This window comes from Polistes dominula, unplaced genomic scaffold (genome assembly GCF_049000335.1).
Source record: "Polistes dominula isolate Pdom_NZ unplaced genomic scaffold, Pdom_raw_medaka contig_290, whole genome shotgun sequence".
NCBI classification, from domain to species: domain Eukaryota; kingdom Metazoa; phylum Arthropoda; class Insecta; order Hymenoptera; family Vespidae; genus Polistes; species Polistes dominula.
In genome coordinates, this window is record NW_028301031.1 from 205434 (window position 1) to 277522 (window position 72089).

At 33.5% G+C, this 72089-nt stretch overlaps 3 protein-coding genes, 1 long non-coding RNA gene and 1 pseudogene across 8 annotated transcripts; 3 read left to right on the forward strand and 2 right to left on the reverse strand.

The window, feature by feature from the left end:
- The first annotated feature begins 2804 nt into the window (after window positions 1-2804).
- LOC149031918 (putative fatty acyl-CoA reductase CG5065) lies at window positions 2805-50304 on the forward strand. Of its 5 annotated transcripts, XM_089174324.1 has the most exons (4): window positions 2807-2956; window positions 3034-3066; window positions 21308-21539; window positions 49794-50304. In XM_089174324.1, the coding sequence occupies exons 3-4, from the start codon at window positions 21493-21495 to the stop codon at window positions 50032-50034; spliced, it is 288 nt and encodes a 95-aa protein (XP_089030450.1). In that variant the 5' UTR covers window positions 2807-2956; window positions 3034-3066; window positions 21308-21492; the 3' UTR covers window positions 50035-50304. The 5 variants fall into 5 exon arrangements, 3 of the variants coding, with proteins under 3 accessions (XP_089030449.1, XP_089030450.1, XP_089030448.1); XM_089174323.1 differs by having other exon boundaries at window positions 2805-3066; XR_016177173.1 differs by lacking the exon at window positions 49794-50304 and adding an exon at window positions 37812-38037 and having other exon boundaries at window positions 2807-3066.
- LOC149031919 (5S ribosomal RNA) lies at window positions 24623-24742 on the forward strand (annotated as a pseudogene).
- A 307-nt stretch (window positions 50305-50611) lies between the features above and the next one.
- LOC149031920 (fatty acyl-CoA reductase wat-like) lies at window positions 50612-54579 on the reverse strand. Its single transcript, XM_089174316.1, is given in 10 exon segments — window positions 50612-50651; window positions 50730-50756; window positions 50845-51102; window positions 51190-51498; window positions 51583-51885; window positions 51955-52100; window positions 52243-52488; window positions 52572-52665; window positions 54411-54474; window positions 54477-54579. Coding segments are annotated over 10 exon segments (1590 nt in total).
- Window positions 54580-62514: 7935 nt separating this feature from the next.
- Window positions 62515-70645, reverse strand: LOC149031921 (uncharacterized). Its single transcript, XR_016177174.1, has 3 exons — window positions 70622-70645; window positions 62856-63006; window positions 62515-62631 (listed from the first exon to the last, which is right to left on the reverse strand). It is a non-coding gene; the product is annotated as an uncharacterized LOC149031921 (long non-coding RNA).
- LOC149031922 (uncharacterized) lies at window positions 67977-69043 on the forward strand. Its single transcript, XM_089174328.1, is given in 2 exon segments — window positions 67977-68402; window positions 68404-69043. Coding segments are annotated over 2 exon segments (570 nt in total). The 3' UTR covers window positions 68548-69043.
- Window positions 70646-72089: the final 1444 nt, after the last annotated feature.

Sequence of the window (72089 nt, forward strand, 5' to 3'; positions counted from 1 at the left end):
CTTGATTATTACGATGTAGACCTTGTTTCGGCGTGACTAGTTGTATGTGTACTTCTTTAAATAAAACTTATTAAAAGTATCTTCGACTTCTTTTTCTTAATAAAATAAACATTTATATTTAAATTTTTCTTTTCAATTTTTTTTCAAATATATATTAGGTAGTAAATTTAGTTGATGCGTAGTTGCCATTTTTCTTCGTTATGAATTTTTCTCATTGCATGCAAGGGTTTGGAAATAATTTTTTTTTAAAGTAACACTTAACGCTTTTAAAAACTCTAAAATCGTTTGAACTAAATTTTCATTGAGTAATTTCTGCAATTCAAAATTTGTAAATTTTTTCAACTATCCGAAATGTACTTTGTTTTTTCTTATCAAAATAACCCTTTTAAAAGCGTTTAAACAGAATATTAAGAAATCTAACCGTAATAAGTTCAATAATAATATATTTAATGCTTTTTAATAATGTAATAGTTAATCTATAGATTAATTGATTTGCTCTTTTAAAGTGCTGAATCAAGAGTTTTCTGCATTTTACTATATTACATCTTGCTATTAATTTAAAGAAAAAAATAATCTTTAGATTACACCAGTGGTTCCCAAAGTAGGCGATTACGACCGTAGGTGAACTTTGGGGGTGTGGGAAATGAACTACTAAAAAGGAAAAAATGTCAATGGAGGCCGACCTGCGTTGTTATACTACGCTACACAACAATGCCGGTATATCGATACTGTGTCAATAGTAATAAGATACTAGATAGAAATTCTCTTATTTAGGCTTTTCTGCTACTAAAACTACAGTTTCAGTTACAAAAAAAAGGTCACAAAATTAAGAAATTAAAAAATTAAATTTTCAAGGAGCCATAGGACAATAAAGTTTGGGAACCACTGTATTACACTAATAAATGTAATCTAAATTTAAAAAGTGTAATCTAAATAATTCCATCATACGTTTTATAAATTTATCTCTTTATTTGAAATAATTTTTTATATCATTTGGTTCTTTTTATTATAGTTTTTAAATTGATTGATCGATTTTATCAACTAATTTTATAATTGTCTAATTGTGTTAACTAATTCCTTTAAATATCAAAAAATAAATATCATTATATATTAATTAGCTGTACCCCGTTGATAACGGTGTGTGCCGCGTTGCTGCGGCTCATTCTAATTAACACGTTGAGCACCACGCTGATTTTCAATGAAGTCCTCGTCAGGCCACGCGCGCCGCTTAGAAATGTCATGTTATACGTTGTCAGGCAGTAGTGGCTGACGCGGCCTTAACGAAAAGAAGTCTAGTGTCTGCCACCGATGGCGGACATGGCTTTCAACGTGTTAAATAAAAAAGAAAACAAAAAAAATCATAAGTCTCTAAAATGTTACAATATCCCTTCCGAGACGAGTTCTCGGCTTTTTATGGGAACCTAAACTTGCCCTCTCCGCTCTTTAGAAGACAACAAAAAATAATTAATCTCAATATCTAAACAATGTTACACCAAATTATATATTAGAATGAATAAAATATATGTCATCTTTCAAATAAAATAATACATGCTCGCTCTTTCCGTCGGAAAACTTACACGCACACATACATTCTATCGCCGCAAGCAAATAAGAACATTTCCCAGATGTTATCGAACTTTTAGAAATATTCCTACACATGCAAGCACACACGTACTCTTTATTTTTTCTCTCACTCTCACATATGTTCAAATGTTCTGCGTGAACATATTAACATAGGTTCAAATGTTCCGCTGCGCACTCACTGAAATCTATAGCCGTATAAACAATTGTTTTTTTTAAATTAATTCATTATTTTAGAAATAAATTCATTTAATAAAAACCTAGCTGTATGCGAATGCAACGTTGTGTCAAATACATTCATATATTATATATATATTATATTATATATAATATATATTATATTTTATATTTTATTATATATAATATTATATTTTTTATATATAATATTATATTATATATATATTATATTATATTATTATATATATATATATATATATATATATATATATATATATATATATATATATATATATATAAAATAAATTATCTATATAGAAAAACGTTGCTGTTCTAGCAAAAATCTCTCTTTTATTGTAACGAGTGCCTAGTAGATAAAATAAATATTATTTAGATATTTAGCTGATTACCCAGGAGTTAAGCTTTCACGTAATATACCTTTCCTCTTACATTTATGCGGCCTTTTTATACACACAAATTTCTTATTACTCGGAAAATTATTATATATCTTTATTGTTGGGTACTAAACCGTTTTTTTTATCATTAACTCTTAAAAGTATCGTCATTGAAGGCAATTGTCAGATCATGTTAGTTATCTAAGCCAATGAGCCTCGTGGACGTCAGTAGGAGTATCTAATAAGGAACAAAGTGGGCATATCCTACAAACTGATTCGCTGTAGAAAAGAAGTAACCGTCAAGGAAGTGGAGGCGGTGTTGTCAGATCGTGGGTAAATCGTACCCTCTCCCTGTGCCGCTGCGAGATTGCACACAATGAAAGTTATCCATGCGTGTGTTCGGGATGTCGAAAGAAGTCGAGTGTCCGAACACATAGACACGAGTCGCTTTCATAGTGTGCCACTTCGGCGTGCCCGCCAAGTGCAAACTTCGGTTACACTCGACTTCTTTCGACATCCCGAACACACGGACATGGGTAACTTTCATTGTGTGCAATCCCGCAGCGGCACAGGGTACGATTTACCCACGATCTGGCAGCACAGAGTGGGGGCAGGAATAAGTTTATAAATAGGATCAAGAAGCGAAGCGAGCCACTTCTGTTTGATCTGTTGAGTATTATGTTTCTATTTTTCGTTGTTAAGGTTGAATGTGTATTACGTAAAATTAGTGATTTTTTTTTATATGGATTAGTCGTTAACAAAAAAGAATAATTTTGATTAAGCATAATCAAATTTAAGAGAAAGTATTTTAGTAATATTTAATATTACCTCAGACTAGTATTATTTTATTGTTGGTTATTGAAAATGTGTGTGTTTCTAGAGGCCCAATCCACGAGAGCTACTACAAAAAGGGGTAAGAATCTTATTAAAATTCTTAATACATTGCATACGGCGTTTAGTTAATTCATGGCCAACATATTTTATGATGCTCTTTTGTGTGTATTAACATTACTCAATTCAAGAATATTTCTAAAATTGTAAAATTCATTTTCGTTATAAGTATTATTTAGTACATCTGATAAATCATCAATCAAAAATTGACTTTAATTTTTATTTTCATTAGGTACTATTTTAAAATTAGTGTCTATTTTATAAAATAATTCTTATTATAACTTATTTTTAAAAGATTAAAAATACAATTGATTTTTAAGAAGCTGTTTTCCTTAAAAATTATTATAATACACGAGTCTTGAAATAACAAAATGCCGAACAATAAACCATTTCATAAGGTAAGATGTGTAATATATATAATATGTAACTATATTATAATATATATTTATGTATGTATATGACCAAAATAGAAGTGTTTCAGAAGATATGTTCAAGAGTAGGTCGAGGTGTTGTTCTGAAAAGAAAAACGACGATTATGTCTATTCCTCACTTTTCACACTCACTTTCTTAGTCTATTAAATCTGTCTTGTTTAAATATTCAATCTGATCTATGCATGTAACGTCTTTTCTTTCCTTTGTCTCTCTTATTTATATATTCAATTTGGTCTGTACACGTAACATCGTTTATATAACCTTCTTACTTATAAAAGCGCGCTTAATTTAAACGGAAGAAAATACACTTTTTTTTTACATATATATGTGTACACTAGTTAATAATGTCCGTCTGATTTTTACATTCTCGGACTCTGTAGACATTAATATTTTGTACCTTAATCATTTGTAAGGAGAATACGCGTGACTTCGTTACCTTGGTAACGTAACAAGAAAATTTATTTTTAATTCCCTAATTCTATCTATTCAGCCCAAAAAAATCTGAAAACGATATATACACACAATATTTTAATATTGTGATAACATTTTAATTTCTTATTTTAATTACTTCTTCTTTATTCACTCTATCGTCTATTGTCATTACTCTCATCTTTTTCATTACTTTTTCTTTCTTTAATCCCTACTTCCTTTCGTAGCAGATAATCGGTCTTATGACCGTTTTTTGTTTTCGGTTACGCAATAAGTACGCGCCACACACGTATCACATACATACATCCATACATCTATACAACCATACATACATAATATACTCATTTTCTATACTATACAAGGCGGACAAAAGGAAGAATATCATTTCTTGTAGCTTTACTTCTAAGAAAATATGGAGGGTAGAAGTAAGGAGAAACATCTCTGTATATGAAAAAGTGTCCGTCGAAATGCATTAAATTAGGGTGGCGCCACATTACCATCATGGTAAATTTTAAATATACACACAATATTTTATTATTTTAATAACATTTTAATTTCTTATTTTAATTACTTCTTCTTTATTCACTCTATCGTCTATTGTCATTACTCTCATCTTTTTCAATACTTTTTCTTTCTTTGAAATCCCTATTTCCTTTCGTAGCAGATAATCGGTCTTTTGACCGTGTTTTGTTTTCGGTTACGCAATAAGTACACGCTATACACGTACCACATGCATACAGCTATACAGCCATACATACATACATACATAATATACTCATTTCCTATACTATACAACGCGGACAAAAGAAAGAATAACTTTACTTGTAGCTTTTCTTCCAAGAAAATTATATTATTCTAAATATACCTATATTCGCAATTCTAACAGCGTTTGTATTCTATGTCCTTAAATTTCTTCTGTTTTTATATACATATTTCACTCCATACGCACAAAACCATAGAGATAATACAAAACACTGCTTTCTGTTCATTCCTAAATTTCTTTTATCGTTACAATTCTTTATATTATCTTTTGATCCAGAATTTCATATGTTGATTAATAAGTGGCTATTAGTTCAAAATACTGCTTTTAATGAATCGAATAATAATGAAAAATTAATTTTTATGATATAAATACTATTATAATTATGCATTTTTTAAATATTAAATAAATATTCATTTCTGTTGTGCGAGAAATGTTATCAATATTTCATACATTTTAGCTGATTTAATTAAAATAGAAGTAGAAATATATTTTATCATTGATAGTACATACATTTTTATATGTTTTAATTTAATAATAATTTTAATAATTTATGAATTATCTATTTTATATTTATAATGTTAATACCTTTAATATTAGATATTTTTTTTGTAATTTTGAATTGTGGGAGTTCAGATAGAGAGAAATATAAAGATAAACTGATGATGAACTGAAATATATGTGTGTAATAGTTCATTTAATTAATTATAATGTGATGTCGAGCGGTATTTACGTAAGTTTACAAAAAGTGGCGTGGTTACAAAAATACAAAATACAAAAGAGTAACAAATATAAAACCAACTGATTGTGAGAGATTTGCAGAATAACAGATAACAGACAGATGCAGACAGACTAACTCAAGACTGAAGACTAAGGACTGACTAAGGACTAATACCCACATAACACGATAAGTTTTGAAATCTTTCAGCGAAAGTTTTCGTAAAATATTCCTAAAAAATGTTTCAGAAACCTTGCAGGCATCATTCTAAAATATTGTGAAAAAGATTTGTAAAAGATTTTACTAAAATATTTCAAGAACATTTTAAATATATTTTACTGAAAAAGTAATAAAATTGTATAAAACTATTTCTATAACACCTAGCATAAATCTTGCAAAAAGATTTTATAAAATATCTCAAAAAAGTTTGTAAGAATATTATTAAAATATTTCAATAAATGTTGCAGAAAGGTTGATGAATATTTCAAGTAATCATTTTTTCAAATAAATCTTTTATAAATCTTATAGCAACCTTTCAAATAATATTTCTCAAAACATTTTTGAAAATTTTCTCTTAATCTTTTGCGATATGTTCTGGAAACCTTTTTATAAAATATTTCAAAAAAATATTATTTGAAAAACCTTGATGAAAAAATATTTCTATAAAACCTTGCAGAATAATTTTGCAAAGACTTCATACAATATTTCTAAAAGTTCGTAAAAATATTATGAAAATTATGTCAAAAAAATTTTTCAAACATATTTATAGAAACTTTTAAGGCCGGCGATACATGTAAACGCCTAAATTTTGACCGTTTTTCAGAAGCTTATTTAAAATGGAAGGAATAAATTAATTGTTTTGAAACTTAGCATGTTTACTCATTACATATAAATATATAAGAATCCGATTTTTTTTTTAATTTTTTTTTTTAAAATGGCCGCTATAGTAACCAATCTCCTGAGGCCCTCGCGGCGAAAGGCATCAATCAGCGTGATTTTTAGCTTCAGTTACTGAAATTTGAATTAAAAAATACAAGCTTGGAGCGTTGTCATAAAACATGTAAATTTTAGTTTAATTAAGAAAAAATCAAAAAAGTCTAAAAATCTTAAATTGGCACGACTAAGACAAAAAAGTCCGATTTTTGACCTTTTCTTCCGACGGTTTTCGGGTAAAAAATGGCAATTTTTGAAAATTTTAGTAGCATTCTAAAAATTCAACTAGAAGCTAATAATACTGTAAAGAAAACGTGTGCTAAAGTTCATAAGAATCGGTAGAGAACTTTTTGAGTTATCTTGCACGTCAGTTTGAAAAAAAAGTCGTTTTGAGAAAAACGCGTTCAAAGTTTAGCGTTTGTGTCTAGCGCCGAGTTGAGGCAGAGCACTTAAATGAATTTTTAATCGATACATAAGGCGAATTTCATTCTAAAAATTTACGGACATATTTTTAAAATATTAAACTAACTATTTATGAAAAAAAAATAATCAAATTCGATTTGTTTTTATTTTACTTGTATCGCCTGCCTTAACAAAACATGACGATAAGGTTTCAGAAAGTCTTCCAAAAACCTTCCGTGGGACGAGCGCCTCCATGCCAAACTTATGAGGCATTCGTGAGGAATATTAGTCGGTAGCCGTGGATAGCTCAATTGGTTAACCGTTTGAGTGCCAAGCGGCGCGATCGCGCTTCTTCTGTCCTGTCTTGAAAACTGCAGCGCTCTGAGCTGCGAAGCCCATAATTACAGCAGGCGCGGTTTCTCTCGATGCACAACTTTACGGTGACCTTTCAATCTTAGGCAGAAAAAAGATAAAATTGGAATTATTTTACACTTTTTTGGTCTACATGTTTTTGTTCATATAGAAAATTCATATAATAATGTAATGAACTATGTTATGTAGAATAAACTATAAAAAACAATAATAAAATATTTGTTGAATTAGATAGCTGATAAAAAACGAATTTTAATTTGAATTTAACATTTGGATGCAAATATTATTAAAATTTACACACATGCTTGTGAAAACACAATGGATGCAAACCTTTTTTACATCCTAAACAAATTAGGTTGGACCTTTTAGTAACATTTTTCTTTGTACTGCAGACTACGCAACGCCTTAAATTGCGCCCTGATAGTTTTTCTAACCCGTATGGTCTTTCCCCCTTCATGATACACGCGTCTTTTCTTGTTCGAGTCCATTCATCTTCTTTTTCAGAAATTTTATTAGACGTGTATTGCAGTCGTGATATTGCTTGCCCTTCTATAGTTTCCTTATAAAGCAAATACGAATTTAGCACCATCCGTGAAAATATATTAAAGGTCACTTTCTTCCAGTACTTTAGAGTGCGACGTTCATCTAAATAAGTATACAACATCTTGTCAGATTCGTCCACACCGCCCATAAAACTATTATATGAATGAATAATGTTTGGTTTTGTTTTCTCTCTTTCCCTTCCATAGCGTTTTTTAACCACTGTTGAATTCGCTGGTGACGCTTCCGTGGAAATCAACAAAACGGGGATCTTCGAAGATCGTTTCTCGCGATGTGCGCATAGAAGCACTTCCCCGTTTTGAAAATATTTCGTCTCTCCAACCTTTACTTGTTGAGCTTCGCTTGGAACGTCTTTTCTATTTTTTTCTTATTGTGCCTGTTATATAGGTATTTTTTGTATATAAAAATTTTGCCAAAGCAGTACTTGTAAAAAAATTATCCACATATATATGATGTCCTTTATTCAAACAATCAGCATCTTTTTGTAGTTTTTCCACAACATCGTACCCAAGTCCGTTTTTCGAATCCTTTGCTTTCGCGTCTCGGTAACAGTAAAATGATATGCAATATTTGGATACAGCATTACAAAGCATCCAAAACTTTATCCCCCACTTATGATGTTTTTTGTTAGGTAAATACTGTGTGATGCTTGAGTGATATAGCGTTCCCACCAAAGATTCGTCAATGGACAACATTTTCTGTGGCGTGTAATGCATTTGAAATACTTGATTAGCGTGCTCCAGAACTGGATCAAATTTCGCACACGCGTCATATTTTTCGTGGTTTGGTGGAAAACATTTGTTATTGTCGACTATATGGAAACATCTTAAAATATTTTGGAATCTGTTCCTTGGGAACATCTTACTAAACCAGGGTATTGCTCTTGAACCTGTAGCCCAATATGAATATATCGTGGGCTTTCTTGTTATGCCCATCTCCAGCAAAACTGCAAGAAAGGCCTTCATCTCCAGGGCAGTAACTGGATACCAATCTATTAGTCTCGACTTAGAATTTGAAATGGATGCTGATTTTAATTCTTCGGCATATCTATTTGTTTCTTGAACCATAATCGCCCTAAGCGAATCAGTAAAAAAGAGATTGAAGTAATCAATCGGTTTGGAACTAACAGGTAAATGATGTTGTGGTCCGGATCTTTCTACAAATTCGTATGGATTACCATTGTGATTGTACTCATTTTCCATAATTCTAATATAATTTGAGGTGTGTCTACTGTTTTGGATATCACTATCAGAATCAGAATTGCCGATCACATTAATTCTTCTTCTTTTAAAACTAACAACATCATCAGTGCTGTCGCAATTCGAATCCGTTAATGTGCTACTCATCTTATGTTTGTTATATAGCGCAAGAATGTAGATGAAAACAAGAAATAGAAAACCATACTAACAATAAAAATTTTATACCTGAGTTTTAGAAGAAGGATTATTTATTTTTACCTTATTTCTGATGAATTATATTTCCTTTGATAAACATCTTACCATTTTGGTGACTATTTATAACTATTGCATTCAGCATTCCGTTTTTATTGTTTGAATTGTTAAAAGTGCACTTTTTATCGGCTATTCCACCTAGAGACCATACCGGTGTGACCTTTATTATATATAGTAATAATGTTATAATAAATAAATCCTACAATTATCTCACTCTTAAGACTGTGCATTCGTCTAATTCTCTTGAAACGTAGATTTTTGAAGGTTTCACTTCTAACACGTGTGATTTGCGCACATGATTTTTTTTTTATTAAATTTGATTAAGACAGCTAACCGTGCCGCTTTTTGGGAAGATCTGCGCCTCAGTGGGTGGTGAGAAAGGCATAGAATTTTCGATGAATCTCAAAAATTCGAATGAAATATCGTCCGCGTATGTTAACAGATGTGTTGCGCCGTACAGCTGCAACCATCTTTACGTTTCTGCAATTTTTTGATAGCACTTGGACCCTCTGTTTTAAACCGCTATGCTTGATAAATGGTTCCTACATTAAATTGTGTCTATATTTACTTTACTCCTAGTTTCTTTTAAGCAAACTTGAATCAGGTTAATCAGTTTTTTTGGTATACCCTGTCGTATTACAATTTTAAACATTTTATCCATTTTATTGAATCAATCGCACTTTTAAAACCGATATACAGTTGGTTTAACGGTTGATCAAATTCTCTTTTTTCTACAAGATTAGCCGAATAGTAAATATTTGGTCTGTATTCAATATATTTTAACTAATATCCTACTTATGATCTCTTATTATCTCTTTTGCATACGATACCATCCTCATTATTAAAATATTCGGAAGGATTTATTATCGTCATTATGGTTGTAATTGTAAGGAAACTGTATAATTAAAAATCATTTATAAACTCACATAATTGTTAATTACATTTTTTTAAATAGAGTTCACAAATGGTTCTTAGTTTATTATTTTGATCATAATTTTTCTAAATATTATAATTAAGTAGATCCGCCGTGGTATGATTAAATGCATGTATCGTCTTGCTTTCCGAGAACTTGAGGATATTTTCCATGTTTTTAAAAACTGGCTATCTCTGCGACTTTCTGAAACGAAAGAATTGATAGTTATTCCAAACATCTTTTGTGGTGTAGAGTAATTATAAACATCAAAAATATTATTGTGGAAAGCCTGTATTTTTGTGATGGTTCTGTAACAAAAAAAAATTAGTATTAAAAAAAAACTTTAAAATACATATATAATTGAAGGTAAATAAAAAAAGAGAACATATTATATTAATTTGGAACATTTAGATTTGTATCAGAAAGACATTCGATTATTATGTCTGTTATGTATTGGTTTTCCCCCCCCCCCCATACAGACACAGTTGATATCTTTCATAATATGTTGTTTTAAGGGGACGTTCCACCCGAAGCACCCAAAAAAAAAGGCTATTTTCCCGAATTTTTCTAAGCAAACTATAAAAGATACCGATATAAAAGTTGTTGGGTTTGTTAAATGAAGTCTCAAATTGCATAAAAAGATTTTTTTTTGTTCATTTTTATTTAATTATTGATGACAAAAACAATACTTGTGAGAAACACCTCAAAACTGTAGTGCTTTTGGTAGCTCTATCATAACTTGAGAACGGTTTACCTGAAACAAAAAAATCAAATAGTTTAATATTCTGTATGTCATACACCTTACCTTGTACAATATGTAGGTTTTGAGACTGTTGGAATAAAGTAGTGTTAAAAGAGGATAGTCCGAAGATATATTAATAGAAATACAAATGATATTATTTATTTATTTATAGAATTAGAACAAGTAATAAAACAAACTTTAAGACATCTTGAGGTTAGCTTTTTCTTTTTAATACAAATGCGATCGCTCTCTTCGACTGGCATTACGCGTCTTTTCTACTCACATACTCTCCTACATGTATAGGCGCCGCATACATACATACGCTGTATTCCTCAAGATTATATTCAGTCTTACCAACACGCCTCCTTGAACTAATCTCGAGTAATCCAAACACTCCTCTCCTAAATCTTAATATCTTCGTCTTCTCCACATTGACCTCCCATTTGTTCCTGTCACAATACCCTCCATCCTCCTCAGCATACTCTCCATTTCTTCTTCTCTTTCCGCCAACAAAACTACATCATTTGCGTACGCTAACGAACCAATCCTCTTCCCTCTCACCCTTACCCCACCCCATCTTCCTTTCATCAATTCCTTCTCTAAATCCGCTATCAGTAGGTTAATAAGTATCGGACTCATTGGACACCCCTGCCTGACCCCTCTTGCCATCACGAATCTATCCCCCTCCTCCCCCTGCCTTCACCCTACTTGCCGTTTCCTGATACACTTCCTTCACCCTTACTATGAGTCCCTCGTTTATCCTTCTCTTCTCCATCTCGCGCAGCAGAACTTTCTCCGATCCACCGAGTCAAAAGCCGCCTTCAAATCTAAAAATTCCGCCACTAGCTTCTCCCTCTCTTTCCTACCTTGTCTTCCCATTCTCTTGTATGGTCTGTCCTTTAACAGTTCCAGCAATTTCCCTTTATTTTTTGTTTTCAATGTACTTACATTTGATCTTTTCACTTCCTTGGTTCTACCTAAATCTTTTTCTTGATTTTTTTGCTTAACTTTTGGCAACTGGTGACAATACTTTGTTGTAATCGATCCCTTCCTTTTTGGTAATCACCTCGTGCGACCAGTCTAGCTTTATATTTATTTTTGGAGCCGTCCTTTTTTTCTTTTATCTTAAAAACCCATTTATTAGTTAAGACTGTTTTTCTTTTTGGTTTACTTACCAGACTCCACGTATTGTTTTTCACAAGGGAATCATATTCAGTTAGCATTGCATCCAGTCATAATGTTTTTTCTGGACTACTAATAGCTTTTTGTACGCCATTCGGTTCGCTATTTTGGTTCGAGGCTTTGTTAGAATAATGGAAAATCTTTTTGGGCCTTCCTGGTTTTGCATCTCTCAAAAGATTCGGCCGTCCACGAAGCCGTGTTGGTTGTGTAACTGGAGCGGTAGGAGTACTGTATATCATCTTCTCACTAGAATCTGATTCGCTAACTATATCATCTTCCTCTTGATTTTCGTTTTTCTCATTAGCTGTTTGTATGTTAAAAATGTGATACTTTCAGATTTGTAGCATGAGATACGAACATTTATTTGTACATCTCCTGTTCCCCTGGATTCAACATTACTTTCTGTAGCAGTATATATTTTTGTGGTCTGCTTTTTGTCCAAGTTCTCGAACCTGATTTTGTTATTACACATATGCATTGTGGCGCCACTGTTTAGACACCATATTCCTGTTTTTTGCAAATTAACTTTTAAAGCCGTAGCTTTCAAGGCGTTATTATGTTTGTTTTGAGTATCATTCTGTTTTTTACGCTTTGATTTACAGTATTTTGCAATGTGACTAATTTTATTACATATTTAACATCTATAGCTCTTACCTCCTTCTATGTGTGTATTTTTCTGTTCTGGTTTCTCTGATGTTTGGGCACCATTTTTCCTCGAGAGAAGCTCTTCTTTTTTTTTTTGGCCCTTCTTCTCTGTGGTACTGACATCTTCTAGTTTCTTTCAAAGGAATTTTTTGTTTTTAATTACTTCAGGCTTGGCATTTTTTCGCTGGATTCAATAGCTACGCAGAAATTTTCGTACTCAACGGGTAATCTTGGATTGGGGCAGGAAACATCATCTGGTCAAAATAATTTGACACATCACCCCTTCGCCTGTTGTAAATCACCATCCTTATTTTCTTCCTGTTTTATACGCAGCAAGTAAACTGTTAATCCGAAGATACAATAATGTAGGAATTCACAAAATGGCATCTTTCTGTTTAACCTATCGTCAATGGTCTGAAGGTCCCGATAGGTTCTCTCCACTAATAGAGGAAAGATTGAAAAATCCATATTAGCGCCTAGACGTTGATCGACAGGCATTGAGCTACCACATGGTCCGACATCGTATATGCAGAGCTGTGCGACCCGGTGTTTCCACTCATAAAAGAAAATAAACAGCTTGTTTACTCGTTAGCGTTCAAAATCCGAATAATCAACGGATACATGTAAAACAAGAGCTCATCTAGCTAAGTCTCTGACCCGCCATCTATGTGTATGTATGTGTATGCTGACACGCTGATTACCGCTAAATTCAACAATGTTAAATGTGGTGACACATTCTTGTGTATATATTTTCTCTCCTTTAAAGAAGTTTTCGGATACCTGGGACTGCTACATTCGCTCGTTGTTCCACCCAATACAGTTTCTGGATTCCCATACAAAGAATTATAACCAGCCAATCATTGGGCCATGCACAGCAACCGGTGATCAATCATCAGCCGATAATATTATACCATAATTGGGCCTGGCATAGCTGATAGCCCGAATGATAACGCCAGGCCAAGCCTGGCCAAACAAGCGTCGGCTAAGCATCGAATCAATCATCGGCCAATCATTAAACCAATCATCGGCTGATCATCAAACCAATTATCGGGTGATCATCAGTCGATCGTTGAATCAGTCGGTCATCAAACCAATCATCGGCTGATCATTAGCTGATTGTTGAATTAATCATCAGCCAATTGTCGAATTAATTATTGGCCGGACATTAGCCAATCAAGGTAATCATCGGTCAATAATGAGATACCTCAAATAGGCTAGACACAAAAATAAGAATTCGCCAAGCATCAGAACCGATCATCAGCCAAGCTTTAAATCGTTCGTAGGTTAATTTTTGCAGTTGATTATCGGCTAAGTATCAAAGTCGATCATTAACTGTTTGTTGGAGATCGATCATTGGCCATACATTAAAACTAACCATAAGCTAGCAATAGATACTAACCATAAATTAGCAATTAGACAAAATATGGAGGAAATAATGTTAATTTAGGAGCAGGTGAGCAAGGTACAGATTGATATTTTTAAAAGACAGGAGAAATTTGATAAAAAAGAGTCTGAAATTGAGGCTCAAAAACGGGAATAGGCACGAAAAGAACGAAAGCTGGAGCTTAGGAGGACGAGATTCGTAGATCTGTAGGCAATGATTTCAGCGGTTTCCGGGGATTTGAAAGGACGCGTACTCTTATAGATTTATTTGTTACAATATCCCGGACGCCTAATGTCCTCCCAAGCGGGTCACCTAAATCGGTTCCTGTTCGTAGACGGTCGATAACGCCCGTGGATGAAGTTGACGCTGTGAAATTGGAGGTCGATCGCCTTAGGCGGGAGAATGAACTTTTGAGGAACGCGTTGTGTCCGCCTCGCGTGCCACCGACCCCACAACCGCGAAACAACTGTCCGTCTATAAAAATCCGCGAAATCACGGAAGCGGTTCTTAAATACGACGGTCATAATATCTCCGTAAACCAATTCGCAAGAGCATGCAGAAGGGCCCTGGATTTGTTACCCGAACATTATTCTGCTGAATTGGAAAATTCGTTAACCAGGTCACTAATCTCAAAATTGAGTGAGCATGCGTACGTGGTCGTTGAACATATAAATGTGACCCGGGTAGAGCAATTAATCGAGCGATTAAAGGATGCATTTTTACCGTCCTATGGTGCAAATTATTATCGCGGACAACTAGCCACGGAACTCAAAAGGTCAGGGGAACACGTCCTCGACTATTTTAGTCGTATCCGCGACATTACGCAATCGATTATCGACAAGGAGTCGAAACAGGTAGGGAAATTAAAGCGTTCCGTAGAACGTAAGATGAGGAGGAAGGCTTTGACGTCTTTATTAGAGGCCTGTCCCCTGAATACCGCACATCTCTACGTTTTGAGAAGTATACTAATTTCAGCTCGGCATTGGTTTGTGTGTGGAAAGTGAATAAACAGATACAGGCTTATTTAACCAGAGTTAGGTCGTCGATTGCGAGGGATAGTATTCCGAAGGTAAGATTGATTAAGCAGATCATGACTTGCAAATTTTGTGGTAAAAAGGGCTATACTGAGGCTTATTGTTGGAAAAAAGAATAATAGGGGTAAGGATTACGTAAAACCAGTTAAAAATGGTAGGGGTTCCCCGCAGAATAGTTGGAATTCAAGCTCCAAACGATGTAATTACTGTAAGAATTTTGGTCATTGGAAAAATGATTGTAGAAGAGTGAAATATTTTGAAAGCAAACGAAATCAGGGTGAAGTGAGAAACGGGGGAAAGTAGTCTGCTTCAGACGCGCACCGGACTCCCTCTTTAGGTCCGCGTCCTCAGTCACTGACTGCAAAATCAGGACCGTCACGGTCAGACAAATAACTTACGAACCAATGACCTTAGCTCCCTTCGTCACGTGTACCTCTAGACAGCTGACGGGTACTGTGACGTTACCAATTAACACTGGCGCCGAAATTAATTTGATCAAGAAAGGATCGCAACACTTTTCGCAAGTGATTTTTACGACGATATATCGTTGCGCTTGGCACTAAAGGGGTAAATATTTTTTATTACATTATCTAAAGAAGATGGTTTCTGCATTACAAAATTGGAAGCAGACTAAAATTGAGTAGGTTTCACAGTACAATTTTGCAACTGTAGGAAAGAGAATAATAGTACAGAAGTTTAAAAGTGTTTCCATTGCGTGCTGAGTTTCAAGTAGTAATTTAAATAAAAGAAAAGTAAGCCATCCTTACTTCAATGTAAGTTTGTGTATAGTATTCTGTGTATTATTTTCTAGCGAATACTTGAAATGGGTATTTTAAAAGTAGCCTTATAAGTCCGTTCTAATATTTATTTGTTAACCGTAAGAACATCTACAACTGCAGGAAGTGTCATAAAAAAAATTGTGTGAAAAAAATAAAAAATGAACTAAAAGTTACTTTTGAAATAAACGACTCACTTATATAAAAAAAAATGTCAAGGCATCCTCAGGACTTAAAATTATCATTCTTATTCATTGATGTCTTATAGAAAATTTTATACGGTTCATTCCTGACAAAACGCATCCAACATATTTTTAGCCAGTTTATTGATTCTCCATTAGAATTTTTTACTCTTTTAAAAATTGCTTCTATTAATTTTGTTAATACAAAATCTTCTTGTCTCATTTCATTTACAATAAAATTGTTACCTTTCCGACACTTTTTCATAATCTTGTAATAATCTTGGGGAAAGAACAGTAAATTATTTTTTATTAATGACACTTCTACCACGCCAAAATCTCAATCATTTGGTAAAAATGAATGTCCTGATATTAAAAATTTGTGATCTATGATTTCTACATTATTTTCCAAAGATTGGTAAATTTTTAACCACATTAAAGCTATTTTTAATTTTTCTATTTTGCCCGGGGCACATGTCACTGTAAGCTATAATGTGTCTTTCACTTTTTAAATTTTTAACATGTTTTAGGATGCATGAAAAAATTTCTTGAGCACCTTTGCATGCAATAGTTTCATCCCAAACGTACATGTAAACATTATCGTTATGAAAATTGTGGATGCCTAAATTTAGAACATACATATTGCGTTTGTAATATGCTACTTAGGTAGTCAACTTTGGATACGGTTATACTTTTTGCAAGTCGAACGAGAAAGCAAAAGAATAATTTGAATTATGCAATACTTGCTCCTGATCTTGTTTCAGTGAATTCCTAGCTGATTCTGCTAGTCTTAAATGGACATCGTGTTCTTCTGTAAGTTTGTTCTTTTCTTCATTATCATTCGATGCTTTAGTTATGATGTGCAATAAGTCGCATTTTTGACATTCATCTTTGCGCGGTTGGTGGAAATGTAAATGAAAATCTTTTGTAAATATTTTTCTGTAAGTCCACTCATTAGCGGCTTTTATTTTATTTTCCTCGTAATAAAGCTCGTATAAATTAAACATTTTTCTAAGAGTTAGATCAGGATGTAGATATCTTCTATTAGGATTATGAGATCTAATATAAATGGGATTCAAATTTAGGAAAACTATTAATATGGTTTTGAACATGCTTTTTTCTTTCCTGGGATAATTTTCTTGATGATCCAACCATCATTCCACGTAAATCATTGCCTACATTTGCAGAGTTTAATACTCGTTTTAAGCGTCCTTCACTTATTTTAGAAGTATCTAAAAAGAATTTTTACACACGGGAACTTTTCCGTTTGTAAAATGCAACAAATATCTAAAACTCCAATTTCTTGGCGACCTTTTTCTGTTTGTAGGACGTCTTCGTTCCACAATTTTGCGCTCTACAGCTTCGTAAAGCAATACATTTTGTTTGTTAAAATTTCCAAAACCCCATACCTTTTCAAAAATATTCTTTCTTTCTTTTTCATCGTAATTTTTTGTGCATGCATTCCTATAACGGCAATCTTTGTTTTCGAAAATTTTTTCCGGTACAACATTTCCGGTTTAAGTACAATATCTTTTTCCTGAATTCCGTTTAATTTTTCGAACTTTTTGGATGTGTGATTCATCAATTTTTTCTCTATTGTTATTCATATCTTCATCCTCTGAATACGAATATTGTTCTATAATTCGTTTTCTTTTTCGGTTTTTTTTTCAAATCATTACTTACTATTTCTTTTTCACTATCTGAACTAAATAATAGTCTTGTTCTGTTCTTCCCCATAGGTGAAATAATTTCTAAAATTTCATATTAAATTTTAAGTTTTATATTAATTAACCCTTTCGCTACGGTGGGCCTCGCCGCGGAGTACCTCGTCTAGAAAGGAGCGCCGTACCGAAAGTGGGAACATTAGGCGCGCGCAGTCTTTAGCATTCGGAACCAAGAGTTTTGTCTCAAAAACGACTTTGTGACATTACTTTTAGAAACAAAATGATTTGTGTTCATAATTTTTCCATGGATATATTTTTAATTCAACAATACAATTTCAACATTTATCTTAACATCTGGTTCCATTTTTGGAGCGGGTGACTATAGTCACCCGTAGTAGTGAGAGGGTTAAACGTACTGGTTATTCAACTAACGCAATTGTCCAAAAACTGAGGGTAAATTGTAAATACTAATTAATTAATATTACCTTCATCACTACTTTCCGACATTATCAATAGTAAATATATTATCTTGATTATTTAAGTATAAATGGAGTTAGGCCACCTTCAAACTACACGGTTCGATTATTAAACTAACTCTGAAAACCTATGTTTCAAGAATTATCGTATTTGCTCGGATTATAAGCAACCTGAAATGCTTTACTGATAAATATTTTAACATAAAGTTGTACACGTAACCATGATAACCGGAAAAAACTGAAAAACGGAGTTAGGCTACTCTCAAAATAAATGGCTTAAATAGCATATGAGAGTAGTATTAAAATTTCGATGAAAAAAAAAAAAACTATTGGAAACTAACGATACCATACATAATATACTGTGACCTATTTGACACAACCGACGAACTAGAGATTTCCGATAAAGATAATTACAAGGAAAATATTTCAGATTATAAGAATTAACTTAAAAGAAATCATTTTTGTTGTCAAATTTTTATTTATTACTCTCAAAACTATTAAATTGGCAAAACTAAGTGATTGCAGATTTTAAATAAAAATGAAAATTCCAAATATTTGCTTAAAAAGTACAGGTTCGAATAATTCGTCTAATTTCTTGGTAATAGTTTTAAGTGTAAAATTTCTTTATAATCCCATCAGACTGATAGCATAATCTTTTTTTTTTACATTGAGCTTCTCTGCAATATCATGTGTTTTGCTATGATGATCTGAATCGATAATGGCCTTGATATGGGTCTTCTCGACTTCAACTGGATGGCCAGAGATCGTTGAGCATTTTTCAACGAGAAATCAATAGAACAAAATCTGGCATACAAATTCTGACACTGCCTTTCCTTCAAGACTTCATTGCCATATATTGCACATAACTTTTTGTGTGTTTGCGTTGCGTTCTTGCCTTTTCGGAAATAATACAACAAAATATATCTGAAGTGCACGTCTTGTTCTTCCATTTTTAGATAGGAATAAAAACAAAACTAAGTAACTAATCCATATAATTTTTTTACCGAATGAGAGGTAGACATCCAAATGATTAGAAAAAATATAAATTAGGTACTGTGAACAAGTTAAAGAAACAAAAGAAAGTGTAAACTCCTTCTGTCAACGAAATCCTCAATAACTTAGTTGCTAACCCAATAGTGACTCAGGTAATCGTGTACGCGTTAATTTATATCTATAGTATTATGTTATATTATCTACAATATGGATTTAGAAAAGGACGATCAACGATGGGCGCGATCCAAAGGGTCGTAGCCGCGTTTGACAGAGCACAGACAAAACCCCACAAAGACAGGCCAGTAGTGCTCCTGGCAACACTTGACGTACGAAACGCCTTCAACTCGGCGAGTTGGTGGACATCGTGCAGGCGTTTTCAATCGTCTTCCCGCTGCCGCCCTACCTTCTCCGAGTCTTGAAGGATTACCTACGTGACCGCTACATTACGTACATGACGGAGACGGGGGTAAGGACGAGAAATCTGACAGCAGGCGTAGCGCAGGGCTCAATTTTGGGCCCCGACATCTGGAACGGACTCAACGACTAGGTTCTCGGCCTTCCGATGCCGCCTGGGGTCTCCCTTGTTGGGTATGCAGACGACATTGCGATAGTAATAGTTGCAAAGGACACTAACCTGGCACAGACGCGGCTGAGCCGGGCGTTCAGACGGATCTGCGAATGGATGCACGGACACGGCCTTGAGTTAGCGGTAAACAAGACAGAATTACTCTACCTTACGAGAAGACGGATAGACACGACTGCTCCCATGACGGTGGATACGACTCGATTGCTGCCGGGAGGTACTGCTAAATACCTAGGGGTAACCCTAGATAAAAAGTTGTCCTTCTGCCCGCATATCAAGGCCGCTGCACAAAAGGCGGATATTAAGACGACTGCCCTCGCCCGCCTCATGGCAAACACAAGAGGCCCCAGACAAAAAATTTGGATACTTCTGATGGCGGTCACCCACTCGATCCTCCTCTATGGGGCCGGGATATGGGGGGACGCGATGCGGGTCAAGAAATACCGACAGGCGATGACGGCGGTACAGCGGCGGCGGACACTTCGCATTGCGTGCGCTTACCGCATTGTCTCCGCGGCAGCGGTGTTCGTGATAGCAGGCGTCATCCCCATAGACCTCTTAGCGCAGGAGCGTAAAAAGATATTCGCGTTATGCGTAGAATTGGGGCGGGATAGGGCCGCCACAGATGCGCGGATAGGGACTATAAACAACTGGCAATCCCGCTGGATGGAAGGCGATAAAGACAGGTGGACGAGACGGCTCATAACGGACGTACGATCGTGGTCGGAGAGAAACCATGGGGAAGTAAACTTTTACTTAACTCAGTTTCTCTCTGGCCACGGATACCTCCGCAAGTACCTGTATCGTATGGGGAAAGTAACTTCCCCGTCATGCAGGTACTGCGGATATACTCAAGACGACGCTGAGCACACATTTTTCGTGTGTCCGCGGTGGACAGACGCCAGACGGACGCTACAAACCAGGACAGGAGATTTGACCCCGGACAACATTGTGTCCTTTATGACTCAGGACCAGGACAAGTGTAATGACGTGTCGCGCTACGTGACGAATATACTCATACAAAAACGAATAAACGGATGCCTAGAAGGCTTACCAATAAACTGGGAGGAAAATCAGACATGCCAGCCAGCCCGAAGTAATGTGCACAACAGTCCCGGGCTGGTTTGGGGATAGCCGAAGTCAACCACTTCACAAAACATATATATTATGTTTTATTATCTACGTTTTATTTATTTAATGCATTATATAATATTATATAATAAGTATTATATTATTTACTTATCTATTACCAACGATAATTATAACAAAATAAAACTGTTTTCTAGAAATTAATCATTTTTACACAATCCTAATAGAAATAGGTATACATAAAGCAGTTTTTCTAGTCTGGATTTTTATAAGCATAAATTTTTAGTTTCAAGAAAATATTAACTATTATTTACGTTTAATTACAGAAATTATTCTTTTTGTCCGAAAAACGGTGTACATTTTTTAAAAACTTAGGAATGACCGAATAGGTAAAAAATTTAGTAATAAGATAATCTTACTTAGCATTTAATAATTATAGAATAACAGATAGTAATAAACAGACATTTGTTTTTGATTAGGTAAATAGTTTTTAATAAATAAATTACTGTATTTATTTTAAATGATAGAATATCCACTGTTTCTAGAAAGTAGTTCGAGGAGCGACGTGAAGACTCAACCGTGCAGGCGTGCGTATCCGAGGTTGTGAGAATCACAAGCCACGAACAAGCACGCGCAATCGGGAATCCAACACAAGCTACTTGAAGCGACCACGTGACAACACCCACTGAGCAGATCTGCCACCAACACCTCCGACTTCGTTCAGCGATCAATGTTCAGCTGTGCCATCACAAGCACACACTTCCCTGTTTCTAGAAAGTAAGTAATTTTATTAAGGGGTTACACCATTCTGGAACCTTAAAAAGCATTTTTTGGGGAGTTTTTTTTGCGAACACTAAATGAGGAATAGGATTTCTCTTTTGAGGATTAATTGATCATGTAGAGAACTATGTAAAAAGATATTTTTATTGATTTTAGATAAGAAATGGCGTCGGTATTCGTGACTGATGAACAAAATCCTATTTTTTTTTGGCAAAATATGAGAAGATATTTCTGGACAAGTATGAGACTTAAAACAAAAAACCAAGGAAATTCTTTACCTATGTACCATTACCTATAGAAGTACGCAGGAATTTTTTCCTAAATCATATTCTGTGAAAATGGCGCTACTTTTTAAAAAAATGTTTACAATTTTTGTTTGCTTTGATACCAAGTGCATATTGCTTTGAGACATCTAAAGAACACTTTTAGCTAAAAAATTGATCTTTTAAAAGTTCTATAGTGGTGTTTCCCCTCAAAAATAGTATTTGATTGCAAAAAAGTTTTACTAAATGTATGCACTAAACAAATAAAAAAATATAATAGTCTATCGCAAAATTTGTTATAACTGAAAAAGGTCCTTAAGTTAAAGAACATATTGCTATGGAGAACATTTAAGTTGGTTTTAAAACAAATTATTTAATTGTAGCTAGTATGTTTAACACATTACTTATAAATTAATTTATGACTTTTAATTTCTCAAATTAGACTATTAAAATAAGCAGTATGGTTAAAGGTAAAAGTCTTAACAGATATTTTCAAACAAATAGAATATGTCAGAGTAAATAAAAAGATTTTTTTTTTTGTAAAATTTGGCTAACATTTAAAATGTTTCTTTAAAAATCATCGATTATCAATTAGTAGTCATTTTTGAGGTATGTGTGTTAAATCTACACAAATTTTCCTCTGACTGAACATTAAAGCCGTTAAATTAAGAAGACTTATTGAGACTTCAACTTTTTTATTTTCCGAGCATTGTTTAAACTTTTCCATAAGTATTTATGTACCTTGTGAGCTTCGTATAAAAATTGTTTAAAGTAAAATGGTGACTTACAACTAGCCAGTGTTTTGATTGTCCGATTTTTTTTTAATAATTCAATGAAAGTAACCTAACTGATAAAAATGATCACTAAAATTGATACATATATTTCTTTAAATCGATTATAAAAATTTAAATATACACATGACTGTAGGATTCCTAAAATCAGAGTACAAGTGGTTTTTGTAGATTATAAAATTACGAAGAAAGCTCTGTAGTAAATAAAAATCAAAAAATAATCTTGTATGCAAACAATTTCGAGACCTAGCGTTACTTACAGGAAAATACCACTTTTAATTTCGTTTAACTCATTGGAATAAGAGGTAAAGATAAACGTAACTAGATCTTATTTTATATAACCACAATTAATTATAATAGAACCCCTTATTAAGTTGCTTTTAACCCTTAAAATGTACATGGGGTGTTTGACGTCCCAACAAATTTTTGATCTATCGAAAACGTTACTGAATTTGAAAAAATGGGTTATTTGTCGCTATCTAGTGTTAATTCAGATGAGTATAAATCCTATTCTATTTTTAAAAAAATGTATCAAACTATTTTTTAAAATATTGCAAGATCTAAATATTAAATAGCGGCTTCAGGAGACGCGTTCCAAACCGTTAGGGTGTCAAACACCCACATTGCACTTACCCTAACTTTTACTAAGTGTGCACTTTTGGGGTTAATTATGCAGTAGGGATAGAAAACTATACTTTATAACAAATAAAACTTCATAAAGTTAAAATACTAACAAATACTCCTGAAATATTTCGTAAAATAAAACAAGTTCTAAGTAACAAAAAATTCAGCCTATCATAGATACCAATTGAAGACGGAAAGAAGTTGCAAAACGGTCATCGGATTTTTACTTCGGAAACTTATGTCTGAAAACAAGCCAATACAAACAATACAAACATCAAGGAGGAATTTACAATGCTGGAATATAGTAAATTGGAACTATTGCTGTTGTTTATAGTGGAATTCAAATCTAGAAGCAATAATGAGGATATTTTTAGTATAAACAAAATAATAAACAATAAAATAAACGTATAACTAAGACGACATAACGAAAAATACCGCAATGCATGAGATGTCGACAAATACGGACATACCAAGAATTATTGCAGTAGAACTACGTGCGCTAAAATGCCTAAAATAACTTTTCAATTAAGTGCCCCATATTAGTAGAGGTAAAATTAGTAAGATGCTACAATTATAACGGAAACCACTCATATAGTTAAAAAAGCCAGTGAGGTCAGAGAGCAGCTCCAGAGAAATCTCTTCTTTCCTTTTCGAAGCAGAGAGAGTACATTCGCAGTAAAAAATACAACAAGAAACAGAAGTAACTGACTTAAGAGATAATACATACTCTTTCTTAATCATTATGCGAAAAATTATAAATTTGATTGACTCGATAAGTTGGGTGTCAGGCGCCTTTCAATTCAACATTATTAAATGAAAAGGAAACACATGACGCTAAAGAAATCAAGAAACTTTTTAAACAATCCATTAAAACTAGAGTAATACTAATAAATATGATAATGGAACAAAACGCAATACTAAAACAACAAATTCAACAGACAACTGTATTACAATAGCTCATAAACGAGGTAACTATGAAATAAAAATGACTACCCCAAAAATAGTGTTCTAGATCTCTTGAAGGATTGCAACACAGAGTTGTAGGGACAGAAAAATTCTTAAACAATGACAATGTTCTCGTTTTTAAATCATGTTTTACTACAAAAAGTTATTTAAAAATCCCATATTACAATATATAGAACAAATGACATTCCTCAAAGAAAGCAAATGAAAGACACAGTGTTTAAATTTAAAAGTAAATTTAACACCCTCTGTATAATTAAATTAGACAAAAACACTTTCAAGCAACCACAATTGCAGTATGCAATCTAACACAAATTTTAAATTTCGGCTATATATGAATCACCAAGAAAACAAAAATTACCCTACAGAAATTACCTTACAGGATTACTTTTAGTCGATGGTTGACAAATTCATTTAAACATTAGATAATAGTAATGCTGTTAACGACCATAGCTGTGCTGAAAACATTAGTTCTCGTCCGATCACTAAGGTTAAGCAGCACTGGGCACGGTTAGTACTTGGATGGGTGACTGCTTGGGAACACCGTGTGCTGTTAACATTTCAATCCGCCTGCCTGATCACTGGGTGGATTGAGCCAGCTCAGTGGTTATGTTGCTGGTCCCAAGTCCAGATAAAGGATGAAGGTTAAAAGGTTAGGGTAGTACCCTGCCCGACGTAAAAACCTATAACATGCTCATAGACCTGATGGCTCGCCTGGCGAGTCGCGATGAGGAACAGGCATTGTGCCTATTTGGAAAAAAAGAAGAAGAAGATAATAGTAATGCCAAACATACTAGATAGGAATCAAAGATTACTACAACTAAGTAGTCATTGATAAAACCATTTCCTAATGTTTGACATGAAGAGCTTCTAGATACAACGAGGACCCGCTTACGAATGCAAATGTACAATCTTCTTGTACCATATCTAAGAGTCGGGATTGTTATTATTTAAATCACAATAATGCTTATATCGAAATTAAAGAAATTACAAGTGGTGTACCTTAAGCAAGTGTGGCTTTAGAACCGTACGTACCCTACATACTCTGTACAGCTGATATTCCAGCTACTGATGAAAGTAAAATACTAACGATTTTTGATAACACTACTATACAACCATACATTTTGAACTGTCAGTAAACATGACCTTGTTAAAAGAGCATACAACAAAAATAAATAGCTTAAAGATAAAAGACAAAAGCAAAACCAAAGAAAACTGAATCATATGAATTTCGTACTGTGTATAAATGATTCTCTGGATATTAGAATAAACGACATTGTTATTTAACAATTTAGCTAAACATCCAAACTCAGCCTAGAAAATAAATTAAAAGTTTTATAAAAATCATTATAAACCCTTTTATGGAGTTTAAAGGGATATCACTATGGTGGAACGGCAACGATGAGTCATATAACAAAGCTATTAACCAATGCAATGAAAAATACTAAGAACTATAGTCGACACATCATGTTTTATATGAAATAAAGATATACGAAAGGACCTTATATTAACGAGAGTGATAAACGAAATAAAAAATCTTACTACAAGATATGAAGAGAGGACTGTTATACTACACTCCAACTAACTGGCCACAGAAACGTATACTTCTAAAAAATATTGATAAGTAAACATCCGGTTGACTTATATAAAAATTGTAAAAGAAAGCTAACCTTGAAAATAGTAAATTAAAACCTACATGTTATTTAAATTGATCAAAAATAGAAATTTACCTAATGTCCACGGGCAAAATAATTGTAATTTAGAAAATTTGAGAAAAAAAGAAAAAAAAAACAAAAGAATAAAAAAACAAAAGAATAAAAAAACAAAATAAGAAAACAAGAGAAAAACAAAAAAAACAAAAAAAAAACAAAAAAATAAAAAAAATATAAAATAAAAAAAATAAAAAAAACATAAGATATATTAAAGAATATGAAAAATATATAAATTAAATAACAAAAAATTTAAAAATGAAAAAAAAATAAAGAAGCTACTTATTTTTATATCTGTAATTTTAAGTAAAAAAAATATCTTAAACGCATATCTTCTACAGTTAAAGAACATACTCTTCAAGACAAAATGCTTTAACCATTTAATATATATGCTGTCCATACACTTAAATTTTTGTTTAAAACTAATTGATAGGTAGAATAAATTTAAACAAATAGAAATTTAATGTTATTTTTGTAATATTATAAGTATCTAATGAATTTTTTTAATTGAAAGAGGAGAAATTTTTATAAGATTTCTCGTATCATTAAGACATAAAGTTAATCATGAAGAATAACTAGCAGCGAATTTAGTACGCTTCCAAGAAGCCTTAGGCAAGATTTAGTTCCATTCTAATTAAAATTACTTTGTAATTTGAATTTTGTAAATGTATATCATCAGTTACTAAAATTTCAAAAAGGAAGAAAAATTTAAACAAAAATTTTTTTAATGTATTCTATATTTTCGGACAAAAAGAGTATTTTATTCAAAAAAAAGGACTAATATTAATTATTGACTGTTCATAGGAGGAATTGATACACATACCGTGATAGTTGGTAATGGCTATTTCATATTAGGAATAATTGTTGTGTAATATAAAATGATTAATTTTGAATCACGTTTTTACTGCAGATTGATCTTGAGAAGCGGTAATTTTATATCTAGCCACGAAACAGGAGATATAAATTAATGAAACAGAAAGTAGGTGATGTGATTTGATTAGAAAATAGTTTATTACTTTAAAGAATCAATTTTGTAATTTATAACAGTTTTATTAGTTATCTTATGAATAGAATTATCTAAAAAAAGAAAACATTTAAAATATCCTATATGTTTTTATTCTAAATGTAATACATCACTTATAACGTACTTATACTCTAGCTCATCGTGTAAGAAGCTTAACACAATTTCATAGAATAAATAAGTAGGTTAAATAGTAATATTTTGTACATATCTGAATGATTTCAAATTAAAAGTTTTTTTTTTTTTTATGAAATGAGGTCCAAATAATATAAAAGCTAAAGGAATTGACCTAAATACCTTTTTTTGAGCGAAGCTAGTTCTTCTAAATTTGTTATATTTTCAGAAATGTTGACCGTTTATATAAGTGTCTCAGGAGTCGAAAGAATAGAACTTTTACAACATAAAATGATTCCAAATTTTGAAATTATGACCAAAATCTTAAAAGAAAATGTAAAATTTTTAAATTTAAACTTCTGAGCTCTTTATATGCTGACATAGAAAGCATTCAATATCGGACAGGAAAACGTTTATTTATTTCTATTTGAATGTGTATATTTCTGCAATAATGAGATTCACTGAACCGACACGTATACCTCCATGTGAAGAAAAAAAGTTATTTTTAAAGCATTATTTGCTTTTTAACGCTAGATATACCACCATTTTCAGTATACTATTTTTCTACCTCACCGTTCGATCTTCCCCCATACGCTTCACGTGACACCTGCTTATTTTAATCGGGGTGATTTTATGTCGTTAATGATGTCCGGTTTGTTTTACAATCCGGTGTACTTCTACTTTAAGAAATTTTCTCTATTCGCCCGTTTCTTCATCGCATTTGCACCGAAGATTTTACGAATAACTTCGTTCTCAAAAATCCTAAATTTATTTTCGTCTTGTAACGTAAGTGACTACGTTTCGCTACTTTAAAGGACTACCGGCAGGATGATTGTCCTGTATATCCTGATTTTTAATCGCCTACACAGTTACCTCGAGCTGAGTAATTTGTTGACCGAATAAAAACATGAATTGCGAAAATTGATTCTTTTTTTAAGTTCTTCGTTAATTTCGTTCGTACGGTTTATGATTGATCCTAAATATACCTTAAGTTGCTGACCCGCTTAACACGTTAATCTGCCGTGTCACCCGTATTCGGGTGACAGCAAGAGTTCTCATCAGGCCACGTCGGGTGACTCCTTCCAAAGGATTTCCGAACATATTTAGATAAATATATGACAGGAGATAATAATACTGTTGAATTTTTTTAAAAATCGTTTATTAACAAAATTATTTACAGTGCAAAATATTGAAGCATTCACTGCAAAGTTGCGGTTGACCAGGGCAGCTTGGACAAAAAGTAGTGGGTTTTCTGAGATTTGCTCGTGCCTTTGATCGTTCCAGTTCTTCTCTTTTATTTGCGTAACACCGCTTGCATGCGCGTCTAAGGCTTTTCCCCAAATTATTTCTGCGAACGGCGATGCAATGCGTATTTCGTCGAACAGAAGGCAGTGTTAAATCTTCACTCAGTCCTAGTAACTTTGCAGCAATCAGTTCTCTGAATCGTCTAATATTTACAGTTTTCTTTGTCGCAATTTTGTAAACGACCAAAGCGTTTACAATTGACGTCCCCAGTAGAAGTTCAACACCAAGCTTCCTATACCACTTGATTCCTTTCCTCATCGTCGAAGCATAGGAAACCATTTGGTCTGAATAATCTATACCACATTTACCCTTATTATATTCGAGGACGGCCAGAGGTTTGAGTCTTGCGGATGGCTGCTGGCTTGAAGAAGCAGCATGAATGTTTTTCGTGCTTTGTGTCATGATAGGAGCGTGTTTCGTAGATAATATTCTCACGTCACGTGTGTCTCTCCATTTGAGTATCACAATCCCGTTATCATCCTCTTTAGCTACCATTTCTCCCCTTCTTAGTTTGCAATTAAGAACATCTTTTGGTATAGATTTCTTGTTATGTCTAAGTGTTCCAACTACATGAGTCTTGCGTCTTAGGCATGATATAGCTAACTCATAACTTGTATAAAAATTGTCAATATACAATGTTCTTCCTTGATCGAAAAGTTTCTCTGCCAGTTGTAGACACACATTGTGTGCCAATCCGGTTTCTCTAATACCTTCCGCTGATTTACCAGAATACATTTTCATTGCCCATGTGTATCCTTCGCTTGAACATAATTTGAATAACTTGATTCCGTACTTGTGCGCTTTATTTGGAATGTATTGCTTGAAAATGAGTCTTCCACGCCATGGAATTAACGTTTCATCGATAACAATGTCTTCTCCAGGCGTGTAAGCTTCCTGATACTTTCCTACCAATTTGTTAAAAAATGGAAGTATTTTACCAAGCCGATCATCACGGGCAATGGACATATTATCGACAAAAATGAAAATTGCACAATAATAGTTCAAATCTGTTTCGTGACATAATTTGACGCGGTAGCCGGAAATTGTACAATTCGTTTTTTGCCCAATAATTGGCTATTGGGCTCACTTTTACAAGTCCCATCCACAACAATAATCCCAAAAATTGTTTTATTTCTTCAGGATTTGTTGGTTTCCATTTATGCATTCGTGAACCTGGAGTCAGCCTCGATTCATTTAGTTTTTGTTGTGCATATCTATTAGTTTCTAATACCAGCAAGTTTATGATTTCGTAATCGATGAACAACGTAAACACATCATACGGATTTATATCGTCAGGTAATTGCTTATTCAGACCGCCTGTTTCTTGAAAAGAAATTGATTTTTGCCGACCACTAAATTCACTCCATTCACTTTGTTGAACTGGAGCTTCCTCAGTATCATCAACGTTGCTTTCTTCTTCCACGACCAAATCTCGTAACATCTCGTCAATAGTATCTTCATAATATTCATTATCACTAAGATTGCATTTATCCGTATCCGTATCAGAATCTAATGATATGATACGATTTACTTTTCTTCTTTTGGGCAATCTGATCACTTCCTCATCGCTGCTATCCGAATTTGAGCAACTAGCGTGACTAGTCTTCCTTTCACTGCGATATGAATCACTGCACACTGACATTTTCATCTTTCTCTTCACTATTGAAAAATTATGGGCAGAGATATTAGTTGTACTACTCAGTACACGGCAAAGATTACAACTGCTCGTGCAGAGTAATAACGTGATAAATGAGGATCGTAATAGATATCGGGGTGAGAGTACCGAAAGAAATGTAAACAGACATGCGGTAGCAGAGCACGCATCTTACAGTGGCACGGGTGGCCTGACGGGGATTTTGTTGTAAACACGCGTGGCAGTCAACGTGTTAATAATTCCTCTTTGCAAAATTTTTAAAGAAAATATTACGCATGCTTCAACTTTTTATGAGCATGCGCCAAGCTTTTTTGAGTATAGCGAAACCTTAGCAACGACTTTGTTTAGTTTATTAATTATATTTATCAATCTCATATAATAATAAATAAAATAAAATTAAATAATTACGAATTAACAATTAAAAAATAAAACTATATTTTTTTAAAATTATAAATGATTATTTAAAATTAAAAAATATTTTTTAAAATAAAATTTAAATAATTAAATAGGGAGTTAATAGATTATTATAATTATCAATAAACGCCTAATTAATACGCATTAAAAATGAGCTCAGACGACCGCAGCGATAGTGATTTGGGGGAAGAAGAAATATTGAGAAATTTAGAAGAAGGAGGACAGCTCATTACTCGAAATTTACTTCCAGAAAAGTCAAAACGTAATTATAAGATGCGATACAGAGAATTTTTATCGTGGAAGGAAAAAAATTATGCTGATTCATTCAATGAAAATATTTTCATTATTTATTTTCATGAACTCGCCCAAACACATTTACCCTCAACTCTATGGAGTATATGGTCCATGTTGCAGTCTATTATGAGTCTGCGACATAACATTAATTTGTATATATACAACAAACTCAAAGGTTTCATTAAAAATCAAGCAAAAGGTTACAAACCCAAGAAATCACAAGCTCTAACATTGGCACAAATAACAAATTTTTAAAATAAATTTGATGATTCAATTTATTTGTCGGCGAAGGTAAGTACAATAAAAAAGAATTTTTACAGCTTTAAATTGATTATTCTAATTTATATAATTACTAAGGGTGTCCCGCCACGCGTTGTTGTGGCTCAAAATTAGTCCGATACACATGTCTTCAATTCAAAAATTTCAAACTTTTTGGAATAAGCTGTAACAATCTAGACTTTTTTAATGAAAATTTTAAAGGTTATCTTAATTTTTGAAGTATGTGGTGCTCTAAAGACAAGTGAATTTTGTGAAGTCAAGACCAAGGATGTTGAAGATACAGGTACCCAACTAATTGTATCGATAAGAGATAACAAAAATCATTATCTACGATCATTTATAATAAGAAAAGAATTTTAAAATATCGTCATAAATTATATATTACTTAGACCTAAAGACATGGAGACTGATACATTTTTTATCAACTATCAAAGAAGTATATGTATGCGTCAAGTCATGGGTAAGAACAAGATAAGCGAAATTCCAAAAATTATCGCCATTTTTCTTCAATTGGAAAGCCCAGAAAAATCCACGGGTTACTGTTTTCGCCGTACAGGAGCATCTTTACGAGCGAACTCAGGTGCTAACTTAACTACTGTTAAGCAACTTGGAGGATGGCGGTCAAGTACGGTAGCTAAAGGCTGTATCTAGCATTCATTAGCCAATACAAAAAATTTACGATGGTATAATAGCTGCTGGTATAATAACCTATTTATGTTTGTAATATTTAACTAAACAAATATCTCTAGAACTTGTAAAAATAAATAAAATATAATATTTATGAGGCAAAACATATTATCATTAAAATCATTAGTTATATATCCGACAATTTTTTTATATAAATATGGTAATACTTATGTGGGATTCCCCTTCTCCTGTTAGTCTTCCGAACGGATATCTAATCAAAGAAATGAAGGAATTCCGCGGTGTTGTCAAAGGTTGACATAGAAAGAAAAACCTCTCTTCACAGATATGCAATATTTATTGTAAAAAATAATAAGAATACAAAATAGTTGATAAAACGTCTTTTCTCTTTAGCCGCTAAACGATGACTAACTTGCTCGCTTTTCTTTTATTTCCTTTATTCAGCGACGCACTGTGTGGCTGATGCCCTGATTATGCGGCCTAAATTCGAACAAAAAAGTTTTTAGTTGGGGTTTTTTCATCATTGGGCTGGCTAAAAGGATCCCCGAAGAAACGAAAACCGTTTACAGTAACTTTCGTTTCCCTAAATCCCCTCCTTAATCTCAGTCGAAATGTGGCCTTCATCCGAGCGCTACACTATTGTAGTCACAGAGCGAACGGTAAACGCGTCTTTACGATCGTATAAAAGTTCTGGAAATGAACAAAATGAAGCACGACAAAATGGAATCTTCAACTGAAGGTTAGTACAATTTGTAAAAAAATTTCTAAGAATTAATTGTTAAATAGAAGATTGTTAGAAATAGAAATATAGGTGAAGGTTTTTTTGTATTATTATTAAAAATTTTAATTGTAAGAGAAAAAGTAATAGATTGCTGTACATTGCTGCTTTAAACTGTGTTGGAGGTTATACATAAAAGTATTATCTACTAAATAAAACGAAATTCTGTTGCCCCTTGCTGCCACTTGAATTTTTATGAATTTTTTTAAAAATTGAAGTAGGATATTCGTTTCAAGAGTTATAATAATAAATGAAAGAAATTGTTGAAGTATTACGTTTTAAGTAAATTTAAGCTTATACTTAGAATGTAGTCGTAAATATATATAACCTTCCCAATAAGTATATGTGTAATGATATTGACTGTTGTTATTGTTTGGTAAGATAACCGAAATCTCTCGAATATTCTCGAAACAGAAATCAGAGAGAGGTCCTAGGTTTAATATGTATTTAGAATAATCAAAAAACTTCGAGAAGGATCGACAGAGGTGTTTAGAACCATTAGTGGAGAAATGTATATATAAACACGGTGATAAATGCAGGGATAGACCTTTTTTTTTTTTATATAAACAATATTATTCTTTAAAGAGAGATTATTTTGTGTAGTTTATTGAAAAAAGAAGATATACAAGTACATTACTTTATAATCGCATGCCTACAAGTTAAGATTACAGTCTTCGAGGTAATTACAGAAACTATTAGAAATATACCTTGTAGGAGAATGGAGCAAAACAAAAGATGCTAGAGGTTGGGCTAGTTTAACTTTGTGAAGCCTCTTTTTAAACTTATTTCGTTGTTCCTCATACAGAGGACACTGCCAAAGTATGTGGTCAAGAGTTTGTTGTTGGTAACCACAATTACAAGACGGATCATTAATGACGTTGATTTTTATTAACGATGCATTTAAACTATAATGGCCAGATCTACATCTGTTAATTGTAGCTATAAATTTACGTTGTAATTTTTTATTTTTGAACCAAAGTTTAGCTTTAGTGTTATGATACTTTTGGAAAAATTCAAAACCTTTTGTACGTCCTTCTTCAATAATTATGTTATTAGTGGCCGTAAGGCTTTTTTTTTTGCTAGTTCTTTGAAATCAGTATACGGAATTTTAACATGAGTTGAGAAGGGTATTCCAGATACTAATTTAGCTTTAGCATCAGCCTCTTTATTACCTTTGATACCTATATGGGACGGTACCCAGACAAGCTTAATTTTACAATTTTCATTGCGCTTTTTGTTTGATGCAAGGATTTTCTTTTTGATTTCGTATATATAAGGGTTTGTATGTATACTATTTTTACAATTTTTTAATGAAACTAAAGTGCTTAAAGAATCAGTAAAAATTAAAAAGTTACAGTGTGGACGATTCAAAGTAATGTCGATTGCATTCGATAAGGCTATGCATTCAGCAGTAAATATTGAAGCATGTTTGTTGGTGCTAGTCAGAATGCTTATATTTAATTTCGGACAGATGCAAGCGCTACCAACAGAGTTAGAATTTTCTGATTTACTTCCATCAGTATATATTGCATACGTATTTCTATCTTTAGTAAGTTCGTCCACCAGCAAGTTAGGATCATTAGAACTTTTTAATTTATTACCAAATTCGAAATCGATATTTATATCACCTATTATTATATCATATGCATGCTTCTAACAGGTATAGTAATCGCTTTTGAATATAAGAGAGTCTACTTGATTGATATTTTTTATGCAATTCACAAAAATACGTTTATTATTTACAAACAAATGTTCTTTACATTCTATCTGTTTTTTAAAATCAAAAACATTTTCATATATGTTTAAACTAGTATTTGAGGCAATCTTGTACAAGTAACTATTGCATAAATATATAGTACGTTCTTGTATAAAAGTTAGTTTTGATTCGGAGATAAGAATATTAGTTGGGGTGCTGTTTCTGTATCCTAAGGCTAGTCTTATAGCCATATATTGTAATTTTTCTAGTTGTAGAAAGAAAATTTTCTAGCCTAATCAATGATTGATCGTACAAAACTTTTATACATAATAATTAGAGTTTCAGGATCTGCACCCCATTTAGTACCTCGCAAGAATTCAATGATATTTATTGCTTTTGTACATTTGTTCAATACTTTATTTACATGTTCTTTAAATGTTAATTTATAGTCAAAAAAAACTCCAAGAAATCGTGCATGGTTACTAGATTTTATGATCGTATTGTTAATATTTATTTTAGTTTCGCCAGGCTTAATGTTGCGATTGTTAAAATGTATAAAAATGGTTTTTGACTCGTTTAAAGAGAGCCCCAGTTCACAAAGATTTTCGAACATTTGTTTTAACGCTTTTTCAAGCAGTCTTTTACTTGTTTCAAAAGAACCTCTATTGTAGTAAAGTGCAATGTCATCTGCAAATTGTGATATCTTTACACTTTTTGGAATCCTATCAATAACGTTAGAAACATATATACAATATAGTAGGGGACTAAGCACACCACCTTGAGGCACTCCTTTATAAACTTTTCTAGCTTCATTACCTGTTTTATCAGTGTATATTGATCTTTCGAATGTAATAAATTTTATAAATTTAGTCAATCCTTGTGGACAGCCTATTTGTGTGAGTTTAACTAATAGAATTTCAATGTTAACATTGTCAAATGCTCCACTGACATCAAGAAAAGCAGCTAAAATGTCTTTTTTGTTAATAAATGACTCTTCTACCTGAAGGGCTAGACTTAATAGATTATATGATGTTGATTGCCCTTTTCTAAGTCCGATTTGGCTTTTTGGAAGAATTTTTTTTCTCAACCCACCATTGCAAACGACTTTTTATTAATGTTTCAAAAAGTTTACATAGACACTGAGTTAGACTTATTGGTCTCATGCTTGTACCATCTGGTTTTTTGACAAAATGTACATATACGTCTGTCCAAGAAACAGGGTAGTTATTAGTAGTATACATTTCATTGAATATGTCTAATAGGATAAGTTTATATTTTACAGGTAGTTTTTTTAGCAATTCGTAGTCTATTCCATCCATACCCGGACTAGAATGTATGTTTCTACTATCTAAGGCAATATTAAATTCTGAGAAATTAAATGATTTACTAAGCATTTCATTCTTTTACAATTTGGTAAAAAATGAGGATCAGTATGGCACGAAGATGGACTAATTTTATTTAAGGCTGTGCCTAATAAACTATTATCGGTTTGATGGTTTTCTATTGTGTGACAAGGCCTTATTCTTGTGTATTTATTTTTCATTATTTTACAAGAATTCCAAACGTAACTTTGACTAGTATGTATATTGATTTTTCTGCAAATTTTTTATAATTTTCTCTATGTTTTGTTTTGAATAAACGTCTTACAAAAGCACAGTTCTTTTTATAATCTATAAGATCATTCATACTTTTGGAAAACCGCCATTTTTTAAAAGAAGCTTTTCTGAGTCTTAAGGCTTTTTCACACTCTGGATCCCACCAAGAAACAGGATTTCTGTGTATATTTATTGACAAGTTTTTTCTCTGGAGTGCTTTTTTGAAGTGCATTAACTATTAAATCAGTGAGAATTGAATATTTTGAGCTTGCATTAGAGCTTTCATACTCTAGAGTAAATAACTTTACATAATTTAATTCCAATACTTCTAGAAATAGGGTCCAATTAGTTTTCATAGATTTAAGTATGAAACTTTTTTTATTATAAACCGATTTTTGAATATTTACGTCTATATTAACAGGAAAGTGATCGGAGCCATAAGTTTCATCTTTGACCTGTACATGTAATTTATCAGCTAGATTAATACTAGAAAAAATGAGGTCTAAATTGGATGTATAGTTAATTGGTTCGCGAATGTATGTTATAGTATCTGTATTGTGTAATAAAAGATTAGATTTATTAATACTTTCTAGTAAATTTTCACCATTAGAATCATTTTTTTGGACAATTCCAGAATTATAGTGGGAATTAAAATCTCCCGCGAAGAGATTAAATTTAGTATTATCTATATTGTTAATAACCGTATCCCACTGTGACTCAGATAAGATTCCACCTGGGGCTCTATAACACGCAAATATATCAATGGCAGGTTTAACATTTTGATTACATATTCCCATTAATTCAACACTTATGTCCGGCACTCTTAAATTTTGAATTTCATAGCATACCAGGTTATTGCGTACTAAAATTAGTATACCTCCTCCTCTTGAATGTAGCCTATTTTTTTGGAATTTTTTAAATCCAGGAAATTCGATGTTTTTGGTGAGCCATGTTTCGACACATATTAGAATGTCTAAGTCAGTTACCAATTGACGTACTTCTTCTTCTTTTTCAGAAATAGAGTGACAGTTCCAGTATAGTATTTTTAAATTTTTATCACACGACTTAGCCATTTTAATAAGTATTAAGATTGTATAAGGCAGCACTAACATTCTTAAGAGCCCAGCAGGGCGTAGGCACTAGGGGATTTAGAAGTTGCGCGGCGAGAGGTGGGGGTAACTAGAGGGGCGCTTCGGTAGTTACTGGTAGTTGATCGATGCTCACAATAAGTATCGATCTAGAATCTTAAACGATGGAGGTGGACGCGCGCGAATTTTGAATACCGCTAATTACCGCATGATCCTTTCAGATCGTACAGATTTTTAGTTTTATTTGGTACAGAACAATATCTATGGATTCTAAGAATTTATATAAGGACAGAAAAAAATAACAATTTATAAAAACAATATACTTTAACATTTAAAACATGCTTATATATTGTAATAAGCAGAATTCTACAATAAAATATGATCGGAGTTTAATGTGTTAACATATTTCAGGTGCATATTTTATCTACCTTGTTTTAATACATCATATTTTAAAAGATATCAACTTTGTGTGTGTGTGTGTGTGTGTGTGTATGTATTTGTGTGGGCAACCAATACATAACAGACATAATAATCAAATGTCTTTCTGATACAAATCTAAATGTTCCAAATCAATATAATACGTTCTCTTCTTTTATTTACCTGCAATTATATATGTATTTAAAAGCTTTTTTACATACTCAATTTGTTTTTTTGTTACAGAACCATCACAAAAATACAGGCCTTCCACAATAATATTTTTGGTGTTTATAATTACCATGCTTCTTATTTCTTCTTATTTGATTCTATTAAGCATAGCCTTTTATCGAAGCTCTGAAGATATTCCATAGAATGCATTTTTTGATCGAAAATAGTAAATATAATTGTAAAGTGATTTTTTATATTAAACGCTATTCTCACTTATTACAAACCTTTTGTTTAATAATGTAAGAAATTAGTATAAAAGACAATCGACTCATCAGTTCGTATTTCACTTTCAGTACAATAAAAAAGTAAAGTATCTATTCCGTTTTTGTCACTTAAAACGCTCCACAGCCCACAAGATGTTGGGAATAACAATAAATTCTTTTCGTTTCAGAAAGTCACAGAGATATCCAGTTTTTAAGAACATGGAGAATATCCTCAAGTTCTCGGAAAGCCAGACGATACATGCATTTAATCATAACAGACGGATCTACTTAATTATAATATTAAGGACAATTATGATCAAATAATAAACTAAGAATCATTTGTTAACTTTATTTTAAAAAATGCAATTATTAATTATATGAGTTTATGAATGATTTTTAAATAAACAGTTTCCTTAAAATTACAACCATAATGACGATAATGAATCCTTCCAAATATTTTAATAATAGGGATTGTATCGTAAGCAATAGAGGTAATAGAAGATTATAAGTAGGGTATTTGTTGAAATATATCGAATACAGACCAAATATATACTATTCGGCTAATCTTGTAGAAAAAAGAGAATTGGATCAATCGTTATACCAACTGTATATCGGTTTGAAAAATGCGATTGATTCAAAAAAATGGATAAAATGTTTGAATTGTAATACGAAAGGGTATACCAAAAAAACTTTTTATCCTGATTCAAGTTTGCCCAAAAGAAACTAGAGTAAAGTAAGAATAGGCAATTTAATGTAGGAAACATTTATCAAGCATAACGGTTTAAAAAAGAGGGTCCAAGTGCTATCAATAAATTGCAGAAACGTAAAGATGGTTGCAGCTGTACGGCGCAATGCATCTGTTAACATACGCGGACGATATTTCATTGTTGAGAGACAATAAGCAGACATTAGTTGTTAAAATTTTACCGACCGGTGGCGTTTCGAATATTCTATGCCTTTCTCACCCCCTACTGAGCCGCAGATCTTCTCAAAAACCGGCATGGTTAGCTGTCTTAACCAAATTTAATAAATAAAAAAATAGATCAATAGAATGCCGGTCGGTAAAGTGTTATTAGCGCAAAAACCCCAATAAACATAAGAAATGAGCTGCAGCTGCAAATAAGGGTGACATAAAAACAAATATATGGTCACAGAGTAATATCAAAATTAACATACAGTACAATAATGCTATCAGTAGTTCTTTATGATAGCGAAACGTTGTCACTTACGTTACGGGACAAAAAAAATTTTGGGTATAAAAAAAAAATAATGTTTCCAGATCACACGTACTAGAAGTGAAACCCTCAAAAATTTAGGTTCCAAGAGAATGAAACTAATGCACAGTTTTAAGAGTAACATTTTTTTAGAATTTATTTATTATAATATTATTACCATGTATATTAAAGATCACCGGTATGGTCGTTGGGTAGAATAGCTGATAAAAAGTACCTTTTTCCCAATTTAAGCAATAAAAATGGAATGCCAAATGCGATAGCCATAGATAGAAACAAAAATGGTAGAATGTTTGTCGGTGGAAGATTATCATATTTTTTTTTTGCCTAAGTAAATATAATATATATTTTTTTGAAATTCAGGTAGATAAATTTTTTTTCATTCACACTTTTCACACTTTCTGTGAATGTGATATATCTTTATTATGGGATAACGAACACAAGTATATCTTTTTGTGTTGCAACTAATACCTAAAGATGCTGTAAAAGTAGGGAACAATTTTGGTCGTATTTTTTTCGTTTCATCGGGTTTTGAATTACAACGATTTTTATATCTATTTATCATTTCCGTTGTTTTATTTTATAGTATTAAAAATTTTTTTTTAAATTTACTTTGTATATTTTTTTTCTCCTAGTTCTGATTTGAACGTCGTAACGTAAACATCGTTAGTATCGTTTGTTAAACATATTTTTCATTCGGCTTCGTATCATACGGATATACTTTTAAATACTTATTTTAAGAATATAATTTTGTATAACACATTAACACGTAGAAGGACAGTTTTCTTTTTTCCTCGATTATTATAAATATCATTTTTATTCGTTTATACTAAGGTATTTGCGGTTTTTGGCGCTTTGTAGTAGTGTTGTGTGCGTTCGTATGCTCGCCATAAAATCGGACTTTGCATGAAGAAGCAATCGAAAAGAAATAGGTCGAAGAGCTCAGTAAAGGGTGAGAACGCCTATAGGCCGGCGCCGCGCGAGGAAGATCTAAAAAAGTGGCATAAGGAGTTAATTGTCTGTCAGAGTATAAAACCGTCAAAAAGTCAACTATCAAAGTAGGTTCGTGACGTGTCGTATGGCGCAACCGGCGTTGAGCGACCGGGATGTGCTGACAACTACCGATAATATACTGAAGCACCCCGACGCGGTAAATACGAAATCGAGAGGCCGTCCGAGCAATACCGAACAACTGGAGAAAGAAGGTGAGAAGAACAAAAGAAAGCTCACAGAGTACTTTGCGACTTCAAATTCCGCTACTCCGAAGAGCGTGAACCGCATACGTAAGCGTACGCGTAGTGAGGAAACGTCACCGACAGACTCTGAAAACCTATCTCTCTCACCTGTAAAGCGATACAACACAAAACATTTGGACTCTTCTTGCCACGCAGCGGGCAAAGAGCAAGGAAAACCTCTCTTAGACAGTCACAACATGGACAGCGAAAACAGCTCACTGCCAAAAGCTCTAGCCCCGGAACTTAAAGCTTACCTGGACGCTATGTCAGGGAACATCATCACGACTATCTCTATGCAGCTACAAGAATTCCAAAAATCAATAGAGAGCTTGAAAGCCGATATAGAAAAGCGGGATGAAAGGTTCAGTGTCTTCCAACAGGAAACCAAAGATTTCCAAGACGATGCGAGAGCAAGACTCGACAAACTAGAGAAAAGCCCCCGGGAAGACCAATACATCATAGACATGGAAGGTAGAATCAAGGCATTAGAAGAAACATCAAATTCCAATCCACCAATCCCCCTTTACGCGGAAGTGTGCAAAAGAGTTAAGGAGGTAGCTACCTGGGCAAACGAGATGGAAAGAAACCGTAGAAGAGATAATATCGTAATTAAAGGCCTTCGTGCAAGAACCCAGACTCTGTTAACCGAAGTCAACACATTTTTACAAGTCACATTCGGTGTTGAAGACCAGGTGTTTTCAGCGAGAATGGTGTCTAAACCTGGGACTCGCTCCATCGTTGTTGTCCAACTGAAGTCATCCGATATTAAACGTACGATTCTAAAACTGAAGAAAGAAAAGCTAAACGGAAAAGATATATACATCGAGCCAGATCGCACACCAGAAGATCGGAAGATCTTCCTGAGCTTAAGAGCTAGAGCCAAAGAAGCCGAAAAGGCAGGAAAGAGAGCCACGATACGTAATAAAACCATCGAGATCGACGGACAGCTATTCCATTGGCAGGCTGACTCTAACAATATCCAGCCAGTGGCAAAAAACCAACCCAAAGGTCAGCAGAGAAAAAACGACAAAGAATGGCCCCCTCTCCGACCCCAGTATTCCATGCAATCTTCTGGAACATCTACGGGATACGAAACCTAGGCACAGTGAGCTTCCCAACAAAACCTGACTTTCTAGGCATTTGTGAGACATGGGTCTCGCAGAAGATAGTAGCGGCACCGGCGCCTTGGGACAATTACAACTGCGAATACTCAGAAGCAGTCAAAGAAAAAAGTACTGGCCGTGCGAGTGGTGGTTTTATGGTTTTAAGTCATAAGGATTACGATATGTTGTTAATAGGAAAATCAGAAATGTATGTCTTTGTGTGTGTCCGTAAAAGGGATGTAAATTATGTGTTGGGAACCATCTACTGGAAACTGAATTATGATATAAACATTGCGCTAGAATCGTTACAACTAATTTTAGACGAAATTATGACGGACTATAAAAATGTTCCAATCGTAATTGCAGGCGATTTCAACGCAAGACTTGGCTCGATCGGTGACCTTGAGGCGGAGGTTGTAGAAAATACTGTGCTTAGTAATCAGAGAAATTCTAAAGATCTCAAAGTAAATTCACGGGGTACAGAACTAAATAATTTTATGGAAAGTAATGGTTTTATTCTGTTAAATGGCCGAACGATAGGAGACCTAAAGGGCGAGTATACTTTTGAGAACCATAACGGTCAAAGTACAATTGATTTATGTTGGATCAATACGCAGTTCACGGATATTGTAGAAAATTTTGAGGTATTGCAAACTGTTACGGGATCGGATCATTTCCCAATTGGAGTGAGTCTGCAACTGCCACTCAACGTTGGAGAATATGCAAATAATGAACAGGAAAAAAGTACAAAATACATTAAGCAACCAAAATTCATATGGGAACCGAGCAAGCTTGCTGAATACAAAGACCTATTAAATAATTTAAGTGTACCAGTGGAAGCCTTTACAAACACTGACAATTTATCAGTGGATGAGCAAAGTAGTATCCTATCGACAGCAATTCAAAAGGCGGCTCTGAAAACCGGAATGTGGAAAGAAGTAAAAAGATCCAATGTGCGGAGGTTTCATGCCCCTTGGTACAATAAAGAAATTCTGGTCCATAAAAGAAAAGCTCAAAAACTGCTTCGGAAGATTAAAAAATTCGGATATGAACAACAACTTACTGCAAGCCGAGTATCTCAAAGCAAAAAAAGAATACAAACTCTCAATCGCCAATAGAAAAGCTGACTATTACAAAGAATTGAAGAATAGATTTGCCGGGGTAAGGAATTCAAAAGAATTCTGGCAGGCTGTACGTAGATGTAAAATTAGCACCTTTACTCCAAACCTGATAGATTTGAAAGAGTGGGAGATGTTCTATAGACAAATATTCCCGCCCAGACCTAGCCTACAGGTGATATATGCCGATGTTGCTGACACGTTGTTAGACTCAGAAATATCGTTTCCAGAAATTATCGAGGCTTTGAAAAAATGTAAACCAGGTAAATCTCCAGGTGAAGACAACATAACAGCGCAATTTTACCGCAATTTACCGCGGTCTTGGTTAAACTATATGCAATCACTGTTCAATAATATAATCAATAAGGAACAAATGCTGAAAAAATGGGCGTGTTCAATTCTCACGCTGATTCACAAAAAGGGATGCAAAAAAGACCCAGGAAATTATAGAGGTATTGCACTTTGTAATGTCATATCGAAGATATTCACCCAGGTTTTAGCCAAGAGACTGCGTAGTTGGGCTGAAAGCAGAAGTGTGCTGCCGGAATCACAGTGCGGCTTTCGGAATAAACGCAGCTGTATAGACAATATTTATGTCCTACAGTCGGCGGTACATTTCCAATTAAGACTCAATAAAGGTGCTCTATATGCCCTTTTTGTGGATTTCCGCCGCGCGTTTGACTCAATTAAACATCCGCTTCTTTGGTCAAAGTTACACAAACTGGGGGTCAGCTCGAAATTTATCCGGGTGCTAAGATCGCTTTATGACCACGCTTCTTTTCGCGTAAAGATAAACATGGAACTATCCAGACCAATCGATGTTACTGAGGGCGTTCTTCAAGGGGAAATACTAAGTCCACTGTTATTCGTTCTATTCATCTCCGATATGGAGAAAGCCCTTAGAGGAGCCGACTTGGGCGGTATAAGCATTGACGGACTGAACGATATTATACTACTGCTATTCGCGGACGATGCTGTAGCTCTGGCTAGAACCCCAGTAACCTTGTGGATAATTATAACAGCCCTAGAAAAATATTGTTCCGCAAATGGTCTAGAAGTAAACACGACGAAGACGGAAGTCGTAAATTTCCACAGAGGAAGCCGAGCATCAAAAGAAACCTTCGCGTTTAATAAAACCCCCCTCAAGGTCGTAAAGGTATACAAGTACTTAGGCATTCAGTTTTCCTCTTCCGGATTAGGTAGAACAGCGAGAGAGTCAGCAGTCCGAAACGCAAATATGGCGATAGGCACAACGATGCAAATACTGGGCAAATCCAAGGCGGACTCGTGGGAAGGGCGTATAAAACTGTACAATAGCCTGATTGCTTCGACACTTTTGTATTCGGCTCATATTTGGGGGCTCAGACAATTGAACGAAATGGAAATAGTACAGACGAACTACTTTAAAAGGGTCCTGGCACTGCCGAGAAGTGCACCTAATGGACTGTTACGCTTAGAATTAGGCCTCGTAAAAGTGGCGCTACAAGTTTTCAAATATGCATGGAAATGGGTAATTAAATTATTACAAATGGATCAACGTAGACTCCCACGACTCTGCTTGTTACGCCAGATACACCTATTTAGAAACGATAATACGTTAAACGTAAAATACAATTGGGTAGCTTAACTCAACAAAATGCTAGAGCCAATAGGTCTAAGCTACATGTGGGAAAACTTGAACCCAGAATATTGGCAAGAAAAGGAAAGCTACGCTTGCGAAAAGTTTGCACAGTTACTGAGGGCACAGGATCTCAATAAATGCCTCAGCACAGAATCTTTAACATGTAGAGTGCTGAGAGTAACCCAAGGCACGGCTGCTAAGTACCTATATAACCGAAATATGTTCCACGCTGCAAAGATCTTAGCGCAACTAAGACTTTCCACTATTTATGTATTAAGATTTTCGTACAAGGGCGAATCATATTTAATCGACCAAAGAGTGTTGTGCTCTATTTGTAACTTAAAAGTCAATGAAACAGCCAGCCATTTTTTATTCGAGTGCCCTGCCTACCACAGCATGCGTGAACATTACCTGAAGAGCATCATAAAGAACTCTGCGAACTCTTTAATGACAATTTGTAATCTAACAGAAACTAGAGACTTGAAGGCTTTTTATGCATATATTGTGAATGCGTTAATGTTAAGGGCTTTTATCCTGTACGAATAATATACCCTCTTACATTCTGACCGTCAATTACGCGTGCGAAACTTTCTTAGTTTAAACATTGTTAATCATAGATCATGAATGAATATACAAAGAACTCACTCTGCTACGAGTATGTAACTTATAAGCAGAATAAACGAATTGAATTGAATTGAAAAAATATTTTTTTCTCTATATTTGTAAAATAAGTTATATTATTGTATTTTTATTGGAAATATAAAGTAAATAAGGTTCATTTGTTTTTGTCACGTTTTATGTTTCTTCTATTTAAATACTTTTCTATTTTATTGAAAAATTAGTATAAATTTCCTAAATACGCAAACATTATAATTATAAAACATGTCTTTGGATATTTATAAAAAAAATATTCTACAATGTTGACTAATTCTTTTTCTCTTATGTATCTTATAATCAATTTTTTCTTTTTTTTTGTAAAATATTGCAGACAATACAATTATTTTAATCTATTGTTATGCCCTGGTAGAAGGTTTAACTTTCTTTTTAAAATAACTGACAAAAGATTTCAATGTCTAAACTATAGTTACATTTAATTGTTTATTTTGATAACGTAAAGTCGCACTTCAACTGGAAAACTAACTATTACTGTTAAATGCTAACTAAATTGTTGCTAATTATTCTGGAGTTATTTTATAACATAAATTAACGTAAGATACTTTATTACGATTCTTTAATTTATTCTTAAGTAAATTCTGTAACTAGGAATGCATAACGATTCGTAGTTTATTCTGTGAGTACCATTCTGTTACTGATTAAAAAGGTGTTAGAGAACATACATCGCAATCCTTAGTATCACTACGCCATGGGAACAAACAGGCAATATGGTGTGCTCTGCCCAGCCGCTAGCGTGTGAACACCACCGTTAGCAATTTTGAAAGATAACGTAAAAAGAATAAGAAAAATCTACAGAGGCATAACAATAGATATTAGATTTATTTGAAAAAAAATCGTGTGTTCAGATCACACGTGTTAGAAGTGAAACCTTCAAAAATCTAAGTTTCGAGAGAATGAGACGAATGGACAGTTTTAAGAGTAAGATAATTGTACAATTTATTTATTATAATATTATTACCATATATAATAAAGGTCACCGGTATGGTCCCTGCGGAATAGCTGATAAAAAGTGCACTTTTCACAATTAAAACAATAAAAACGGAATGCTGAATGCGATAGTTATAAATAATCACCAAAATGATAGGATGTTTATCAAAGGAAATATACTTCCTCAGAATTTAGGTAAAAAGTAAATAATCCATTTTTTGAAACTCAGGTATAAAATTTTTTTGTTAGTATGGTATTCTATTTCCCGTTTTCATCCTTATTCTTGCACATATATAACAAACATTTTAGAATAGATGAAATAAAGACGTTACGAAAAATATATGGAAAATACTGCTGGACTGAACGAAGGTTCTAGTAAAATGCAATGAAAGATCTAATAAAGATAATCTTTAGAAATGTTTTTTCCACTCTGTAGCCTGCCACACTTCGAGACCCTTAGTATTTATTATATATCTCGTCCTTATTCTTTGGACTACAAACCTATCTTTCTAAATATTCTCGTCTAAATAAAGATCTGAACAACGAAAAATCTAAAAAATGCATTGAATCGTATCGCTCTCTCAGCTTATCGAACCGTGTACACTACGAATCTCAAATTTAGGTCCCGTGGTAAGATCCACCGATTCACTCTGGGCGTTTAACATCTTAAAAATGTATTTATTTTTTTGAAAAGTTAGTATAAATTTCTTAAATACACAAATATCACAATTTTAATATAATTTTCATATATGCATGGGTCAGTACATCTCTTTGGATATTTTTTATATAAAAATCAAATTTAATAGACATATTTTGTCTTTAGGTATCATAGATATTTTATAAAAAAGCAAAATATAAAAATGTGACAGTAATTTATTTGCTTTTGAATGAAATTTGTCAGCTGATCCTTATTTATTCACAGTATTCTCTAATTCTTTTTTCTCTGATGTATCTGGTAATCCTTTTATTTTTTTAATTATTTCAGATAATAAAATTATTATATATTCTATGTATTTTATAATTATTTATTATAATATTTGCGAAATAAAGAATTTAATACTAAATAAATCGTTTTATTTTCGTTGTTTGATTTTATAAATTATTTTAATTTTTTTTTAATTTTTTTAATATAAAAAAATTTTTTTTTTCATATTTCATATTTTTAAAATAAGTTGTATTATTGTATTTTTAATGGAAATATAATAGCAAAGGCTTATTTGTTTATGTCACATTTCCAGTTTCTTCTATTTAAAAATTTATCTATGTTATTGAAAAATATGTAAAATTTTTAAATTCGGAAATATTATAATTAAAATAATAAAAAAAACAAACGGCACCGGTATAGTCTCCGGGTGCAATAGCTGATAAAAAGTACACTTTTTCCAATCCAAGCAATAAAAATGGAATACTAAATGCGATAGCCATAGATAAAAACAAAAAATGGTAGAATGTTTGTCGGTGGAAAGATCCTATCTTAAACTAAGTAAAAATAATATATTTTTTTTTAAACTCAGGTAGATGAATTCTCTTTCTTTTAAACTTTTCACACTTTTGTGAATGTGAGATATCTTTATTATTTGGTAACACACAAAAGTATTTCTTTTTGTGTTGCAACTAATACCTGAAGATACTGTAAAAGAAGGGAACAATTCTGGTCGTATTTTTTTCGTTTCATGCGGTTTTTAATTATATCAATTTTAATATCTATATATCATTTCCCCTGTTTTATTTTATAGTATTAAACATTTTTTATAAAAAATTTATTTTCTATAATTTATTCGCTTTACTGGTAAAATAAGTTATATTATTATATTTTTATTGGAAATATAAAGAAAAAAGGTTTATTTGTTTTTGTCACGTGTCTAGTTTCTTCTATTTAAAAACTTTTTTATTTTATTAGAAAATTAATAAAAATTTCCTAAATACGCAAACATTATAATTAAAAAACATGTCTTTGGATATTTATAAAAAAAGTATTCTACAATGTTTATTAATTTTTTTTTCTGATTTATCTGATAATCACGTCATTTTTTTGTAAAATATTGCAGACAATACAAATATTATATTCTTTAAATTTCATAATTGTTAATTATAATATTAGCGAAATAAATAAATAGTTTATTAATATTAATTTTTCAATAAAATAGAAACATTTTTAAATAGAAAAGAAATGACACGTTTGGTAAAATAAAAACAGACCACGCACCTTCTTTCTTTATTTCGACCGTCGGTTGGTTGGGACCTTATACTTTTGTCGCATACCTACGTGCTTATCTCTGTTTATTCTTCTACTTTTCTATCGCTCGTACCTACAAGCATTTCGAGTATCGAAAGAATACGTGTCCACGCTTTGTAGTATGCAGTCGCGCGCAAACGCACACATATACAACCAGGAGCGATAGCTACGAAGCATAGCATAAAGAGGAGACCGAGAATAGGAAAAACTGTATAGCTACATTCCGTCTCATTCACTCGCAGGCTAAATTCTATATTTTTGTCTCTTTTTCTCTCATTATTTAGTATAGCAGCCGTTTCATAGCTTCGTTACATAGCTCCGTTTCCGTGACGTATCTTTCTGTCGACAAATATTCTACAATTTTCGTCTCTATCTATGGCTATCGCATTCAGCATCCAATCGTGATGGATAGAAGTTAGAAAATATTAGTTTTTGTCAGCTTCCTACACCCCAAGGTCAGTTCCTTATCATGAGAAAAGACATATAAAAACCGGGAAGGTCTGTTGAAATTCGATCTACATTTATTATCTTTATTATCGATGGGATAATATTCATACCTATAGTTTTTTTTACAACGTGTCATATCTTTTCTATTTAAAAATGTTTTTATTTTATTGAAAAATTAGTAATAAATTCATATTTAGCAAATATTAAATTAAATAATTATGAAGTGCATAAAATATTTAATAATTGTATTGTCTAAGATATAAAAAAAGGATTACCAGATACATCAGAGAAAAAGAATTAGAGAATACTGTGGAATAAATGAGGAGCAGCTGACAAATTCCATTCAAAAGCAAGTAAATTACTGTCACATTTTTATATTTTGCTTTTTTATAAAATATCTTTGATACCTAAAGATAAAATATGTCTATTAAATTTGATTTTTATATGAAAAATATCCAAAAAGGTGTACTGACCCATGCATATATGAAAATTATATTATAAATTGTGACATTTGCGTATTTAAGAAACTTATAGTAATTTTTCAATAAAATAAAAACATTTTTAAGATGTTGAACGCCCAGCGTGAATCGGTGGATCTTACCACGGAGCTGAAATTTGAGACTCGTAGTGTAGACAGTTCGATAAGCTGAGAGAGCAATAGGATTCAATGCATTTTTTAGATTTCTCGTTGTTCAGATCTTTATTTAGACGAGAGTATTTAGAAAGATAAGTTTGTGGTCCAAAGAATAAGGACGAAATATATAATAAATACTAAGGGTCTCGAAGTGTGGTAGGCTACAGAGTGGAAAAAACATTTCTAAAGATTATCTTTATTAGATCTTTCATTGAATTTTACCAGAACCTTCGTTCAGTCCAGCAGTATTTTCCATATGTTTTTCGTAACGTCTTTATTTCATCTATTCTAAAATGTTTGTTATTTAGTGCAAGAATGTAGATAAAAACGAGAAATAGAATACCATACTAACAAAAAAAATTTTATACCTGAGTTTCAAAAAATGGATTATTTATTTTTACCTAAATTCTGAGGAAGTATATTTCCTTTGATAAACATCCTACCATTCTGGTGTCTATTTATAACTATCGCATTCAGCATTCCATTTGTATTCCTTAAATTTGGAAAAGTGTACTTTTTATGGACTATTCCACTCACTAATCATACCGGTGACCTTTATTATATATGGTAATAATATTATTATAAATAAATCTTACAATTATCTTATTCTTGAAACTGTGCACTCGTCTGATTCTCTAGAAACTTAATTTTTGAAGGTTTCACTTCTAACACGTGTGATCTGCACACATGATTTTTTTTTAATTTTATTATAACTTTTTTCTTTAGGCCTTTGTTTATGTTTCAACGGATTATTCGCATTGTGTATTCAATAAAATCGAAGAAAAATTCTATAAGCCACCTATGAAACCAGAAGATATTATTAGATTGGCAGAGATTTTGACCGAAGACCAAGTAGATTTAATTACCTTGAAGTAATAAAACATAAAAACCTATTGCATTTTTTTAGAGATAAGTCAATAAGCGTATTCGTATGTTTTACAGACTACTGGATAAGTGGCCCAACACCTACGCATTTTCAAAGGCAATCTGTGAAGATACTGTACGGCAATATCCTAATGGAATTCCAATTTGTATCGTTCAGCCATCTATTGTAGTCGCAACGGAAAAAGAACCAATTGCTTTTGGGATAAACAATTTGTATGGACCTACAGATACAGTGTTAGACCCTTCAAGCGATCTCGGATTCCTATGTAAGCACATGAGACAACATAAAGAGAAATGATATTCCTTTATCTAGACAAAGTTCCTTTATGCATAATTTCCACTAGAATCTTTAATAAAAACATAAGCTGTTCTCATCACTAGACTAAGGGGGTGGAAACTCCTACAATGGAGTTCTATGATTCATATATTTTCTTCCCTCTCCAAAGGGATGTAACTAAATTTGGATATAAATATGTGAGATAAAGTAAGAAAGGTTCTGTTATAGAATATGTCAGTCAGTATACATTCATACAGTCGCCACCAAGCATTTAAACAATTGTAACATAGTCGCTAAGACTTAAATAATAAATTTATTGTTGACTAAAGAACTGAATTTAGTATTACTACAATACCACTCACACCGAATCAATTTGCTATCGTGAAATTTCCGTACAAAACCCGCGTATAATATAAACTTGAAAAATTATAGGTTAGCTTTAAACGGATTTGCGTTAGCATAACATACAGTGCACGCGAACAAGAAATCTTCTCGTAAAAAATGAAGTTAATTCGTCTAATAGCAAAAATATTTCCCAGATATAGGAAAAAATACTTATTTTATAAACAAATAATAAACTTATTCTATCTAATGATAATTATGAAAAGATCGTTTTATTGTCGTTTTTCACAGATTGTCTGTAATAATATATGTAAGTAAAAAAAGAATATAATAAAGAATATAAAATCCAAAGAATCAAAACATAAATAAACCACTTCAACGTATAATGAGCTATTTTTAACCTGAAACGATAAACAATAAAAAGGATACTTAATTTTAAATAGAATAAACATAATATTTGTTATAAAAACAAAATAATAAAACATTTACCTTATATAAAAATGTCTGGATTCTTCAACCGTATCCATTGGGTCTTTGCCTAGAAATACTCGAACTCCTCTCATGTAAGTAATAGAAAAACACTCCCAATCAATATCAGCAACATTAAAAAAGAAGTTACTTTTATCAACTACAGATAATTTGTCCCATAACTTCAAGACATTATCGTTTGTAAATTCCCATTCATTCATGGAAAAGAAACTTATTACATGTTTAAACTTTTCTATTTTTCTGTAGACATTAAGCAGTCTGAAAAAAATGCCAATTATTTATTTATGCTCTATTTCATCGACGGATAATAAATAGCTTGTTAATCTAAAAATCATTATAACTTACATTGGCTTTTTTCCTCTTAGATATAAAAAAGAGTCCACTATTATTGCTGGTATCCAGTGCAAAAAAATTGTCATAAAGATATAGAAATAATAGTTCTTGATATACCATAGTGAGGCGTACCAAAGCACTTTTTTCGACGGGACTTGAGACACCTCAAACTTTATATTATTCATTATAGTATCATAAGTAATTGGTCTTTGAACGGAGGAAACACAATTATAAACTGGTATCTCGTCGTCAACAGGTAAGTATTTGTTATCACTGCTGGAAACATTAACACTCTGTGATAAAGATATACAAAAAAATGTTCTAACTTATTTAAGGTAAATAATATTTTAAGATATTTACTAAAAGCTTATTTTAGTAGTAAACTAAAAAGGAGATACAAATTACCGATTTTTTGCAACGTCCCATGCTGCAGCAATAATGTTGTTGACAACATAATCGGCAGGAATTATATCGCAAATTAAGTCTTTATCACAATACAGTGTTGGTAAAATACCTTTCGAGCTACCAAAAACAACACCTGTAATTCCATTCAAATTGTTTATCCAGCCAGCAATTGGTTCCTTTTCTGTTGATACAACAATGGATGGCCGAACAATGCAAGTTGGAATTCCATTAGAATATTGTCGTACTGTATCTTCACAGATTGCCTTTGAAAATGCGTAAGTGTTAGGCCACTTACCCACTAGCCTATAAAACAAACAAATAAGCTTATCGACTTATCTTTAAAAAAATGCAATAGGTTTCATGTTTTATTACTTTGGGGTGATTAAATCTAATTGGTCTTCGGTTAAAATCTCTGTCAATCTAATTATTTCTTCTGTCTTCATAGGTGGCTTATACAATTTTTCTTCGATTTTATTGTAAACACAGTGCGAGTAAGCCGTTGAAACATAAACAAAGGCCTAAAGAACAAAATTATTATAAAATAGGAACAATTTATTTTTAAAAATAACTAAGTTTTATATATAAATAAACTGATCTAGTCGGGAATTGTGCCTAAACATACGCATTTTTATATGGATGATTTTACTAGAAAAAAAATACCTTTAAGCTTGTCATCTCTTGTGCAAGCAAGAGAAGATCCCTTGTTCCTCTAATATTTGTATTAACTATAATACGAATATTGTCCAGAAAACGTACTGATGCTGCACTGTGAAAAATTACATCGGTATCTTTAATGCGATCGCGGTCCTTCTCTGACAATCCTAAATTCAATAGACTCGTGTCTCCTTCAATCACAATAATCTTCTTCTCGACATCTTTTTGCTCTCTCTTCAATGTATCAAAAATCTAAAGATTTAAGTATAAATTGTAATACTGGTGACATCGTTTATTCCGATAATAATAAGTACAAAATGTGTAACTTTACTCACAGCATCATTGAAATACTCTTTAAATCGAGTTTGCGGGTCCTTCTGTTTCTTTGCCCTTATCAGCAAATAAATCGTTGTTATTTCTTGACAACATCTGGAAACGACAGCAATGGCATTTATAGTACAAGTATTTAGCGGAAAATTATTTCTAATAAAAAAAAAATATTATTGTGTCAAAGTTTAAATATAGAAGAAAAAGAAAGAAGTAAAAACAGAGAAAAATAAAGAATTATTATCGTTATCTTTAAAGACAGGCACTATTAGATAAGTATTGTCTGCTGAATTTATTATTTTCTCTAGCTATTTTTTTTTGACAAAAAAATAATATATTTTTGAAGTTAAAACTTCTTTAGAATAGGGAGTGATTTGAACAAAAATGAAACGCTGGTTCAGGCAACGAACCGGTAGATGGCGAGGCAACGGAGCTTGTATACGGATAGGCAACAGAGCAACGGGCCGCTATGCAACGGCCACGATATTTAGTAAGAAGAGAAATAGAGACAAACATATCGGATTGAGCCTGCGAGAGAATAAGACAGAATATAGCTATTCTATTCTATTCTATTCAATTTTTTTCTATTTCGATTTTTCTAGTTCTATTTTTCTATTTCTATTTAAAAATGTTTCTATTTTATTAAAAAATTCTTACTAAATTCTTTATATCATAAAAATTACAATTAATATTTATAAAATATACAGAATATAATAATTGTATTGTCTGCAATATTTTACAAAAAAAAAAATGATTACAAGATACATCAGAAAAAAATAATTACACAACACTGTAGAATATATTTCTTATAAGTATCAAAAGACATGTTTTTTAATTATAATGATTGCGTATTTAGGAAATTTATACTAATTTTTCAATAAAATAGAAAAGTTTTGAAATAGAAGAAACTTGACACGCGCATGACACAAACAAATAAACCTTATTTGCTATTAAATTTTCAATAAAAATACAATAATATAACTTATTTTAAAGATGTAGAAAAAGAAATTTTTTTTAATTAAAAAAATTGTGAATTAAAACAACAAAAATAAAAAATTGATTTTAAAATCGTAATTCCCAACTAGATGAAATGAAAAAAATACGACTAGAATTGTTCCCTTCTTTTATAGCATCTTCAGGTATTAGTTGCAACACAAAAAGAAATACTTGTGTGTGCAAACCCGTAATAAAGATTCAAATTCAAAGGAAGGGTGAAAAGTGGGAAAGAAAATATTCATCGACCTGAGTTTCAAAAAAAAAAAAAAAAATTGTATATTTACTTATTTACTTGGTTAGGACGGCGTATCTTTCTGTCGACAAACATTCTACCATTTTCGTTTCTATCTATGGCTATCGCATTTAGCATTCGATCTAAATTGATTAAATTTTGAGATTGATAGTTTTTGTCATCTACCCCAAGATCATTTCGCTGGATTTTGTTATATATGCTAACAATATTATGATAAATAAATTCTACAGTTATCTTACGTTTGATACTGTGCATTCGTCTTAATCTCTCAAAACTTAGATTTTTGAAGGTTTCACTTCTAACAAGTGTGATCCGCACACATGTTTTTTTTTTCTGACAGAAACTCTATGCTTTTTTCCTATCTTCCATTCTAATCTTACATTTCTGAGGTTTAATAGTTGAAATAATTTATAGACTTTAAATTCAAGAAATATTTTTTCTTATTTGTTTCAAACCATATGAATCTCAAGGAGAATAAAACTGCTAACAAGAACTATCCGATTGTACATACTATCCTTTATTTAAAATTTATGATTGGAAACTTATAACAAATGTACTAATTTAATCGAGAACGAAAACATATAAGAAAAATGTTTACCTTAGAAGTTTTTCCATTATAAGCCTTCCTATAAATCCTAAAGCTCCTGTTATAAAAATTTTTTTCCAGAAAAAAATGTAGCAATATCACCTTGTTGATTATAATAACTCGGCTCTTTTACCATTGGAAATAGTTCCTCTTGATACGTTTGTCCGCTTAATGATGCCATTTTTTGAATTCTTTTATAATAAAAAGAAAATATTACATACAAATAAAGTTAGAAAAATTTCACTTTATAGTAATTATCGATGACAGACAAATCTTAAAGATAAATAATTATTTAAAAGTGATTGAAATATATGGTATTGATACTAATTAGATTTATAAGATGTTTTTTTTTCGGATTTCTGGAAATTTAAATCTATTTTATATAAATATAATATATTATTATAAGAAATATAATTGAAGTAACTTTATTTACTTATAAAAAATTTGTATTATTTAGAATTAAACATTTTTAAAAATGACGCGTAATATATGGTAGCAATTAATATTTGCAATAGTTGAGGCCACTTTAATAATCTATGACTTATATAATATCTCATTCAATGAAAGCTCCTAATAATTTGTTAGTAAGCAATATTATTTTATTCACAAAATTAATTAAACCTCTGAATTTAATTCGACTGACACTTAATCCTAAATATGTAAATACACTAATTACACTCAATTATATAATTTAGCAATTTGTGATCTTCACATTTGGAAAAAGTATAGAATGTCAAAAAATTAAAAACTTACGTCTTTATCTCAACAACTTTTACTACAAAGAATATAATATAATATGATTAGTATTTCGATTTTACACTATTAAAAAAAAACACTTTTAACTAAGTATGTTGATGAGTGAATAAAAACAATTATAACAAACTAAGTATTAAAAACGTTATCTCGATAAAAATATCTGTTGAAGTAAATACCTTAATTCTACTGTGGTCTTATAACGACTGCTGAATATCAGGTAACTGACCTGTTGATTTATATATGTGAATGTTCCTATGTGAATGTGTATATGTATATGTATATCAATGTGTACCATGAATACTATAGCAGTTGTTCAAAAAGTGGGCGATAAAGCGGTTCGGGGGTCAATGACACGAAAACAGGTAAAAACTGGAGCTTTGTGTGCGGGTGTGCAATTAAAAAAAGGTCATAGGTGCAATAAATAATTTTTCTTATTTTTCAGTTACAACAAAAAAAAAAACATGTGTGCAGATTACACGAGTTAGAAGGGAATCTTTCAAAAAACTAATTTTCGAGAGAATGTGACGAATGCACAGTTTTAAAATTATAAGGTAATTGTAGGATTTATTTATTATAAAATTGTTACTATATATATCAAAGTGGACCGGTATAATATTAGGATTATATTTTTATTATATTGCCCTTCAATAGAAATTCTAATTTAAATAATAAATTTTATTATTGTTTAGACCTAGAGCTATGGCAGACACTTTCCCTAGCCCCAACTAGTTTAAGGATAAAACTCTGCATAAAAACTAATTTCATTTATTTAAACCTAACTTTAATCTTATACAATGTGAGGACGCCAAATCTTCTGAATTTTTTTTTCCCTTAGATTTTCTATAAACTCGTTCATATTGTACCTTTTCAAAATTTTTCCATATATTTTACCCAATTTGCATCATAAACGATATATATATATATATATATATATATATATATATATATATATATATGCTCAATTTTCTAGTCACTATCACCGAAGCGTATAAATACGTAACAGCGTTTAGCATTAAAAATTGAAATATTTGATTAATAAAATACCACACTTCCTAACAGTATAAGATTACAGAGAGAAGCACTGATACTGATAATTGTTACATTGCTTGGATGCAATGATGATTTTTTATTTTGCTTCTTTTTCTTATCTTTTATTTTATTTTACTTTCATACAATTTTACACCTAAATAAATAATAAATTTTTTTTAGTAATATAAGACTTTTTTCATATTACCATATGATGCAAATAGGTTGAAGATGCTACATCAGTGTCAAAACATAATTACGTATTCCTCGAATATACTTGTGCAACCAATACTAACAACAAAAGCTTTATTAGCATATTCAAGCTACTTATTATTACTGCTTCTTATTAACCTTGGTAAATAAGTTCAATAAAGCAATTCAAATGCTATTACGTATGTCCGATTGCAATAACACTTTTATTTTAAAAATATGCATCTGGCTACTCTGTAAGACGTACATTCGTACGATTTTTTTTTTTGATCGACTTCTATATATTGTTGTTGAATAATGTTACACGCATTTGCGATCAATAAGATGTAAATCTTATAAAAATATAAATAATAATAAAATAAATTGACTTTTCGTCGATTTAAACAGATACAATAATTAAAATACATTACAATACCAAATAATATAATTACAATAATAATATGGTCACCGAACTTTGGTCGTCTGGAATAAAATTTTTGAACAGGTTAACGACTTTAGGTATATTTACTATCGATCATAAACCAGATAAACGAAATTAAAAAAAAAATTAAGAAAAGAATCAATTTAGGCAATACATTCTTTACTCGGTTAATAAATTACTCAGCTTGTGCGTTTGTTATCCAGGCGATTAAAAGTCAGGATATACAGAACAATCATCCTGTCGGTAATCCTTTATAGTAGTGAAACGTGGCCGCTTACGTTAAGTGACGAAAAGAAATTAAGGGTTTTAGAAAACAAAGTTCTTCGTATAATCTTAGGTCCAAAACGCGATAAGGAAACGGGCGAATGGAGAAAACCCCATAACTAAGAAGTACATCGATTGTACAACAAACCGGACATTATCAACGTCGTAAAATCACGCCGATTAAGATGGGCTGGTCATGTGGCGCGCATGGGGGAGAACCAAACGGCGCATAAAATATTGGTCGGTATACCAAATGGGAAAAGACCAATAGGTAGACCGGGACGTAGATGGGAGGATAATATTAGAAGAAACCTGAAAGAAATAGGATATGCAGACCGCGAAATGAAGAATTGCGCTCAGGGACGGGAACAATAGCGGGATTTGGTATTTGCGACAATAAACTTTCAAATTCCTAACGCCAACTAATAATAATAATAATTTTTCCTGCTCTTATGTACGAAATAATCTATTTATTTATGGCCTACAACGATTACTGATGCTTCTATGTAGAGTAGAGTATTCAATCGTTGTGAAAACGGTGAAATGTTCGTGTTGTATTTATTCTTGTAAGTTTATTTTTAACAAAATGAAAAATGAAAAAAATATCCCTTGAATGCCAGATTCTTTTCTTTTTGAAGTGAAAACTTCTTTAGAATAGGGGTGACGCCGAAAAAACCGAACGAAAATGCGGCGACGTTTCAAAATGAGACAAACATATAGAATTGAGCCTGCGAGAGAATAAGACAGAATATAGCTATGTAATTTTTCCTATTCTCGGTTTCCTTTTTATGCTCTGCCTCGTAGTTATCGCTCCTGGTTGTATATGTGTGTGTTTGTGTGCGACTGTATACTACAAAGCGTGGACTCATATAATTTCGTTAATTAATTAATATAAAACGTTAACAATTTGAGCGCTATGCGAATTTTTACAAATATCTTCGTCAGTCCTCGCGCGGCAAAAGAGTTCAAGGAAGAGTTGAGCGTCAAGCACTTGTGCCTGACACGGCCTGAACTAGGAATTCGATGTCAGTCAATGGTAACTGACGTGGCACTCAACGTGTTAACCTCGTACCTTTAAACTAAACTCAATCCTGCATGTATATATATACATATATATGTGAGGAGAGTTTTTAGTGTAGCAGATGTAGACAAAAAAACTAGTATTCAGTCCTTTCTTTATATCTTATTTTTTGGAAAGGAAAACTCTATTCAGAGGCTAAAAGAAAAGATTGGGTAGGCCATAAAACTATAAACGAACCTTAAGGATTATCAGGATATATTGATGCAATAAAAAAACCATGTGTGCAGTGTCGGGACCCTTTGCAAAATTTCAGATACCTATGTAAACATATGCGATACCATAAAAAGGGTAACATTCCAATGTTCTAGATTAAGTTTCTTTATGCATAGTTCCCTCTACCGAAAACCATAGGCTGTACCCTTTGGTGGACTCTGGGGTGGATCCTTATGCTATTGGTCAATAAGATTCGTAAGCTCCTTCCCTCTCAAAAGGGTGTAGGTCATATCTGATATAAAAGACGTGGAAAGAAATAAGAAGTAAGCAGTCGCAGTCGCAGTCGCAGTCACAGTCGTAGCCGTAGATAGTTAGACATCAGTCGTAACAGTCACAGCTGTATTATAAGTCGTTATCAGTTGTAGGAATACAGTCGCTCATTTAAGTTGTAACCGTAAGATTGTGAAACTAATACTGTACTTTTTCTAATACGTGTTTTAAATAATTCTTATTAGTAGGATTAAACTGAGTGTATGTTCACCTCGCACCTCTCACCCTTAATAAAATTTACCTACATATATATATATATATATATTTGTTTCTATCTATGGCTATCGCATTCAGCATTCTATCTTAATTGATAGAATTTGGAAAGTGATAGTTTTTTTCAGCTACCTCCATTCCAAGATTATACTGGTGCCCTTTGATATATATAGTAACAATATTATAATAAACAAATTCTACAATTATCTTAATCTTGATACTGTGCATTCGTCTTTTATTCTCGAAATTTAGTTTTTTTGAAGGTTTCACTTCTAACACGTGTGATCTTCTCACATCATTTTTTTGGATAATCGTTTGCATAGTAGAGTTACTGCATTTATTTGTGAAAACTTTGATTAGCCTTGGCAGTCGATTACAGCAAAAAGTACGTATACCCATTAGCATATAAGTTTAGAAAACTTGGTTGAACTAAGATGTCGGAGGTGCCTCGGGGCATGTTCTCTAATTTAGGCTTTTGCACTCTGGTGGTATGTGTGAAAACCGTGCAATGAGCGGGTTGATATGTATGTTTTTTCTTAAAACGGGTAAAAATGTGGGTAATAGGCAGGCAAGTAGCATGCTTCCTTGAATGAATGTGTAAGCTTTAATTTTCAGTAGATAGGATGCAGGAAAGGCATTAGACTTCTTGCTTTTACTTCGGAATTGAAATTCCGCCTCCTCGTTTATACAGAATTGTTAAAAAATTATATCATCTCATTCTATTATGCTTGATTTGTTTATTTATTTTGGGACTATTCTGTAATCTTTATTATGTATCTTGATTCAAAAATATTTGCAACCATTTGAAAAATTCATTTCTACTTTGATTTTGTCTCGAACGAGATAGAATCGAATCAAACTCACAAATTCTTTGATGCATTTGATACTTAGTTTTAAGTATTTCAGGAGTAGCACTACGCACTATCGCGATTTCGTCTTATAAAATGGAAATATTTTATATAATGAACTAATAAATTATTAACGAATTAATGAAATGAAAGTATTGCAAGAAAATGCATTATATTTGTTGCAATTTTTATTTCAATTCGATTTTTATTACTCGACGTTAAAAGTGCGAAGTGTTATTAGGTTATCGAGGAAAATGATTATTTGCTTGGACATTCGATTAAATCTTCTCGTGTATGATCAATAAACTCTAAGTTCATTGATGGTCCACGAGCTAGAAAAGTGAACGCGAAATGTAAATTAATTTTGTAATAATTGAGAATTAGAATCATAACGAAATACGAGTTCATTTGCAAAAATAGTATGAAATATCTTATCTTGCTGGCACCTAAGAAATGTCCAAATGCAGTTTTCATGGAATGAAGAAAGAAGAGGCTTAATGCCGAAGAGGCCCCTACTTAATTGTGGCTAAAGAGGGCAACTATAGGCTATTGAGTTATTTTCAAAGGTTCAACAGCAAGTTCGAACCTTTAGAGAATGGCTCTCTAGTCATTTTTTATATTTTTTTGTTTTACTTTTTTGCTCGTCATTAATTTCTAGTTGTAATTGGAGATGATGGACCATTTTGTCTTCTTGGGACACTAAATTCGTGTTTATATCGTCAAAAAGATGCATACGTGTTTAGTTAGCTCGAGTAAAAATATTTAAATTCCATTTTTATTACATTTTGAAACCTAATTATTGTCTTTCAAATATTAAAGTAATCTCTTTTTTTTGTCTTTAAGATTTTTTACTTTGATCATATTTTATTTAAGGGTATAGCCGATTGAGTATGGAAAATCTGCCCCTGTGGCTTTTTTGACTCGCACTTGGGGATCGATATGGTATCAAAAATAAATAATTTACCTCAAATTTTAGCTCTTTTACTCAAACGGTTCTCGACATTTTCAAAAAAACCTGTTTTTATAAATAAGATATTCTTTTATTCGACAAATTACTATTAATTATAATCAATTTCTAATAACAATATACAATCTTTTGCACTCACTCTGACCTCACAAAACGCACGAAACCCGCGAATATCCTTAATCTTACGGCAACTCGCTATTCATTCTCTAATTACTCTCTAATCGCTCGTTTATCACTCGCTCCTTCACACGTGCCTTCCCTCTCCTTATATGTTCATGTCCCCACCGTGCATCCTTATGGGATGAACAATCTTCCGCGCCGTTCTTGAATTTTCCAAACGTCCGGCTCGATGTAATAAACAAACCGTCGATATCGCACGAGACCTTCTAGACTTACACAGACTTACACACACAACTTACACAACTTACAAAGAACAGATTACACACAGTTTTTCTTTTTATAGACTATCGGTTCTTAATCCTTTAATCTTTCGTCGCCAACCTGCTTATCTATGTTTATTCTTCTACACTTAAAACTCTTCTACAGTTTTATAGTAGGTAATTTTATTCACACATTATATAATTCATCTTTAATTTTAATAAAAATTATTTACATATAACCTCTCCTAATATTGTCCTTCCATTTTCGTCTCTGAGTACCCAATGGTCTTTTCACGTTTAATATATTGATAAGTATTTTATGTCCGTTTCGCTAATTTCCCATGCATGCAAAGTAACCTCCTCATCCTAATTGGATTAATTTTACGACGTTAATAATGTCCAGTTTGTTATAAAATTAGTGTACTTTAACGTTATAAAGTTCTTTTCATTCGCCCGTTTCTTCATTGCATGTAGTATCAGGGATTTTTGGAAGAACTTTTTTTTGAATACCCTAAATTTCTTTTCGTCCCGTAACGTAAGTGACTACGTTTCGCTATCATAAAGAACTACTAATAGCATGATTGTACTGTATAAAAATTTTGATATTACTCTGTGACCATATATTTGTTTTTATGTCACGCTTATTTGCAGCCGCAGTTCATTTATTATGTTTATTAGGGATTTCGCGTTATTAACACTTTACCGACCGGCATTCTATTGATCTATTTTCTTATTTATTAAATTTGGTTAATACAGCTAAACGTGCCGGTTTTTGGGAAGATCTGCGGCTCAGTGGGTGGTGAAAAAGGCATAGAATTTTCGAAACGCCACTGGTCGGTAAAATTTTAACAACTAATGTCTGCTTATTGTCTCTCAACAATGAAATATCGTCCGCGTATGTTAACAGATGCATTGCGCCGTACAGCTGCAACCATCTTTACGTTTTTGCAATTTTTTGATAGCACTTTGACCACCCCCTGTTTTAAACCGGTATGCCTAATAAATCTTTCCTACATTAAATTGCCTATTTTTACTTTACTCCTAGTTTCTTTTAAGCAAACATGAATCAGGTTAAACAGTTTTTTTTGTTATACCCTGTCGTATTACAACTTCAAAAATTTTATCCATTGTATTGAATCAATCGCACTTTTTAAAACCGATATACAGTTGGTGTAACGGTTGATCAAATTCTCTTTTTTTTACAAGATTTACCGAATAGTAAAGATTTGGTCTGTGTTCGATATATTTCAACTTATACCCTACTTATGATCTCCTATTATCTCTTTTGCATACGATACCATACTCATTATTAAAATATTCGGAAGGATTCATTATCGTCATTATGGTTGTAATTGTAAGGAAACTGTATAATTAAAAAACATTCATAAACTCACATAATTATTAATTACATTTATTAAAATAGAGTTGACAAATGATTTTTAGTTTATTATTTTGATCATAATTGTCCTTAATATTATAATTAAGTATATCCGCCTGTTATGATTAAATGCATGTATCGTCTTGCTTTCCGCGAACTTGAGGATATTCTCCATGTTCTTAAAAACTGGATATCTCTGCGACTTTCTGAAACGAAAGAATTTATTGTTGTTCTAAACACCTTGTGTGCCGTGGAGCTTTTTAGGAGACAAAAACGGAATAGATACTTTACTTTTTTATTGTATTTAAAATGAAATATAAACTGATGAGACGATTGTCTTTTAAATTAATTTCTTACATTATAAAACAAAAGGTTTGTATTAGGTGAGAATAGCGTTTAATATAAAAAATCACTTTACAATTATACTTACTATTTTCGATCAAAAAATGCATTCTATGGAATATCTTCAGAGCTTCGATAATAGGCTATGCTTAATGGAATCAAATAAGAAGAAATAAAAAGCATGGTAATTATAAACACAAAAAATATTATTGTGGAAGGCCTGTATTTTTGTGATGGTTCTGTAACAAAAGAACAAAATTAGTATTAAAAAAAAACTTTAAAATACATATATAATTGCAGGTAAATAAAAAAAGAGAACATGTTATAATAATTTGGAACATTTAGATTTGTATCAGAAAGACATTCGATTATTATGTTGTTATGTATTGGTTTGCCAACACACACACACACACACACACACCTGCGGCAGAGGAGAAACTGCTACCAGGCGCGTCTCCCCGAGCGGATGGGAGAACACTCGCTGTCCCTGGATGACACTTAATCTCTTAGTTGATGAGGTACAGCAGATACAGCGGGTAGGAGCCAAGCAAAATAACCAAACAAAATAAGCTCCCGTGGACGAAACTCCCCCTTTATGGGTTGGTCACACTAACTGACCTAGCAAGACGATCGGTCCCTGCTGTAACTCACTGGGAGTGTCAGGAACCTGTATCGTAGTTTCCGACGATGCAGGCCACGGCTGATGTGAGCTTGCTCTGCCGAGGTGTAAGTTGCAGCAGTGGATCAGGAGCCAGCCACTTCGGGCCCTGATCAGGAAGTACGCAGTGAGTGTTAGAGTTCGGAATCTTCACCGCCCCGAGCGAGTCTAGTCCGTCCGTGTATTCCGGGACTGGCTAAGTGTCGGCTAGGCCTCAGGGAACTGGGGTAGGAGTATTATCTCCGAGGGTACACCCGTTCCTAGTTATGACAACCCGCTCCACTCCGTACGATGCGCTGGTAAATCAAAAAGTATGAGTAACCCACAGGAAACAAACAAGAGTGGAAACGGGCTACGTGCCCAACAAGCAGCGATTGACGCAAGCGCTGAAATGAAGCGCTCGCAAGCGCTCAAACGCCTTGGAAAGCTGATCAGTGAGCTGAATGATTTCGTCCAACCAAAGGTCAACATTCACAAAGAGATAAAATCCAAGATGACTGGTATAGCTAACGCCCTTCAAAGGTTTGAGAAGTAGCTGGCGTCGTGACTGACGAAGCAATAGACACCGGAGCTGAAGGTCGATTGAGATGAAGTCGAAGATTGATGGTGAATCAATCGCGGAAGACAAAAGTGAAGCTAGCAACAAGTCAGGTAAGAGAAAAGATCGACCTTCTCCTGACCCAACAATTAACCAAGTAGTGAAGAAAAAAGATATGAAGAAAAGCCCTCCACAAGGAGCGGCAGTGCAAACCAGCGAACAACCAAAGGCGCTTGCTTGGAAAAGAGTACAGTCTAGGAGGGAACAGAAGGAGGAAAGGAAAGAGCAACTCCTGAAGCAGTTGCTTGAGAATCCACCACCTGAGCCTAAGCGAAAAAAACCACGAAAATTCACCAAAGTGGACGCATTAATAATTCGGTCTGTTGAAAAGGCGAACTATGCTGATATACTGCGCCGAATAAAGAAAGAAGTCCCTAATGAGCAAGTCTGCGATACGGTTGATAAGATCCGCAAGACCAGAGACGGAGACATGCTCATCGAGCTCTCTAGAAAAAGCACTGACAAAGGACAAGCTCTGCAAAAGACGATCCAGAGTATCCTGAATGAGGAGGCCAAGGTCATCAGTAAGGGCCCACAGGAGCAATTAGAAATCCGGGACATCGATGACACAACAACTAATGATGACATCCGGGAGACGTTACAGGAAGTAGCTGGAGATAGCTTTGAGATACCGGAAGGAGCTATCAAAATCAGACCAGCCTACAGAGGTACCCAAACTGCGCTAGTGACACTACCGATAACAACAGCGCAGACAGTACTCGGAGAGAGAGGCAGGATCAAGATCGGCTGGTCGAACTGCCGGGTTAGAGTAGTGAAAAAACCACAAGCATGCTTCAAGTGCTGGCACTATGGACACGTTGCTGCCCAGTGTAGAAGCGGAATAGATCGATCAAAGCTCTGTATTAAGTGCGGACAAACTGACCATCTAGTAGCTAAATGTCCTAATGAAGCAAAGTGTATGTTATGTGCTGAAAAACCCGGCTCAACAGATACTGTCCACCGGGTTGGTTCTAGTAAATGCCCGGTTTTCCAAGAAGCACTTCAGAAGACAACGAATAAACGAACATGAAGATATTACAGCTTAACATTAACCACTGTGAGGCTGCACATGACTTGCTTCTGCAGACAGTGCGTGAACTAGGGCTTGACCTGGTACTAATAGCCGAGCTATATAAATGCCTTAAAGGCCAACTATGGGAAACGGACACGACCACCAGGGCCGCCATTTGGTCCTGTGGCAAGCTCCCATTTCAGAGCGTAGCTAACAATTGCAATGCCGGCTTCGTAGCAGTATCAGTAGATGGAGTTCGCTTTTATAGCTGTTACGCACCACCTAGCCTCTCTATTGTTGACTTCACTGATTTTCTGGATCGACTGACAGAGGACGCAAAGCAGTATCATCCAGTCGCGATAGCCGGCGACTTTAACTCCTGGGCAGTAGACTGGGGTAGCAAGCTAACTAACGCACGAGGTAAAGCGTTACTTGAGGCTTTTACTGCATTAGACGTAGTCTTACTCAACAGTGGTGACACACCAACCTACACCAAAGGAGACGCAAGTTCCATCGTAGACCTCACGTTCGTCAGTAACAGCCTCGCGAGAAGTAACCTCAACTGGAAGGGACTGGATATCTACACTGCCAGTGACCACAATGCGATTCTCTGGGAAATTTCAAATGACCGGGATACTAGAGGAACTAATAGGTTACCTAACCACATTCGGTGGAGAGTAAAATCTTTCGACGCGAGTACGCTGACGACTGCGTTGGATAATGGCCCGATCACCGCTGGATGCGTAGAAGAATAGGCTAAAGAACTTATGGAAAGAGTGACCGAAGCTTGTGACGCCAGTATGCCACGAAAACGAGGCATAAATAGAAGACCCGCAGTGCACTGGTGGAACGATCACATCAGCGATCTTCGTAGAGAATGTCTCAGGAAAAGAAGAATATCACAGCGTGGCTTTTGTCGACCTAACTTTGCGGAATTGGTGGCAGAGTATAAAAAGGCCCGTCGGGAACTGAACAAAGCCATCAAGGATAGTAAAAGACGCTGTTGGAAAGAACTCGTCGAAGAAGTGGAGAAGGACCCATGGGGCAAACCGTACAAGGTGGTCACGGCTCACCTGAAATACCAGCCAATGCCGTCGCCTACATGTCCGCAGCTCCTAGAGAGGATTGTTACTGCACTGTTTCCTCAACAACCGGTATTCACCGGCCAGTTCAGGCAGCTAAACCCTGAAGACATTCCAACTGTCATGAAAGAAGAACTAATGGAGGCTAGTAACCGCGTCGGGAATAACAAAGCGCCGGGACTAGACGGAATTCCTAATATTGCCTTGAAAACAGCCATAAAGTCAGCACCAACGTTATTCTTAAAAGTTTAAAACACGTGCCTCAAGGAAGGGACATTTCCTCGGAAATGGAAACAACAACGACTGGTTCTACTCCCTAAAGGAAAGAAGCCACCAGAAGAGCCGTCATCCTACCGCCCACTTTGCATTCTGGATACAGCCGGTAAGATATTCGAACGCATTATCCATCAAAGAATAGAAGCAGATGTGGATCCACTCTTGGCGAACAACCAGTACGGATTCCGAAAAGGACGATCAACCCTGGACGCGATCAATCTGGTTGTTACTACGGCCCAGGAGGCAATTGCAGGAACCAGATGGAAGGGTGGTACGAAGAACTACTGCCTGGTGGCGACGTTAGACATCAGAAACGCCTTCAACTCGGCTAACTGGGACTGCATTATGCAAGCTCTCCAAGAGAAGAACGTGCCAGGATATTTACGTAAAATAGTAGCTAGCTACTTCACGGATAGAGTCCTGAGATATGACACAAAGGACGGTCCGAAAGAGTACGAAATCACCGGAGGTGTTCCGCAGGGCTCTGTTCTTGGCCCACTGCTGTGGAATATCATGTATGACGGGCTTCTAAGGCTAAAGATCCTGAGGAATGTTAACACTATTCCTACCAGGACCGGTCAAATGACCGTTTTTAAATTTTTAATTGGATTTTCCTACATTCAACGTAAGTGAATCACCTTTAAACTTTACGACTTTTCCTCATATATATGTTTGATACATTTTTCAATATTCAATTATTTTTTTATTGTTTATTTTCTGAGAAAAATTTGTGGTCTGTCTTATCTACCACGACCGGTCATTTGACCGGTAGTACGATTTATACATTTTTGTAATAGTTTCTCTCTAAGACTCAATGCCAAAACTATAAAGTCGTTACAGAGGAAAGGTAATGTAGTTGTGGTACGATTTCATTCGAGAAGTACCTTCCAGAAAATTATTTACGGCACTTCAAAGTGTCTACAGTTCTCGCTCGACTATCGGGTTAGCAGTGTTTTTTTGCAATTCTGTATGCACGCGGCGCATATGAGGCTAAGAATATATATATAGCACTTCTATGGAATCAAAATTAGGGCCCGCCTTTTTTCTCAAATACTATAAGTAGACATGACTTTACGGAGATTATGAGATTTATTCGATTTGACGACAGAAACCAACGAAACCAACGGTTACAAACCGATAAATTTGCTATGATTTCCGAAGTTTGGTACAAGTTTATTGACAACAGTCAAAATTGTTATAAACCAGGACCATATATTACTATGGACGAACAATTGTTTCCAACGAAAGCAAGGTGTAGATTCACTCAATACATGTTCAATAAACCGGACAAATTTGGTATAAAATTTTGGTTAGCATCCCATGTACGTAGCAAATATATAATAAACGGCTTTCCATATTTGGGAAAAAGATAAAAGTAGAGAACCCTTAGTTCCTCTTGATGAGTTTTTCACTATGAAATTAGCAGAATCGTATGTAGGATGTGGAAGAGATATGACCACGGACAACTTTTTTACAAGCCTATTTTTAGCAACAAAAATTTTAGCAAAAAAAAAACTACGATTGTTGGGACAATTAGAGCAAATAGAAAAGAGCTACTAAGACTGGCAAAACTGAAAAAAGACATGGAATTTTTCTCAACCAAACTCTATCGCTCAAATAATTGTATGTTGACAATTCAGAAAGCCAAACCAAGAAAGAAAGTTCTAATTCTCAGTTCAATGCACAACTCCGTACAAGTTGAAGAAAATGACACCCGAACACCGGAGACAATTCAATTGTATAATAGCACCAAATTTGGCGTAGATGTGACCGACCAAATGGCCAGAAATTATTCGGTAAAATCTAAATCTCGGAGATGGCCTGTGCAAGTATTTTTTAATATCTTGGATTTAGCCGGGTTGAATGCATGGGTGTTATATAAAGAAACTACGGGAGGAGAAATTACAAGACAGGAATTTCTATTCCAATTGGCAGAAGAACTTGCCATCGAATACCAACAAGAGCTCTGCAAAGAAAATCAACCAATACCTACCGCAAGTACAAGTACAGTTTTCTCGTGAACGGATAACATGTCAGATAAGGTATTGTAAAGATAATAAGACGAACAAAATCTGTCTAAAATGTAAAAAGTACGTATGCGGAAAATGTACAGTTGAGAAGCTCATTTGTAAAAAATGCGGCGAAAAAGAATAAAATGTAGATTATGTACACTTGAATAAAAGAAAATATATTTTTATACTTGCAAGCTGGCTATTGGTCTGCATTCAATACTGAAAAATATAAGTTGTAAAAGACCAGTCATTTGACCGGCCGCGGTAGGAATAGGTATACGTGAAGTGTCGGTAGGAATAGTGTTAAACTTGTAGCGTATGCGGACGACGTGGCCGTAGTGATTGTCGCTAAACACCTGGACGAGATTCACCACATGTTTGATCTAGCATTCCAGCAAGTTAACCAGTGGATGGACACAATGAATCTTCAACTGGCGAAACATAAGACTGAGGCAGTGCTTATTACCAGCAGAAAAGTGTTAGAGACCATCAAGCTTAAAGTCGGCGAACAAGAAATCACATCACAACCTTATATCCGATATTTGGGAGTGATGCTTGATGCCCGTCTCAACTTTAAACAGCAAGTGGAACACGCCAGTGCCAAAGCGTCAGTAGTGAGGGCAAGTCTCGCACGATTGATGCCTAACGTCGGAGGCCCAAAGCAGAGCAGGAGACTACTGTTGGCAACTGTAGTCACATCAGTGCTTACGTACGGAATATCCATTTGGGCCGATGCGCTAGAATTACAAGAAGCATGGAGAAAGGCTGGACCAGTATATCGTCTGAGTGCCCTAAGAGTAGCTTGCGCACAATATCTGAAGAAGCAGTGTGCGTCATTTCTGGAACTCTACCTCTCAGAGTCCTAGCTAAAGAAAGACGGAACCTTTACCAACGAAGGAGGTCAACAACACTGAGCGCAGAAGAACTCAGAATGGAACAAAGACAGCACAGCATCGCACGATGGCAATCTCAGTGGGATGCCGCAGAGAAGGGTAGATGGACGCATCGTCTCATACCAAAGATCGACATTTGGCTGAACCGGAATCACGGTGAGGTCAACTACTACCTAACGCTGATGTTGTCAGGACATGGCTGCTTTCGGGCTTACCTTCACCGCTTAAGGCATGACGATTCTCCGGAGTGCCCGTCCTGCCCCGGAGCCACTGAAGATGCAGAGCACGTTTTTTTCGTGTGCTCGCGTTTCAATCAACAACGTGAGGAGCTGGAGAAGATCCTGAAGAAGACAATTCAACCAGAGTCAATCGTAGAAGCAATGCTGTCTTCAGAAGCTGCCTGGAATGCAACGAACACTTTTGCCACAGAAGTGCTTACAGAGCTGCGTTCCATCGAGAGAAAAAGAGCAAAAGACAGAAGCTAGAAGGAAGAAATAACATTTTAGCCACCAGAAGGAAGAGCGACATCTAATTCCCCCCCCGCGAAGAAATGCCTTACGGCGGTACCATGGGGGATCAGAGGATAGAAGAGAAAGGGGTTTAGGGTTTAGTGGGTAGGGGCGTCAGCGTCGAGTTTTAGTATGACGCTGCGTCGAGTCGCCACATATCCAGGCCAAACAGCTATGCCTAGAATCCGTAAAGAGGATTCCCCCCTAAGGAAAAAAAAACACACCACACACACACACACACACACACACACACACACACACACACACACACACACACACACACACACACACACACACACACACACACACACACACACACACACACACACACACAAAAGTTGATTTCTTTCATAATATGATGTATTAAAACAAGATAGATAAAATATGCACCTGAAATATGTTAACACATTGAACTCTGGTCATATTTTATTGTAGAATTCTGTTTATTACAATATATAAGCATGTTTTAAATGTTAAAGTATATTGTTATTATAAATGTTAATTTTTTTCTGTCCTTATATAAATTCTTAGAATCCATAGATATTGTTCTGTACAAAATCAAACTGAAATTCACTGTGTAAAAATTTATTTAAACATCATTATATGTTTCTTCGTAAGAGACAAACAATGTGAGGAGTGCCGGCGTTCAATGCGTTCAAATTTTTTTTACCATTTTTGTGTGTGTTTTTATTTCTACTAAATATGTTAAGAGTATATGTATGCGGGGTGTGAAGAGAAATGAACCAGATACCAGAAACAGAAATTAGCGATAATTTGGAAAAGATAAAAATAAAAGAAATCAAAGAAGACTTACCAGTGCTAGATGAAAGTGAACTTGAAAAACCTGTTGTAACTGCAGCAGTATTTTCAGGAGAAATATAAACCCTGGTGTAAATGGCACCTAGAGAAAAAATCAAAGAAAAAGAGATTAAAAAGGACAAAATAATGATGATACACGAAGAAAAGATAATAGAAGAATTAGATAAGGGAAGAATAGATATAAAGTGATTCGTGTGGGTGAAGGTGAAGGACCAAAGATTACCATAACGGTAATGAAACCGTAATGAATTATGAAACCGTTTGAAGAGTTTTCTTCGAGTACCGAAGAAATAGCATAATGGCCGAGTGTGGGGTGTGAGAGTGTAAAGAGTGCGAGAGGTGTGAGTGAGAACAGGTAGGCATCAGTGAGCCAAAGAGTATCGTGTGCAATCAGACAAAAGATGAAATAATGCGAAATAAACAGCCGAATAGCGTTAGCAAGAGCGTCGTACAAAGAAGGAAATCGAAGAAAAGCGAGTGAGATTTGGTCATCGTTTAGCGGCCAAAGAGAAAAGACGTTTTATTATTCCATTAATTATTTCGTATACTGATTTCTTTATATTAAATATTGCATATCCGTAAAAGAGATTTTTTTTTTCTTTCTATGTCAACCTTTAACAACACCGCGAAATTCCTTCCTTTTCTTTGATTAGATATCCGTTCTGAAGACTAACAGGAGAAGGGGAATCCCACATGTATATATAGTTTTTACTTACCCATTGCGCGTATCCTCTATACGAATAGAAAGTTGTAATAATTATAAAATTGTTTTTTATTATGATAAAATAGATCTATTCGGAGAGAGAAAAATAAAACAATTAGATACTCGTTACACGAGAGAGTAAAATATACTGAAAGAGAAACTGGTGAAAAGGGCGCTTATATGGGTCTCGGTGTATGATAAGAAAAGAGCAAAGGTACGAACTTATGATTCAAAGTAAATTGTTTCGTCTTTTAATTGTTTATAAACTTAGAAATTACATATTGCTCAAATGACTAATAAAAATTTTCGAGAGTGAACCTTATATACTTATATAGATAACAAACGATTAAAGGTCAAAGGGTCAAGAGTATAATAGTATGGAAAATTTTTTCTATAGATATAGAATCAGTGGGGTGACTCATTGACTACAACCACGAAGATTCTTTCACTTCTTAAATAAATGTATTCATTTTAAATGAAATGTATACGCAAGATTGCATTTCTATAATAATAATTATCAATTAAAATACTAAAATTATTTTTATAATTGATTAAAATCATCAGTATCTGTTGAGACAAGATCTCTTATCTGTAAGAGACAAACAATATGAGCAGTGCCGGCGTTTAATGCGTTCATATTTTTTTATAACAATATTAAAGTGTTTTTTAGTTTCTAAAAATATGTTAAGAGTATATGTATATATAGTTTTTACTTATCCATTAGTGTTGAGAATATACATTGTATATTGTACGCGATATC

Coding starts and splice junctions, on each gene's coding strand:
- LOC149031918 (XM_089174322.1), top strand. CDS start 49,653: ATGAAACCAGAAGATATTATTAGATTGGCAGAGATTTTGACCGAAGAC. Junction 49,724..49,793: donor GTAGATTTAATTACCTTGAA/GTAATAAAACAT, acceptor TATGTTTTACAG/ACTACTGGATAAGTGGCCCA.